Source organism: Salvelinus namaycush, unplaced genomic scaffold (genome assembly GCF_016432855.1).
Source record: "Salvelinus namaycush isolate Seneca unplaced genomic scaffold, SaNama_1.0 Scaffold290, whole genome shotgun sequence".
In the NCBI taxonomy this organism is placed as follows: Eukaryota; Metazoa; Chordata; class Actinopteri; order Salmoniformes; family Salmonidae; genus Salvelinus; species Salvelinus namaycush.
In genome coordinates, this window is record NW_024059786.1 from 2,840 (window position 1) to 74,928 (window position 72,089).

The 72,089-nt window shown below is 43.5% G+C and overlaps 2 protein-coding genes across 2 annotated transcripts; one reads left to right on the forward strand and one right to left on the reverse strand.

Moving 5' to 3' along the window:
- Positions 1 to 16,792: 16,792 nt before the first annotated feature.
- Positions 16,793 to 18,306, forward strand: LOC120039662 (zinc finger protein 711-like; the record flags this gene model as incomplete). Its single annotated transcript, XM_038985073.1, has 1 exon — positions 16,793 to 18,306. A coding segment is annotated over one exon (1,414 nt), but the record flags the coding sequence as incomplete, so codon positions are not given.
- Positions 18,307 to 29,746: 11,440 nt separating this feature from the next.
- Positions 29,747 to 33,214, reverse strand: LOC120039663 (G-protein coupled receptor 4-like). Its single transcript, XM_038985074.1, has 2 exons — positions 33,119 to 33,214; positions 29,747 to 32,295 (listed from the first exon to the last, which is right to left on the reverse strand). Exon 2 carries the CDS (start codon positions 32,287 to 32,289, stop codon positions 31,258 to 31,260), a length of 1,032 nt encoding a protein of 343 aa, XP_038841002.1. The 5' UTR covers positions 32,290 to 32,295; positions 33,119 to 33,214; the 3' UTR covers positions 29,747 to 31,257.
- Positions 33,215 to 72,089: the final 38,875 nt, after the last annotated feature.

The window sequence follows — 72,089 nt, forward strand, 5'->3', positions numbered from 1 at the left end:
AATATGCAGGTGTCATGTGTTATCGGCCCTGCGATAGACTGGCGTCCTGTCCAAGGGGTGTACTTGTACATCAAGCTGCGTCAGGCTACAAAAACCGGAGATATAATAGTGTCCTGTCCAGGGGTTCTAAGGCACTGCATCTCAGTGCGACTCAGGAGTCACTACAGACACCCTGGTTCGAATCCAGGCTGTATCACAACCGCCGTGATTGGGAGTCCCATAGGGCGGCGCACAATTGGCCCAGCGTCGTCCGGGTTTGGCCGGTGTAATAATGTGATCTGATTGGACTAGGTCATGATAATTTGATCTGATTGAACTAGGTCATGATTGAGGCCAGTGGTGACTTTAAAACAGTTACAGTCTAATGGCTGTGATGGAAGAAAACTGAGGATGGATCAACAACATTGTAGTTACTCCACAATACTAACCTACTTGACAGAGTGAAAAGAAGAAAGCCTGTACAGATCACAAATATTCCAAAACATGCATCCTGTTTGCAGTAAGGCACATAAGTAGTAGTGCATAAAATGTGGCAAAGCAATTCACTTTTATCCTGAATACAAAGTATTATGTTTGGGGCACTTCCAATACAACACATTACTGAGGACCACTTTCCATATTTTCAAGCATAGTGATGTCTGCATCATGTTATGGGTACGTTTGTAATCGTTAAGGACTGGGGAGTTTTTCAGGATAAAAATTGTACGGAGTGGAGGTAAGCATAGGCAAAATCCTAAAGCAAAACCTGGTTCAGTCTGCCTTCCAACAAACACAGGGAGTTGAATTCACCTTTCAGCAGGACAATAACCTAAAACACAAGGCCAAATCTACCCAGGAGTGTCTTACCAAGAAGACAATGAATGTTCCTGAGTGTCTGAGTTACAGTTTTGACTTAAATCTACTTGAACATCTACGGCAAGACTTGAAAATGGTTGTCTAGCAACGATCAACAACAAATCTATTGGTCCATCCTCAATTTTTCTTCTATCACAGCCATTAAACTCTGTAACTGTTTTAAAGTCACCATTGGCCTCATCGTGAAATCCCTGAGTGGTTTCCATCCTCTCCGGCAACTGAGTTAGGAAGGACACCTGTATCTATGTAGTGACTGGGTGTAATGATAAACCATCCAAAGTGTAATTAATAACTTCACCATGCTCAAAGGGATATTCAATCTCTGCTTTTTAATTTTTTAACAATCTAGGTGCCCTTCTTTGCAAGGCATTGGAAAACCTGCATGGTCTTTGTGGTTTAATCTAAGGGACCTTACAGATAATTGTATGTGTGGGGAACAGAGATGAGGTAGTCATTAAAACATCTTGTTAAACACTATTATTGCACACGGAGTCCATGCAACTTATTATGTGACTTGTACATTTTACTCCTGAACTTATTTAGGCTGGCCATAACAAAGGGGTTGAATACATATTGACTCAAGACATTTCAGCTATTCATTTTTTATGAATTTTTTTAAATTACTGAAAACATAATCCCATTTTGACATTATGGGATATTGTGTGTCGGCCAGTGACCCCCAAAAAACTAAATTTACTCAATGTTGGCTGTAAGACTACAAAATGTGGAAAAAGTCATAGGATGTGATTACTATCTGAAGGCTCCATGATACAGCAGCTGTAACCCTACTGTCTGAAGGCTCCATGATACAGCAGCTGTAACACTACTGTCTGAAGGCTCCATGATACAGCAGCTGTAACACTACTGTCTGAAGGCTCCATGATACAGCAGCTGTAACACTACTGTCTGAAGGCTCCATGATACAGCAGCTGTAATACTACAGTCTGAAGGCTCCATGATACAGCAGCTGTAACACTACTGTCTGAAGGCTCCATGATACAGCAGCTGTAACACTACTGTCTGAAGGCTCCATGATACAGCAGCTGTAATACTACAGTCTGAAGGCTCCATGATACAGCAGCTGTAACACTACTGTCTGAAGGCTCCATGATACAGCAGCTGTAACACTACTGTCTGAAGGCTCCATGATACAGCAGCTGTAACACTACTGTCTGAAGGCTCCATGATACAGCAGCTGTAACACTACTGTCTGAAGGCTCCATGATACAGCAGCTGTAACACTACTGTCTGAAGGCTCCATGATACAGCAGCTGTAACACTACTGTCTGAAGGCTCCATGATACAGCAGCTGTAATACTACAGTCTGAAGGCTCCATGATACAGCAGCTGTAACACTACTGTCTGAAGGCTCCATGATACAGCAGCTGTAACACTACTGTCTGAAGGCTCCATGATACAGCAGCTGTAACACTACTGTCTGAAGGCTCCATGATACAGCAGCTGTAACACTACTGTCTGAAGGCTCCATGATACAGCAGCTGTAATACTACTGTCTGAAGGCTCCATGATACAGCAGCTGTAACACTACTGTCTGAAGGCTCCATGATACAGCAGCTGTAACACTACTGTCTGAAGGCTCCATGATACAGCAACCTTGATATTTAGGACATACTGTATCTGTAGTTCATTCACTCATCAGCTGTTTGTCCCTCTATAAGACAGTCAACTACTGGAACTCCTTCTTTGGCCGCTTTCAAAACCTTTCCTGGAAAATAGCACATTTTGTGTTTTTAAATTATTTCCTGTAGAGAGAGAGAGAGAGAGAGAGAGAGAGAGAGATCAAATACCATTAAGTGTCTCACGTGTTTGATTTATTTAATGAGGTGTATATTTTGAAAGCCAGTCTTTACATAATACATGGTCATATCAGCTGAGGACTGAAGCTACTGCATATTAATTATACATGGAGGTCACCAGAGAGACATTAGCATCGCCAGCAGCAGAGGCAGCAGCAGGCTCACGTCTTCATCTGTTTCTCCAAGTATGTGTCCCAAATGGCACCCTATTCCCTATATAGTGCACTACTTTTGACCAGAGCCCTATGGACACTGGTCAAAAGTAGTGCACTATATAGGAATGAGGATGTCATTTGTGAGGCAGCCTGGTGCTGCTGTTGCTCAGGTGTGCGTGCAGGGATACAGGGATATCTCCTGATTGTGGCCTGTCAGATGTGTCTCAGCTGATTGTTGAGTTAATTGTGTCGGTTTCAATGAACACCTCTGTGACATTTAAACTACAGGGTCCCCGGGCGAGATGTACATGTGACAGAAGAAACAGAGGAGCATCTGTAGACAGCGCATAAGTACATAATAATAGGAATTTTGTTCTTCTCTTCCTCTCTTCTCCTCTCCTCTGCTTCTCTCCTCCCTGATTGATCTGTGGAGGATGGTGATTTGTTTTACGGCTGTGATCGAGGACAAAAATGAATCACACTGGTTAGCAGACTTGGATTCAAACACAATTCGAAATCATTCAAACATTTCATGTATTTGCTCAAGCCTGTCTGGAATAACATACTATTCAAAATACCATTTGAACCCAGCTCTGCTGCTTAGAGGCGTTGCAATATGAAGATGTTCTCAGAGATCTGTGGTAGACGGTGCCAAGACGTGACTCCCCACGCGGCTGGCCGGCCAGCTCGGCCAATGACAGCTGTCTGATATGTCTGGTGTGGATTAACTGAAAGATTATTTCAGCGGTAGCAGTTTCTCTGGCCGAGGAGTCGCGTTCCCTTGGATGATTCACTGTGTCCCCGAACCATATGCACTGCTTCTATGAAGCATCCAACAAGCGGAGATGGAAGCTAATCAAAACCAGTTAGATTTAAATTACAGTGCGGTTCAAGGACAAGGTTGAACAAATATTTTTATTCATGTTTAGGATTGAGAAATATTGATATTATTCATAGAATTAATGCAAAGATAAAATATCAATGTCCTTGCATAGAGTTTATGTGCATGGCCATTATTACTAAATTAATAATGATATGTACCCATTGTTTTGAAGAATATAACGTGGCTCATGAGCTTAGTTCATCTGTCGTACCCCTTCCGAACCCCCCAAAAAAAGATTGTTTACTCCAATGTTTGTAATAATGTAAATGTAAACAAACAACGTACAGCCTCAAAACATGGTTAAAAATATGGACGGTCAGTCCTTGCAACCATAGCTCTGTCTATGAATTTGAGAGTAGTAAAGTTCTTACAGCCCCATCACTGAGCCTTTTACTGAAACAGTGGCGGGTAGTTCGCGTTATTGTTTCAACTGTGGATTTCCCCTTTAACGTGCAACTGGTGCATGGAACAAAAGTACACCTACTTAAAAATGTGAATAAATGATGTGCTGGGGGAAAAAAAGTTGTTTTAACATTCAAGCTTTCGACATGAACAGTATAGCAAAGAAAACAGTTGATTTCTACCCAAACACTGTTAGTGTAGAAGATGCAGAAGATTAGTGGTTAACTGCTCTGATTAACATATATTAACCAGATTATTACCAGATTATTAGGCCTACCCTAGTCTAAACGCCAGATGGCATGTCCTTCTACAATTGTTCCTAGGGTTTATGACTGTGTCTAATAGCCATTCATGTCATGGCATTTCTTTTGTAACATGTAAAACAAACTCCGATATTAGATATTGTTCACAATAATCCATAATTTTCAACTCATGCTATTTCCAACTCTTGTGGGAAAACCCCCCCAGAAAGACACAGTGTTGTATTATTAATTAAATAATCTAAATAGCCCCTGTTCTTTGGAGAGAAATTAAATAATGCCATACCGGTATAGCCTAACTATCTGATTCATTTAATATTCTTCCCACCACAGCTAAATCAGACTCAGAACAGAAATGAAATGATAAACTTTCCACTAATGCAGAGTAAAAAGGTTTATCCACCCAGGTCCCATGCTGTTCTATTCCCTATATAGAGCACTACTTTTGACCAGGGCCCGTAGGGAACCCGCTACTCAAACGTAGTACACTGTATAGGGAACAGGGTACCATTTGAGCCATGGCCTATGTTCCATGCAGCTACGGCCTCCAGTGATGACCAGTCAAATTGGATTAAGTCTGTGGTGGCTTGGGGGTTCTCTACAGCTGCTGCTGCTTGATAGGGGGGTTTAGGTGAGCTGCAAAGTGTTAACTTGGCCCCACTTAAAAGACTAGCACAGACACACATTTATATTCTACAGCCAAACACTGGCACTGGCAGGTTACAATGCCAGCCGAGTAGGATAGTAGTCATGTCGCTAATGAAAAATACTGCAGAAAATCTATATATCTGGAGTGGAGGTTGTTTGTTTAAATAGATATTAATCATGTACATTACTCTCTACTGTCTCTGCTACTACTCTACTGTGTTATAAGGATAAAGACTACCACTACTACTACTAAAACTACTACTACTACTATGTTATAAGGATAAAGACTACTACTACTACTACTACTCTACTGTGTTAAAAGGATAAAGACTACCACTACTACTACTACTACTACTACTACTACTACTACTACTCCACTGTGTTATAAGGATAAAGACTACAACTACTACTACTACAACTCTACTGTGTTATAATGATAATGACTACTAATACTACTACAACTATGTTATAAGGATTAAGACTACTAATACTACTACAACTACTACAACTATGGTATAAGGATTAAGACTACTAATACTACTACAACTATGGTATAAGGATTAAGACTACTAATACTACTACTACTACAACTACAACTATGTTATAAGGATAAAGACGAATACTACTACAACTCTACTGTGGTATAATGATAGTGACTACTAATACTACTACAACTATGTTATAAGGATTAAGACTACTACTACTACTACTACAACTCTACTGTGTTATAAGAATAAAGACTACTACAACTCTACTGTGTTATAAGGATAAAGACTACTGCTACTACTACTACTGTGTTATAAGGATAACGACCACTACTACTACTACTACTGTGTTATAAGGATAACGACCACTACTACTACTACTACTGTGTTATAAGGATAACGACCACTACTACTACTACTACTACTGTGTTATAAGGATAACGACTACTACTACTACTACTCTACTGTGTTATAAGGATAAAGACTACTACTACTACTATTACTACAACTACTGTGTTATACGGATAAAGACTACTACTACTACTACTCTACTCTACTGTGTTATAAGGATACAGACTACTACTACTACTACTACTACTACTACTACTACAACTACTGTGTTATAAGGATAACGACTACTACTACTACTCTACTCTACTCTACTATGGTATAAGGATAAAGACTACTACTACTACTCTACTCTACTGTGTTATAAGGATAAAGACTACTACTACTACTCTACTCTACTGTGTTATAAGGATAACGACCACTACTACTACTACTACTGTGGTATAAGGATAACGACTACTACTACTACTCTACTCTACTATGTTATAAGGATAAAGACTACTACTACTACAACTACTGTGTTATACGGATAAAGACTACTACTACTACTACTCTACTCTACTGTGTTATAAGGATAAAAACTACTACTACTACTACTACTACTACTACAACTACTGTGTTATACGGATAAAGACTACTACTACTACTACTCTACTCTACTGTGTTATAAGGATAAAGACTACTACTACTACTACTACAACTACTGTGTTATACGGATAAAGACTACTACTACTACTACTACTACTCTACTCTACTGTGTTATAAGGATAAAGACTACTACTACTAATACTACTACTACTACAACTACTGTGTTATAAGGATAAAGACTACTACTACTACTACTACTACAACTACTGTGTTATAAGGATAAAGACTACTACTACTACTACTCTACTGTGTAATAAGGATAAAGACTACTGCTACTACTACAACTCTACTGTGTTATAAGGATAAAGACTACTACTACTACTACTCTACTGTGTAATACGGATAAAGACTACTGCTACTACTACTACTACTACTGTGTTATAAGGATAACAACTACTACTACTCTACTCTACTATGTTATAAGGATAAAGACTACTACTACTACTCTACTCTACTGTGTTATAAGGATAAAGACTACTACTACTACTACAACGACTGTGTTATACGGATAAAGACTACTACTACTACTCTACTCTACTGTGTTATAAGGATAAAGACTACTACTACTACTCTACTCTGTTATAAGGATAAAGACTACTACTACAACTACTGTGTTATACGGATAAAGACTACTACTACTACTCTACTCTACTGTGTTATAAGGATAAAGACTACTACTACTACAACTCTACTGTGTTATAAGGATAAAGACTACTACTACTCTACTGTGTTATAAGGATAAAGACTACTACCACTACTACTACTACTACTACAACTCTACTGTGTTATAAGGATAAGGACTACTACTATTCTACTGTGTTATAAGGATAAAGACTACTACCACTACTACTACTATTACTCTACTGTGTTATAAGGATAACGACTACTACCACTACTACTACTACTACTACTACCACTACTACTCTACTGTGTTATAAGGATAAAGAATACTACTATTCTACTGTGTTATAAGGATAAGGACTACTACTATTCTACTGTGTTATAAGGATAAGGACTACTACTACTCTACTGTGTTATAAGGATAAGGACTACTACTACTCTACTGTGTTATAAGGATACAGATTACTGTTACTCTACTATACTGTGCTCTACTGTTACAAGGATAAAGACACAACTCTGCCACATGGCCTCAAACTGCACCATTTTGTTTCTCTCCGTCGCCCACACACTTTCAACATTTAGTTAACAAAGCATTTGACCTTTCCTTTGTGTTAAAGATGGAGGACTGGTTGATTTCCAGTTTTTAATTATACGTGTTTTCGAGATGATTGACGAGAAGAGTATGGTAGAAACCATCGGGTATCTCACCGCACCCTCATATGCCATGTCTTGAAATATGCAGACAGACAGATTAAAAGTTCATTTACACTCTAATACTTCTGACAGACAACTTTTTAACTACACCCATAACTTTTGGACTTTCTAGCATTCCCGGAAGGCATGAATTATTGAGAAAATGTGTATTTACGTGTAGTGTAGATTGCTTCTTCAATAGATACAGTAAATATTGTGAATATTACTCTGTCGTACTGTCATAAGGCATAAGGCATCGAGCTAAAGGCTAGAGCTGCCGCTTTCAAGGAGCGTTAGACTAATCCGGACGCTTATAAGAAATCCCGCTACGCCCTCAGACGAACCATCAAACAAGCAAAGCATCAATACAGGACTAAGATTGAATCCTACTACACCGGCTCTGATGCTCGTCCGATGTGGCAGGGCTTGAAAACTATTACGGATTACAAAGGGAAACCCAGACCTGAGCTGCCCAGTGACGTGAGCCTACCAGACGAGCTACATGCTTCGAGGCAAGCAACACTGAAGCATGCACGAGTGCACCAGCTGTTCTGGATGACTGTGTGATAAAGCTCTCGGTAGCTGATGTGAACAAAACCTTTAAACAGTTCAACATTCACAGGACGTGTACTCAAAGCATGCGCGGACCAACTGTCAAGTGTCTTCACTGACATCTTCAACTTCTCCCTGACCGAGTCTGTAATACCTAAATGTTTCAAATAGACCACCATAGGGAAGTGAAGGTAACCTGCCTAAATGAAGCGAAGGTAACCTGCCTAAATGATTACCGCCCCGTGGCGCACACGTCGGTAGCCATGAAGTGCTTTGAAAGGCTGGTCATGGCTCACATCAACAGCATCCTCCCGAACACCCTAGACCCACTCCAATTCGCATACCGCCCCAACAGATCCACAGATGACGTAATCTCAATCGCACTCCACACTGCCCTTTCTCACCTGGACAAAAGGAACACCAATGTGAGAATGATGTTCATTGACTACAACTCAACGTTCAACACCATAGTGCCCATAAAGCTCATCACTAAGCTAAGGACTCTGGGACTAAACACCTCCCTCTGCAACTGGATCCTGGACTTCCTGACGGGTCGCCCCCAGGTGGTAAGGGTAGGCAACAATACGTCTGCCACGCTGATCCTTAACACTGGGGCCCCTCAGGGGTGTGTACTTAGTCCCCTCCTGTATTCCCTGTTCACACATGACTGCGTGGCCAAACACGACTCCAACACCATCATTAAGTTTGCTGATGACACAACAGTGGAAGGCCTGATCACCGGCAACGATGAGACAGCCTATAGGGAGGAGGTCAGAGAACTGGCAGTGTGGTGCCAGGACAACAACCTCTCCCTCAATGTGAGCAAGACTAAGGAGCTGATCGTGGACTACAGGAAATGGCGGAACGAACAGGCCCCCATTAACATCGACGGGGCTGTAGTGAAGCGGGTCAAGAGTTTCAAGTTCCTTGTTGTCCACATAACCAACAAACTATCATGGTCCAAACATACCAAGACAGTCGTAAGAGGGCAGGACAAAACCTCTTCCCCCTCAGGAGACTGAAAAGATTTGGCATGGGTCCCCAGATCCTCAAAAGGTTCTACAGCTGCACCATCGAGAGCATGCTGACCGGTTGCATCACTGCCTGGTATGGCAACTGCTCGGCATCTGACCGTATGGCGCTACAGAGGGTATTACCGGAGCACCAAGTCTAGGACCAAAAGTCTCCTCAACAGCTTCTACCCCCAAGCCATAAGACTGCTGGCTGAACAAGTCATAAGATCGCCACAGGACAATTTATATTGACACCCCCCCTCCCTTTTGTACACTGCTGCTACTAACTGTTTGTTTGTTACCTATGCATAGTCACTTCGCCCCCACCTACATGTACAGATTACCTCAACTAGCCTGTACACCTCCAAGTACAGTTTAACTCAACTAGACTGTACCCCTACATGTACAGATTACCTCAACTAGCCTGTACCCCTCCAAGTACAGATTACTTCAACTAGCCTGTACCCCTTCAAGTACAGATTACCTCAACTAGCCTGTACCCCTCCAAATACAGATTACCTCAACTAGCCTGTACCCCTACAAGTACAGATTACCTCAACTAGCCTGTACCCCTCCAAATACAGATTACCTCAACTAGCCTGTACCCCTACAAATACAGATTACCTCAACTAGCCTGTACCCCTCCAAATACAGATTACCTCAACTAGCCTGTACCCCTACAAATACAGATTACCTCAACTAGCCTGTACCCCTGAAAGTACAGATTAGCTCAACTAGCCTGTACCCCTACAAGTACAGATTACCTCAACTAGCCTGTACCCCTACATGTACAGATTACCTCAACTAGCCTGTACCCCTACATGTACAGATTACCTCAACTAGCCTGTACCCCTACATGTACAGATTACCTCAACTAGCCTGTACCCCTACATGTACAGATTACCTCAACTAGCCTGTACCCCTACATGTACAGATTACCTCAACTAGCCTGTACCCCTACATGTACAGATTACCTCAACTAGCCTGTACCCCTACATGTACAGATTACCTCAACTAGCCTGTAACCCTACATGTACAGATTACCTCAACTAGCCTGTACCCCTACATGTACAGATTACCTCAACTAGCCTGTACCCCTACAAGTACAGATTACCTCAACTAGCCTGTACCCCTCCAAATACAGATTACCTCAACTAGCCTGTACCCCTACAAGTACAGATTACCTCAACTAGCCTGTACCCCTCCAAATACAGATTACCTCAACTAGCCTGTACCCCTACAAGTACAGATTACCTCAACTAGCCTGTACCCCTAAAAGTACAGATTAGCTCAACTAGCCTGTACCCCTACAAGTACAGATTACCTCAACTAGCCTGTACCCCTACATGTACAGATTACCTCAACTAGCCTGTACCCCTACATGTACAGATTACCTCAACTAGCCTGTACCCCTACATGTACAGATTACCTCAACTAGCCTGTACCCCTACATGTACAGATTACCTCAACTAGCCTGTACCCCTACATGTACAGATTACCTCAACTAACCTGTACCCCTACATGTACAGATTACCTCAACTAGCCTGTACCCTTACATGTACAGATTACCTCAACTAGCCTGTACCCCTACATGTACAGATTACTTCAACTAGCCTGTACCCCTACAAGTACAGATTACCTCAACTAGCCTGTACCCCTACAAGTACAGATTACCTCAACTAGCCTGTACCCCTACATGTACAGATTACCTCAACTAGCCTGTACCCCTACATGTACAGATTACCTCAACTAGCCTGTACCCCTACATGTACAGATTACCTCAACTAGCCTTTACCCCTACATGTACAGATTACCTCAACTAGCCTGTACCCCTACATGTACAGATTACCTCAACTAGCCTGTACCCCTACATGTACAGATTACCTCAACTAGCCTGTACCCCTACATGTACAGATTACCTCAACCAGCCTGTACCCCTACATGTACAGATTACCTCAACTAGCCTGTACCCCTACATGTACAGATTACCTCAACTAGCCTGTACCCCTACATGTACAGATTACCTCAACTAGCCTGTACCCCTACATGTACAGATTACCTCAACTAGCCTGTACCCCTACAAGTACAGATGACCTCAACTAGCCTGTACCCCTCCAAATACAGATTACCTCAACTAGCCTGTACCCCTACAAGTACAGATTACCTCAACTAGCCTGTACCCCTCCAAATACAGATTACCTCAACTAGCCTGTACCCCTACAAGTACAGATTACCTCAACTAGCCTGTACCCCTAAAAGTACAGATTAGCTCAACTAGCCTGTACCCCTACATGTACAGATTACCTCAACTAGCCTGTACCCCTACATGTACAGATTACCTCAACTAGCCTGTACCCCTACATGTACAGATTACCTCAACTAGCCTGTACCCCTACATGTACAGATTACCTCAACTAGCCTGTACCCCTACATGTACAGATTACCTCAACTAGCCTGTACCCCTACATGTACAGATTACCTCAACTAACCTGTACCCCTACATGTACAGATTACCTCAACTAGCCTGTACCCTTACATGTACAGATTACCTCAACTAGCCTGTACCCCTACATGTACAGATTACTTCAACTAGCCTGTACCCCTCCAAGTACAGATTACCTCAACTAGCCTGTACCCCTACAAGTACAGATTACCTCAACTAGCCTGTACCCCTACATGTACAGATTACCTCAACTAACCTGTACCCCTACATGTACAGATTACCTCAACTAGCCTGTACCCCTCCAAGTACAGATTACTTCAACTAGCCTGTACCCCTACATGTACAGATTACCTCAACTAGCCTGTACCCCTTCAAGTACAGATTACTTCAACTAGCCTGTACCACTACATGTACAGAATACGTCAACTAGCCTGTACCACTACATGTACAGATTACCTCAACTAGCCTGTACCCCTACATGTACAGATTACCTCAACTAGCCTGTACCCCTACATGTACAGATTACCTCAACTAGCCTGTACCCCTACATGTACAGATTACCTCAACTAGCCTGTACCCCTACATGTACAGATTACCTCAACTAGCCTGTACCCCTACATGTACAGATTACCTCAACCAGCCTGTACCCCTACATGTACAGATTACCTCAACTAGCCTGTACCCCTACATGTACAGATTACCTCAACTAGCCTGTACCCCTACATGTACAGATTACCTCAACTAGCCTGTACCCCTACAAATACAGATTACCTCAACTAGCCTGTACCCCTACATGTAAAGATTACCTCAACCAGCCTGTACCACTACAAGTACAGATTACCTCAACTAGCCTGTACCCCTACATGTACAGATTACATCAACTAGCCTGTACCCCTACATGTACAGATTACCTGACTCAGTACCGGTGCCCCCTGTATATAGCCTCATTATTGCTATTCTTATTGTGTTACTTTTTATTAATACTTTTTATTAATACTTTTTATTTTAGTCTACTTGGTAAATATTTTCTTCTTCTTTAACTGCACTGTTGGATAAGGGCTTGTAAGTCAGCATTTCACTGTAAATCTACACTTGTTGTATTCAACATCTGTGTGTAACGGCAGCCTTCCTCCTCTTCGTCTAAAGAGGAGGTGTAGCAGGGATCGGACCAAGACGCAGCGTATTCCGTGTTCAACATGCTTTAATCAACAAGACGAAAACTGTGAACACTTACAACGATACAAAATAACAAACGTGGCAAACCGAAACAGCCCTATCTGGTGCAGAGAAAACACAGAGACAGGAAACAACCACCCACAAAATCCCAACACAAAACAAGCCACCTATATATGATTCCCAATCAGAGACAACACAAAACATCTTGCTTCTACACCTGCATTGCTTGCTGTTTGGGGTTTTAGGCTGGGTTTCTGTACAGCACTTCGAGATATTAGCTGATGTACGAAGGGCTATATAAAATAAACTTGATTGATTGATTGATCTGCCTCTGATTGAGAACCATATTAGGCCAAACATAGAAACAGACAAACTAGACACACACCATAGAATGCCCACCCAGCTCACGTCCTGACCAACACTAAAACAAGCAAAACACACAAGAACTATGGTCAGAACGTGACACTGTGACAAATAAAGGATGAACCATCACATTTTTCTCAAACATTTAAAATGATTATTAATACGCAATTATTTGAGATATAATATATTGGTCCCTGTTGCATTCTTCCAGACTTGTTTCAGCAAAAATGGGATAAACAAATGTCTCATTGATGGCAGAGCTATTCTGAAGGAGAGTTTGACCTGCAGACAGGGGCCAAGGTTGTATTTTTAAACAGAGAATAGAGAGAGACAGAGACTAGAAATGCCAAGAGAACATCAAAGACAGTGTTCGTTTTACCCATGGCTGGAATGCTGAGGGTTTAGGTCTTTGCCAGCTTCCCCCCCAGTGATTGAATGTGTGTGTGTGTGTGTGTGTGTGTGTGTGTGTGTGTGTGTGTGTGTGTGTGTGTGTGTGTGTGTGTGTGTGTGTGTGTGTGTGTGTGTGTGTGTGTGTGTGTGTGTGTGTGTGTAAAAACCTCATGCCAATGTTGTTGTCAATACCCCTTGGTCCATCCTCTGGCCTGTAGTTTTGGTCTCTCCCAAGAGTGAGCTGAAAGAGACAGGAGTTGTTGTGTTCCTCAACCAACACTACTGACACATGGAACTAACATTTGGCAGGTTGTTTCCCACCATATCGCTGTTGCCTGCAGTTACGGCAAATATCTCCATTTTCTTTGTAGGCTGCGTTACTAAACCCCATTACAATGTTGATTAATCCTTTGAACTTGTTTTTGTAAAGAGGTCTTGTGAAGAAATGGGAAATGGTTCAGCAGCACTTTACATTCCAGCCCAGAATAGAGGGTAACAACCACAGAGATCCTATTCAATTATCCTATTAAAAATGTACTTTTATGGTAATAACATAATAATAAAGTGAAATAAAGTGAAAACTAGTTTTAAAGACTTCCTGTTTTCTCATAATAACCATATAATTGATTGCTTGGTAATAATAAAAATGTACATATATATATATAACTTTGTCTTTTTGTCTTCACTGCTTGGTCTGGGATCAGATCCCCTTTGTCCATATAATCTTATTCATTATGGTCTATGAGGCAAAACTGATCCTAGATCAGCATTCAAACTTTAAGACACTTTATGAATACAGGCCCTGATTAAGATTTTTGGAGACATTTACTGTAGCATCACCTTCCATAGAGATGGAAAGAGGGCACACCTCTCCATCTATCTCTATGGGTCATTTCCCATGATGCCACGCTCCATTACTTAGACATAGCTAAGTCTAGCTGGGAGAAATACAATTCATCCTCGTGGATACATCCACATTATGTATCACTGTCCCTGGCTGTAGCAGCTTTCTCACTGTACAGCACCTACGTACCAGACCTGGGTTCAAATACTATTTGAGATCTTTCAAATCCTTTTGAGCGTTTGCTCTACCCTGGCTGGAGTGCCAGATGGGGCGGGGTTCGCACCCTATTCCCTATACAGTGCACTACTTTTGACTAGAGACTTTTGGGCCCTGGTGAAAAGTCGTGCACTAGATAGGGAATATGGTGGTATTTGTGACGCATCCTACATTTCAATGTGACGTTTGAGCTTTGGTTTAACCAGGAGGACAATTACACCCTACTGCATAACTCACAGCACCACTATCAGTCCACTGTGTCACATCACTATAATGGACGCCATGAATTAAACTGCCTGCTGAGTTTTGTTAGAGTCCGTCGGCGAACGGCAGAGAAACAGTAATTACTGGGTAGTACAATCCTATGTTTACAGTCCCAGATGTATATATATATAGCATGTAGTATAATTGTTGCTTGACAGCTATTACCTAGATGGAGTGTATTTCTGACCCAGCCTATGAGTGAGTAAGGGCAAGCTGTGATTACAGCCTTTCATACAGGGTTTAATAGTAGCTATAACCCATAGTTTATTTCCAAATGGGACAATAACGCTCTCACATGAAACAAATTGACAAACTTTATATTTCATAAGGTACTTATAAGATGATTAAATGTATATAAACTGGAATACAGTGGGCTAGACACAATCATTGCAATGAATGTTCAAACATGTCCGACCTTTCAGCATGTCAAAATTCTATCCGAATCTTTGTCTTACAACAACATTGTCAGGGGACTTACCAAGTAAAAATAAATCATTGTCAGAATGTCAAGTTAGAATGAAAAATAAATGAAACTTTCACCGTGTGTGACGAATAGACACTTCAGAAAAGCCCATTCATCTATTCACATTTATGATGTATGAAGTATGAAGTATGAAGTTGACAGTTTGTCTCCTTATGGGATCTAAACTCTATCATTTAGGGATCTAAACTACAGTGTGACAGGGTCAAAGTATTATGTGACCCTGCTGGTCATCTATGAAAGTTTGAACAATTTAATGGCCATGTACTGTTATAATGTCCACCCGGCACAGTCAGAAGAGGACTGGCCACCCCTCAGAGCCTGGTTCCTCTCTAGGTTTCTTCCTAGGTTCATGCATTTCTAGGGAGTTTTTCCTAGACACCGTGCTTTCTACATCTGCATTGCTTGCTGTTTGGGGTTATAGGCTGGGTTTCTGTATAAGCACTTTGTGACATGTGCTGATGTAAAAATGACTTTATAAAGACATTTGATTTGATTTGAAAGTACCTGAGAGGATCACATTGAAATAATATCAGAACATTATATAGGTATATAGTGTCCTTGTGTGAACTCTGTGGACTAAATGCACAGGTCACTGACAGGTTTGGCTCACATCTACAGTGTAATAGTCTTTAGGCATACAGCAGTTACAGGAGGGCAGCTCTATCATATGACCACAAAGTACTTGTGGTTTTTTTTGGGGGGGGGGGGGTCATTAGCTGATAGGTCGTTCAAACCTCTCTTACTTTAGTTCCATTGAGTTTGATGAAGCTTCTCTGGCAGGAATCAGCCAAGACAATGAGTTGGTCAAACTAGTGGTTGTTCACTTTGTTCCTTATCTATGTCACGTGCTTTGGCCATGGAAACATATGTTTCTCATGCCAATAAAGCCCTTTGAGTTGAATTGATTAGAGAGAGAGAGAGAGAGAGAGAGAGAGAGAGAGAGAGAGAGAGAGAGAGAGAGAGAGAGAGAGAGAGAGAGAGAGAGAGAGAGAGAGAGAGAGAGAGAGAGAGAGAGAGAGAGAGAGAGAGAGAGAATAGGGCAACAGACACTGCTCTTATTGAGCCAACTCTCCCCCTCCATTGAGCCAAGTCTGAAATTACAATCATTCATTTAAAATGTTTTACGAAACCAACTAGCCAGCCTGACCTCCGTTCCTAACAAATTGTCAGTGTTGAATATAGACATACTAGGCATATCTACAATGTCCTTTGCACTTGAGTGGCCATACCAGGCCATACCTTCAGATCAGAGACGGTCAGGGCACCAACAGAGCCCTCAAACAGAAGATCAAGAAGAAGAAGAGGAATGGCGAGACACGGCAGTGCCAGACCGCTGTGATCATCGGTCCAGACGGCATGCCCCTGACCGTCTACCCCTGTCACATCTGTGGTAAGAAGTTCAGGTCACAAGGCTTCCTCAAGTGTCACATGAAGAACCATCCTGACCACCACGTTAAGAAGTACCAGTGTACCGACTGTGACTTCACCACCAACAAGAAGGTCAACTTCCACAACCACCTGGAGTCCCACAAGCTACTGGTCCATCACAGAGACAGAACCTCTTCCCCAGACTACCCAGAATACAACAGGACCACCCCAGAGTACCCAGAATACAACAGGACCACCCCAGAGTACCCAGAATACAACAGGACCACCCCAGAGTACACAGAATACAACAAGACCACCCCAGAGTACACAGAGTACACCCGGCGTTACCACGAAGACAGCCAGCTAGGGTCTAACAAGCTGATCCTGAGGGACAAGGAGTCCAAACTGCACCACTGTAAGTACTGTGACTATGAGACTGCAGAGCAGGGGCTCCTTAACCGCCACCTATTGGCCGTTCACAGTAGGAATTTTGCCCACGTGTGCGTGGAGTGCGCTAAAGGCTTCCGTCACCCGTCAGAGCTCAAGAAGCACATGCGGACCCACACGGGCGAGAAGCCGTACTGCTGCCCGCACTGTGACTTTCGCTGTGCAGACCAGTCCAACCTAAAGACTCACATCAAGAGCAAACACAGTGCCGACCTGCCTTTTAAGTGTGGCCACTGCCCCCAGGCCTACGCAGACGAGGGGGAGCTGCAGCGGCACACAGAGATGGTGCAGGGACACAAGACCCACCAGTGTCCCCACTGTGAACACAAGAGCACCAACTCCTCTGATCTAAAACGACACATTATATCTGTTCACACCAAAGACTTCCCTCACCAGTGTGACGTGTGTGAGAAGGGCTTCCACCGGCCCTCTGAGCTGAAGAAACACTCCGAGACGCACAAGGGCAGCAAGGTGCATCAGTGCAGGCACTGTAACTTCACGACCTTTGACACTTTCACCCTCAGCAGACACATCCTGTCCGTTCACACCAAGGACCTCCCCTTTAAGTGTAAACGCTGCCGGCGAGGGTTCCGCCAGTCCGCGGAGCTGAAGAAACACATGAAGACCCACAGCGGGAGGAAGGTGTACCAGTGTCAGTACTGCGAGTACAACAGCCCGGACGCTTCAGGATTCAAACGCCACGTGATCTCGATCCACACCAAGGAATACCCCCACTGCTGTGACTACTGTTGTAAAGGCTTCAGAAGGCCCTCGGAGAAGAGTCAGCACATAGCCAGACATCACAAAGATATGCTGATGGAACGTTGTTAATACAATGTTGACACAACGTTACCCGGACAGACAGACTGACACACTCACTCCTTAGTCTATGTAGACCTTTTTCACACCACGAAGGGGGAACACATTTAGGCAGTTGATAGGGATGGAATGGTACATTTAGACAGCTAGCGATGATAACATTCTGACTGCTTCTCTTTTTCTACTGGTTGTATAGAGTAGGAATAGGTCTCACCAGACCCTCCCCCATTCCCTCTCCCCCAGGTGTAATCAAACTAAGCATGTGGTGGAAGTTGGTGAAGTTTAAAACCAGTGTATATGTTGTCAGTGGGGCGCCTGTCACTCTTTCTGTATTTATTTATCTGCAGAGAGAGGATTCACCATATGATGACATTTTTTTTTCAGTGTCTCAAAATATGTCTGTGTATACCTGTTGAATTTCTGGGAGAAAGAAATGGACAGAAGGACGGCGTCCTCTAATATAGGATGTGGTTATGTGAGATCGTCCACTTTACCAATTTGTAAGTCGCTCTGGATAAGAGCGTCTGCTAAATGACTTAAATGTAAATGAGTCATATAATGCTTCATAGTGATCTATAATAAGGATGTTATAAACTAATTAAATTCCACAAACCGGAAACATCATGAACCGGCCGACTAGCTGACAGACAAGTTAGTATTAAAGCCATTTTCAGCAACTGACACATAACTTGTTTGCCTCTTTCAAAATGGTCTCAGGCGTACTGAAATGAAAAATCCACATGAAAAGCATGTGTTCTGTGTTTTTTCTCTTTTGAGGGAAAACGAAGATAGCGGTGCCATTACGATTGCTCTGTGGGAGCCAGAAACGTACGACTGTGCCCCAAACGGCCTCCTATTCACTACTTTTGGTCAGGGCCCATAGGAAATCCCATAGGGCTCTGGTCAGAAGTAGTGCACTACACAGCGAATAGGGTGCCATTTGGGGCACATAGTATGATTTGGAGGGGATCTGCTGTTTGCTTCGATGAAAATGAGCCTTGATGAGATACACAGAAAGCTGTTCAAAGAAGACCAGGTAATTGCTATGCACCAGTCTCTATGAACCCTGAGTCTACATCCCAAATGGCACCCTATTCCCTATGAAGTGCATTACTTTGGACTAGGGCCCATAGGTCTCTGGTCAAAAGTAGTGCACTTTGAGGAAATAGGGTTCCATTTGCGAGCCATCCTGTGTCTATCTCAGAATGGGGAATTAATATGGAAAACAGTTGGAGAAAGTCTATCGCCAAACATGAAAACACACATCTTTGTTTGCTATATCTGAGAGTGCCTGTTGACGTGATTTAGGTAGTTAGTCATGTAACAATGCATGTTTTATTTTAGGGTATGAAATATTGTGCTTCATTGTAAAGCATACAGTATTTCTGATATACAGAATACTAAAAATCACAATATGAAAAGGGATTAATGTAAACCATTTAGAGGGAATGTTTGAGCCTGGAATGCAAATAACCGTTAGCGATGTGATGCAACACACTGAAACATCACTGCTTGGCCTAGATATTTCCTAATTCAATAAATCGCACTGGCATTTCTTCATATGCTAATGCCTTTAATGAAAAGAAGCAGAAATTAGATTTGTATGTATTAGGTCTTTGTTGTAAAATTGTTAGATATTACTTGTTAGATATTGTTACAGTGTCGGAACTGGAAGCACAAACATTTCACTACACTCCCAATAACATCTGCTAAACACGTGTATTTGACCAATAAAATTTGATTTGATTTGATAAGCAGAAATTATATGTTATTATGACTAATTTATAGTTTTCAGAAAATGTATTACCCGTTTCAACAACACAACACTCCTTTCTGCAGATGCTAGACCATACACAGTGTAAAAGGTAAAGGATTGGTGACTATAGAGGCGGAAGGTAGCTTGGTGGTTAGAGCATCGGACCAGTAACCGAAAGGTTGCTGGCTCAAATCCCTGAGCTGACAAAGTAAAATAATCTGTCGTTCTGCCCCTGAACAAGGCAGTTAACACACTGTTCCCCAGGAGGCTGTCATTGTAAATAAGGGTTTGTTCTTAAATGACTTGCCTGGTTAAATTAAAAAATGAAATAGTTATTGTACAAGAGAATAGCTTCTTAATAGTCACCAGGTTAAATAAAGTCAATAAATCAATTGGCATTACACAAGGGAAACATTACAGTAGATGTATAAATGAGGATGTGGTATATAGTCTTGGACACATAGCTATGTTTTATTATATATATCTAATGCAGGTTGTGGTCATGTTGTTGGTCAAATTAGAAGATGTTCTTTTGTATAGTTGTATAATTTATTATTATTAGAGGCCTACTGAACATTAAACAGACTATTAAACTGTGAACTAACTGTAAGACAGTTAGATGTAAGACAGTCAGATGGTAAGACAGTCAGATGGCCTATTGGACAGAATTTGTGTGTGTGTGCTTGTGCTTGGTTGCGTGTTTGCATATCTCATGGCCTTGCTTCGTGCACTGCAGGCTCGAATAACCTGATATACACATTGCATGAAATGTAAGAAGGTAGAACATTTAAATATTTATAATTCCCCCATTGCAGTCAGGACTGCCTCTCTTGGGCACCCAGATTGGAAGGCTTACAGAAATTCAGAATTTGAATGCATCACAAATGAATAGCTATATTTAGATGGTTCATGTTGAAACAGAAACGTATTGCTTCACGTCCACTGGTGGTGGTTTCAAAATGAAGGCACCAGTATGGGGAGACATAGGTAACACTTTAAGGGCATACAGATATAGGCGTATGCCTTATGATGCATTATAATGCCTTATGATACTCTTATATTGTATTATAGAACTAGCTTTATGGGTGTCTACTTTCTAAAGGGGTTTATAAGTTGTTTATCAACTGTTATAGATAGTTTAAAAATATATAACAAATAGTTAACACAGTGGTTGAAATTGTGTGATTTGTTATTTTAATGCCAGTCATTCGACTGGTTCTGTCATTTCTTGATTTGTTGTTTAGATTTTTGGTTATGTGTGTATTAGTATTGTATTTGTGAGACATTCTAGTGCCCTGTTGCAGGTGGTAACTTAAGACATTCTACTGCCCTGTTGGAGCTGGTAACATAAGACATTCTTCTGCCCTGTTGGAGCTGGTAACATAAGACATTCTACTGCTCTGTTGGAGCTGGTAACATAAGACATTCTACTGCTCTGTTGGAGCTGGTAGCATAAGACATTCTACTGCACTGTTGCAGGTGGTAACTTAAGACATTCTACTGCCCTGTTGGAGCTGGTAACATCAGACATTCTTCTGCCCTGTTGGAGCTGGTAACATAAGACATTCTACTGCTCTGTTGGAGCTGGTAGCATAAGACATTCTACTGCACTGTTGGAGCTGGTAACATCAGACATTCTTCTGCCCTGTTGGAGCTGGTAACATAAGACATTCTACTGCTCTGTTGGAGCTGGTAGCATAAGACATTCTACTGCACTGTTGGAGCTGGTAGCATAAGACATTCTACTGCACTGTTGGAGCTGGTAACATAAGACATTCTACTGCCCTGTTGGAGCTGGTAACATAAGACATTCTACTGCCCTGTTGGAGCTGGTAACATAAGACATTCTACTGCCCTGTTGGAGCTAGTAACATAATACATTCTACTGCCCTGTTGGAGCTGGTAACATAAGACATTCTACTGCCCTGTTGGAGCTGGTAACATAAGACATTCTACTGCCCTGTTGGAGCTAGTAACATAATACATTCTACTGCCCTGTTGGACCTGGTAACATAAGACATTCTACTGCCCTGTTGGAGCTGGTAACATAAGACATTCTACTGCCCTGTTAGAGCTGTTAACATAAGACATTCTACTGCCCTGTTGGAGCTGGTAACATAAGACATTCTACTGCCCTGTTGGAGCTAGTAACATAAGACCTTCTACTGCCCTGTTGGAGCTAGTAACATAAGACATTCTACTGCCCTGTTAGAGCTGTTAACATAGACATTCTACTGCCCTGTTGGAGCTGGTAACATAAGACATTCTACTGCCCTGTTGGAGCTAGTAACATAAGACCTTCTACTGCCCTGTTGGAGCTAGTAACATAAGACATTCTACTGCCCTGTTAGAGCTGTTAACATAAGACCTTCTACTGCCCTGTTGGAGCTGGTAACATAAGACATTCTACTGCCCTGTTGGAGCTAGTAACATAAGACATTCTACTGCACTGTAGGAGCTAGTAACATAAGCATTTCACTGCACCTGATATAACACCTGCAAATCTGTGTACGCTACCAATACACTTTTTAAACTGTATCTGCAACTGTAACTGTATCTTTAAATACTGTATCTGCATGACCTCTGTCTAATCTTTGTACCCATGTGATCTAGTATGTCTGTAATGTCTGTAGGGGAACTGACACTCGCTTTCTCTGGCTCTCCTTTTCCCCTCTAACAGGACTTTGGTCCCCCAGGATGCCCTGGTGCATCCAAAATGGCACCCCTATTCCCTATATAGTGAACTACTTTTGACCAGGGCCAATAGGGACCAGGGCCAATTGGGCTCTGGTCAGAAGCAGTGCACTATATAGAGGATATGGAATCATTTGGGACGCAGCCCCTGTCTGCCTCTGGGAGATGGTGGCCCTTGATTTGTTATGTCTCCTCATGCAGAGAGGACTGCAGAAGCGAAGCACCTGGAAACTTTTCATGCTGGCCCTCAAAGGTTATAGTGGTTGTCATCTCTTTTCTCACAGCGTCAATTCTATTTTAAAACAGCATGTGAAAGTATATTCCAGATTCAGGGATTCAAGTAGGTGTACTAAAGGAACACAAGAGAGCGTTCCGTTTTTTTAACATGGGGGAGTGGGCAATACAGGGTGGCTTGATTACAGGGTGGCTTGAATGCCCCCAGTACAAGCCATGAAGGGTGGCTTGATGATTGCCCCCAGTCCAAGCCATGAAGGGTGGCTTGATGATTGCCCCCAGTCCAAGCCATGAAGGGTGGCTTGATGAATGCCCCCAGTACAAGCCATGAAGGGTAGCTTGATGATTGCCCCCAGTCCAAGCCATGAAGGGTGGCTTGTTGATTGCCCCCAGTCCAAGCCATGAAGGGTAGCTTGATGATTGCCCCCAGTCCAAGCCATGAAGGGTAGCTTGATGATTGCCCCCAGTCCAAGCCATGAAGGGTGGCTTGTTGATTGCCCCCAGTCCAAGCCATGAAGGGTAGCTTGATGATTGCCCCCAGTCCAAGCCATGAAGGGTGGCTTAATGGTTGCCCCCAGTCCAAGCCATGAAGGGTAGCTTGATGATTGCCCCCAGTCCAAGCCATGAAGAGTAGCTTGTTGATTGCCCCCAGTCCAAGCCATGAAGGGCATTTTGATCAACTTCACATTAGTTTTATGTACAGTTTAAGGGCCTTCCAAAATATATTACTCTCCCCAGGATACATATAAATCCCCGGGAACAAGAAAATGTTAACATTATGAACTTATGTGATTATCCTTCTATGCCCTTGACATTTTCACACTGGAAGCCAAACAGATGTAAAGATCAATCTGGACAGTAGTCACGTGCATTGGTGAGAGAAAATAATACATTCTACACTGTTAGAAAAAAGGGTTCCAAAAGTGTTCTTTGCGGCGGGATAAGGTTCTATAAAGAACCGTTTTCAGCTGAAGAACCCTTTTAAAAATAGTATGTAGCCTCTCATTACTTCTAAAATAGAAACTTACTTTTTAGTAAGATTGCAACAGAAAACAAATGAAAATATTAATTCTGGTGTAATTTCATGGGCCAAAGAATCCCCTATGTTGATAGAATATTGACTTTGATATGACTTTATTGAAGGAGGTGATAATTAATCAGATGTAATTGAATAAGAAGATTAGGTTGGTAATGCCATTCTGTAACGTCAGACTCTGTGAAAAAATGAGCATAACCTCATTTTACAAAAACGTAAAATCTGGAATAAAAACAGGATAAATCCATCAAACGTGATGTATTGTTTGTACATAGCAAAAACATTTACATTCAAGTTTAACCACATCAGAATATATCGTTGTCACGGATTAGCAGAATCCCATGCCATTAAGTCACTGCAGCCGTTTTTATCTCAATATCAAATCATTTCTGGGGAACAATTTAGTACCCTACTGTAACAGTGGTGTCCTAGGACTGTCTGGGAGTGGTCTGAATGAGGGGAATAGGACTGTCTGGGAGTGGTCTGAATGAGGGGCATAGGACTGTCTGGGAGTGGTCTGAATGAGGGGCATAGGACTGTCTGGAAGTGGTCTGAATGAGGGGCATAGGACTGTCTGGAAGTGGTCTGAATGAAGGGCATAGGACTGTCTGGGAGTGGTCTGAATGAGGGGCATAGGACTGTCTGGAAGTGGTCTGAGTGATGGGCATAGGACTGTCTGGAAGTGGTCTGAATGAAGGGCATAGGACTGTCTGGAAGTGGTCTGAATGAAGGGCATAGGACTGTCTGGAAGTGGTCTGAATGAGGGGCATAGGACTGTCTGGGAGTGGTCTGAATGAGGGGCATAGGACTGTCTGGAAGTGGTCTGAATGAGGGGCATAGGACTGTCTGGAAGTGGTCTGAATGAGGGGCATAGGACTGTCTGGAAGTGGTCTGAATGAAGGGCATAGGACTGTCTGGAAGTGGTCTGAATGAAGGGCATAGGACTGTCTGGAAGTGGTCTGAATGAGGGGCATAGGACTGTCTGGGAGTGGTCTGAATGAGGGGCATAGGACTGTCTGGAAGTGGTCTGAATGAAGGGCATAGGACTGTCTGGAAGTGGTCTGAATGAAGGGCATAGGACTGTCTGGAAGTGGTCTGAATGAAGGGCATAGGACTGTCTGGAAGTGGTCTGAATGAGGGGCATAGGACTGTCTGGAAGTGGTCTGAATGAAGGGCATAGGACTGTCTGGAAGTGGTCTGAATGAGGGGCATAGGACTGTCTGGAAGTGGTCTGAATGAGGGGCATAGGACTGTCTGGAAGTGGTCTGAATGAGGGGCATAGGACTGTCTGGAAGTGGTCTGAATGAGGGGCATAGGACTGTCTGGAAGTGGTCTGAATGAAGGGCATAGGACTGTCTGGAAGTTGTCTGAATGTGGGGCATAGGACTGTCTGTGAGTGGTCTGAATGAGGGGCATAGGACTGTCTGGAAGTGGTCTGAATGAAGGGCATAGGACTGTCTGGAAGTGGTCTGAATGAGGGGCATAGGACTGTCTGGAAGTGGTCTGAATGAGGGGCATAGGACTGTCTGGAAGTGGTCTGAATGAGGGGCATAGGACTGTCTGTGAGTGGTCTGAATGTGGGGCATAGGACTGTCTGTGACTGGTCTGAATGTGGGGCATAGGACTGTCTGGAAGTGGTCTGAATGTGGGGCATAGGACTGTCTGGAAGTGGTCTGAATGAAGGGCATAGGACTGTCTGGAAGTGGTTTGAATGTGGGGCATAGGACTGTCTGTGAGTGGTCTGAATGAGGGGCATAGGACTGTCTGGAAGTGGTCTGAATGAGGGGCATAGGACTGTCTGGAAGTTGTCTGAATGAGGGGCATAGGACTGTCTGGAAGTGGTCTGAATGAGGGGCATAGGACTGTCTGGAAGTGGTCTGAATATGGGGCATAGGACTGTCTGGAAGTGGTCTGAATGAAGGGCATAGGACTGTCTGGAAGTGGTCTGAATGTGGGGCATAGGACTGTCTGGAAGTGGTCTGAATGAGGGGCATAGGACTGTCTGGAAGTGGTCTGAATGAGGGGCATAGGACTGTCTGAAAGTGGTCTGAATGTGGGGCATAGGACTGTCTGGAAGTGGTCTGAATGTGGGGCATAGGACTGTCTGGAAGTGGTTTGAATGTGGGGCATAGGACTGTCTGTGAGTGGTCTGAATGAGGGGCATAGGACCGTCTGGAAGTGGTCTGAATGAGGGGCATAGGACTGTCTGGAAGTTGTCTGAATGAGGGGCATAGGACTGTCTGGAAGTGGTCTGAATGAGGGGCATAGGACTCTCTGGAAGTGGTCTGAATGTGGGGCATAGGACTGTCTGGAAGTGATCTGAATGAGGGGCATAGGACTGTCTGGAAGTGGTCTGAATGAGGGGCATAGGACTGTCTGTGAGTGGTCTGAATGTGGGGCATAGGACTGTCTGTGAGTGGTCTGAATGTGGGGCATAGGACTGTCTGGAAGTGGTCTGAATGTGGGGCATAGGACTGTCTGTGAGTGGTCTGAATGTGGGGCATAGGACTGTCTGTGAGTGGTCTGAATGTGGAGCATAGGACTGTCTGGAAGTGGTCTGAATGAGGGGCATAGGACTGTCTGTGAGTGGTCTGAATGTGGAGCATAGGACTGTCTGGAAGTGGTCTGAATGTGGGGCATAGGACTGTCTGTGAGTGGTCTGAATGAGGGGCATAGGACTGTCTGGAAGTGGTCTGAATGTGGAGCATAAGACTGTCTGGAAGTGGTCTGAATGAGGGGCCTAGGACTGTCTGGAAGTGTTCTGAGTGAGGGGCCTAGGACTGTCTGGAAGTGGTCTGAATGAAGGGCATAGGACTGTCTGGAAGTGGTCTGAATGAAGGGCATAGGACTGTCTGGAAGTGGTCTGAATGTGGGGCATAGGACTGTCTGTGAGTGGTCTGAATGTGGGGCATAGGACTGCCTGGAAGTGGTTTGAATGAAGGGCATAGGACTGTCTGGAAGTGGTTTGAATGTGGGGCATAGGACTGTCTGTGAGTGGCCTGAATGTGGGGCATGGGACTGTCTCTGAGTGGTCTGAATGTGGGGCATAGGACTGTCTGGGAGTGGTCTGAATGTGGGGCATAGGACTGTCTGGAAGTGGTCTGAATGTGGGGCATAGGACTGTCTCTGAGTAGTCTGAATGTGGGGCATAGGACTGTCTGGAAGTGGTCTGAATGTGGGGCATAGGTCTGTCTGGGAGTGGTCTGAATGAGGGGCATAGGACTGTCTGTGAGTGGTCTGAATGTGGAGCATAGGACTGTCTGTGAGTGGTCTGAATGTGGAGCATAGGACTGTCTGGAAGTGGTCTGAGTGAGAGGCATAGGACTGTCTGGAAGTGGTCTGAATGAGAGGCATAGGACTGTCTGGAAGTGGTCTGAATGAGAGGCATAGGACTGTCTGAGAGTGGTCTGAATGAAGGGCATAGGACTGTCTGGAAGTGGTCTGAATGAGAGGCATAGGACTGTCTGGGAGTGGTCTGAATGTGGGGCATAGGACTGTCTGGAAGTGTTCTGAGTGAGGGGCCTAGGACTGTCTGGAAGTGGTCTGAATGTGGGGCATAGGACTGTCTGTGAGTGGTCTGAATGTGGGGCATAGGACTGTCTGGAAGTGGTCTGAATGAGGGGCATAGGACTGTCTGTAAGTGGTCTGAATGTGGGGCATAGGACTGTCTGGAAGTGGTCTGAATGAAGGGCATAGGACTGTCTGGAAGTGGTCTGAATGAGGGGCATAGGACTGTCTGGAAGTGGTCTGAGTGAGGGGCATAGGACTGTCTGTGAGTGGTCTGAATGTGGGGCATAGGACTGTCTGGAAGTGGTCTGAATGAGGGGCATAGGACTGTCTGGAAGTGGTCTGAATGAGGGGCATAGGACTGTCTGGAAGTGGTCTGAATGAGGGGCATAGGACTGTCTGCAAGTGGTCTGAATGAAGGGCATAGGACTGTCTGGAAGTGGTCTGAGTGAGGGGCCTATTTGGACTAGCTTAATGCGAGTGATATGTACCTGAAAACTAGCTGTTATTGGCAGAGAGGTTTGATAATGTCTTTGTTATTGGTCTATTAACTCATACAGCCTGGTGATGTTCATTTCTCCACAGCCTCCAACGTCGTTTTAGAGAATTTGGCAGTACGTCCAAATGGCCTCAACCTCAGAACAAGTGACAGGCGTCATGTGGGCGAGCGATTTGCTGATGTCAACTTTGTGAACAGTGTGGCCCGTGGTGGTAGTGGGGTTATGGTATGGGCACGCATATGCTACCAACAACAAACACAATTGGATTTTATCGATGGCAATTTGAATGCACAGAGATACTGTGACGAGATCCTGAGCCCCATTGTCATGCCATTCATCCGCCGCCATCACCTCATGTTTCAGCATAATTATGCACGGTCTCATGTCTTTAGGATCTGTACACAACTCCTGAAAGCTAAACATGTCTCAGTTCTTCCATGACCTGCATACTCACCAGACATGTCACTTATTGAGCACATTTGGGATGCTCTGGATCTACGTTTATGACAGCGTGTTCCATTTCCCGCCAATATCCAGCAACTTCACACAGCCATTGAAGAGGAGTGGGACAACATTACACAAGCCACAATCAACAGCCTGATCAACTCTATGTGAAGGAGATGTGTTGCGCTGTATGAGGCAAATTGTGTTTTTTGTTCATTGTTCATTGGAGGATATCTACCCACCACCTTTAAAACAGATTACCATCATCACACCTATGGGGTGGCAGGTAGCCTAGTGGTTAGAGTGTTGGACTAGTAACCGGAAGGTTGCAAGATCGAATCCCCAAGGTAAAAATATGTTGTTCTGCCCCTGAACAAGGCAGTTAACCCACTGTTCCTAGGCCGTCATTGAAAATATGAATTTGTTCTTAACTGACTTGCCTAGTTAAATAAAGGTTTAAAATGTAAAAAAAAAACATGTGAGGGACAGTTATCTACCCACCACCTTTAAGACAGATTACCATTAACATGTGAGGGCCAGTTATCTACCCACCACCTTTAAAACAGATTACCATCAACTTGTGAGGGCCAGTTATCTACCCACCACCTTTAAGACAGATTACCATCAACTTGTGAGGGCCAGTTATCTACCCACCGCCTTTAAAACAGATTACCATAAACTTGTGAGGGCCAGTTATCTACCCACCACCTTTAAGACAGATTACCATCAACTTGTGAGGGCCAGTTATCTACCCACCGCCTTTAAAACAGATTACCATCAACTTGTGAGGGCCAGTTATCTACCCACCACCTTTAAACAGATTACCATAAACTTGTGAGGGCCAGTTATCTACCCACCACCTTTAAAACAGATTACCATCAATTTGTGAGGGCCAGTTATCTACCCACCACCTTTAAACAGATTACCATCAACTTGTGAGGGTCAGTTATCTACCCACCACCTTTAAAACAGATTACCATAAACTTGTGAGGGTCAGTTATCTACCCACCACCTTTAAAACAGATTACCATCAACTTGTGAGGGCCAGTTATCTACCCACCACCTTTAAGACAGATTACCATCAATTTGTGAGGGCCAGTTTATAATTGTGTGCTATACGATCCCCTGATAATGTAAATCACACACGACCATATTCTCACAGGCATTCACATGCATGGAACTTTATTGAAAATCTGAGCATGGCAAGCATCCCTGTGTGTCACTGATAAGCAGCAGACTGTGATATGGATCAGGGGGGGGGGGCATTACAGTCTATTGGATCAATAACTTCTGATGTGGGAGCCTGACTGAATTGAGCTGGAGCCACCCCTCTTTAAGAGCCAGGGTTATTACAATGCATCCATTGACTAATCAGGTCTGCAGGGACTAATGAACAAATGACAGAGCAGGATAATAGTGACAGCAGAGAGAAGACAGAGTCTGCCGTCTATAATTAAAGCGCTCTTTAATGCATTGTACAACAATTAACTGGTATCAATCTGAATCAGTGCAATAATGCTTGGCTCAATCACAGAGGCAAAGCGTTGATAAAAAATATATATATATATGTCTTTGCTATAATGTGTAATTAGATAATATACACTTTTATTGATTTTGCGGTTCTATGAATCAAGAGCAATTTTACAGGAGTCTCTCTCCTTTCAAGTTAGTGCCGTGTGGAATGACTGCCTCAACCACAGAGCTAGAACTATGTGATTAGTCTCTGTGGGCAGATAAATTGGACATACAATGCACATATTGTCAAGTGGTACGTGTTACTATGTCAACGGCATCATCTTTAGCACCTTCAGTGTTGTAGCACAGATGGAAACATTAGGAACTCACTATAGATTTCATTAGTTTTGCCCCCCTATAGGCTATAGTAACATATGGGATATAATCAATATCATTTTTATGCAAACATGAAACTCTTTTATTCAACTGAATCTGAAAGGTGTCATGATATGTACAGTTATGTTTTAAATTAAATGTTTTAAATGAAATGGTACATAGGTTTGTGATATAGATTGATTTACATTTAGCATTGCAATGCTGACAGAAATACAATATTACACATTGCCCCACATTACAAAACCACTTCCAATTCTTGTATACATGTGGTCCTCAGTTGGGTACGATGCTATTTATAAACAGGTAGAACAGTCTGGTTGAACCATCCCTTTCAGTTGCCAGGGGCAACTCTAAATCATCAAAGTACTACATTATTTTTCTCCCCAGTGTCAAATATACACTATTGTGGACAACCAAGGATTAAAACTATGTTCAGTCCTTCAGCAGTTTATCTTATATGTTTCATGTCTAGTTTGTAAGTTTGTTTAAACAAAGTTGTAAAACAAGTTTGTAAAACAACTTCCAATTGATTTGGAACAAGATGTGTTTATAGGCAAGTTCTTTTTTGTGCAATTTTTTGTTGCTTGAAAGAGAAAATATGAATGTATTATGAGGACACCAGTCCTTCTGCGATACCAGCTGCCTGCCACATGAAATCTCAATTTGGCAACATCCTGGCTGTGGCAATTTGAGGCAAACCACGTCTGTCTCAATCAAGAATGTACTTTCTAAAACCCACTGGCACTGTTTAAAGAAACAAACAGTTTTTGTAAAAAAAAAACAATTATACGAAATATATGTATATCTTAGAGATGTTCCTTTCCCACAGTATAACCTTTGTTCTGCAGCATTTATGAATAATGTTCAGTATTAATGTTTATCACAGGTTGAATCAGGGTCTCTCTGTGGGGTCTTAAAGGATAATAGTGGTCCTGGTGATGGTTCTTCGAAGGCTGGTTAATATATTATAAGAAAAGCAGATAGCATCTAGCTAGGTACTGTACATCATGTACAGGTATGTTACAAATGTCTGGTTTGGGTTTAGATAGAATCAGTGTGATCTGAGAGACTACTAGGAGTCTTAGTGGTGGTCCTATGATGACTCACAGTCCTGCATACAGACTCCTGCATCCTCCTCAGGCAGGGCAGGTAATGGCCCGCAGCCTCCCTGAAGTCACTCCTCAGGAACGTATAAAGTACAGGATCCAGCAGACTGTTGAGGCTCAACAGACCCCTGCCCAGCTGGTAGGGCACAAACACAGCCTTCTCCCACTCACAGGCATCCCTGTGGAAAAGCAATCCAATGTACTTCACGCATCCTGTGATGTGGTAGGGGCCAAGGACCAGGATGAAGATGACCACCAGCAGATTGAGAAGCCCCCTGATGCGGTGCTTCTCTTCCGTTCCCAAGGTACCAATGGCCGACAAAGACCTCAGGGTCTTCCGGTGGAGGAACACGATGAAGGCGAGAGGGATGATGAAGGACAGGGATAAGGTGATCAATCGGTAGATGATGAACCCCTCCTTGGAAGGGTAACTCTCGATACACAGGGTGTGATTGTCGTTGGGTTGCATTTTATGCAAGGCGATGGATGGAGGCACGGCTACCAAGACCCATATGCTAAGGGCTATCCATCGTGCAAACTTCAGCTTTCTCAATGCTTGGAATCTCAGAGGCTTGGCGATGGCCAAGTAGCGCTCCAAAGCGATGATGCACATGAAGGCAATGCCGGTGTAAATGCTGACGTAGAAACTGACCCCCAATAACTGGCAGGAAGTGGACCCGAATCGCCAGCTGTGACCCCTGCGATAGTAGTCAATCCATAGAGGTACAGTGAACAGTTGGAGGAGATCCGAAAGGAGCAGGTTGATCACGTACACCGGTAAGACGTTTTCAGACTTGATCAGACGATAGAGCCCGAACAGGGCCATCAGATTGAGGGGAGTGCCAATGATGAAGAAGATACTGTAGATTACAGGAAGGTAGATGGCATCTTGGTTGAGGTCCACTCCACAAGTGTTGGCTTCATTCAGGTTACTATTACCAGAGCTGGGGGTGGGAGGCATGTCCATGATGTCCTTAAGAATCAAGAGGATATGTTAAGTTCATATGATATAGATTGTATAGAAAGATTAACCCCATTACACATTCCCTTAGAGCCTGTGACTTGATGCTTTCACTCTTTAAATTATATTTTTGTAATTAACACCTTCAACTTGACACTAAGAGGGTATAAAGTATCATTAAAACTAGAGTGTATAAGGTATCATTAAAACTAGTGGGTATAAAGTATCATTAACACTAGAGGGTATAACGTATCATTAAAACTAGAGGGTATAAAGCATCATTAAAACTAGAGGGTATAAAGTATCATTAAAACGAGTGTATATAAAGTATCATTACAACTAGAGGGTATAAAGTATCATTACAACTAGAGGGTATAAAGTATCATTAAAACTAGTGGGTATAAAGTATCATTAAAACTAGAGTGTATAAGGTATCATTAAAACTAGAGGGTATAAAGAGTCATTACAACTAGAGGGTATAAAGTATCAGTAAAACTAGAGGGTATAAAGTATCATTAAAACTAGTGGGTATAAAGTATCATTAAAACTAGTGGGTATAAAGAGTCATCAAAACTATTGGGTATAAAGTATCATTAAAACTAGTGTATATAAAGTATCATTAAAACTAGTGGGTATAAAGTATCATTCAAACTATTAGGTATCAAGTATCATTAAAACTAGAGGGTGTAAAGTATCATTAAAACGAGAGGGTAAAAAAACATATAGATGACCACTAAATTACCATGAATTTCATAACACTGATGTGAATTCTCTCCCTGACTATGTCGTCTTATGTTATCAAAATATTAATATAACAGAACTAATCAAAACATACCTGAAGTCCTGTCTTAGCTGCACTTTTCCAACAAAATCAGAACATCTTTTTGGGAAACCTCATTAGAGAGAGTGTGAGTTGAATAGTCAGTACCAAGCGATATGCCAACAGTGTGTGTTTGAACAGGATGTGAAGTAATGCCATGGTGTGCTGGGAAAGCACAGACGCTCATAGAGATATTTATTTTGATGGTGGTGAAACAGAAGTCATGAAGTCATAAAATGAAACATGTTACATTAACCACAGCAGGAAGTTAAGAATGCCGATAATAAGAAGCTAAAATGTGCCCGTCACAGTGACGTTAATTACTGGTCAACAGAGAAATAACTATATAAAATGTGTAAACCAGATCTGCCTCCGTAAGTCACTGTCACTTAATAACACATCATGTAATAATATCCCATGACGTTCTCAGTATTTCTGCTGTTTTTCTAATACCTTTTGTCTATAATATGATCATGCCGACTGACTCAGATTTGTTTTAATGGATCAACTGACTCTATTTTCTGTACAGATGTAGGATCTTAATTTGATTACATTTTTTTGTGAGGGAAAATCAAGAGTAAAATTTCTAAATGGAAATTACAAACTTCAGAAGTCTTTTTATTAAACCTCAAATACACTACAAGTTCTCCTCCAACAGGCTGATCAGATTTAGATCCTACACCTGTATGTATACGCCTGTTATCAAACTGTCAATAAAAATGATACCCAATACATAAACCTGCTGTTTTTTACCTTTTTACCTACATTTTGTGGCTGTAGCACCAAGTCCTTACTGAGCTACAGTACCATTCAATGGATCACGGGCCCCGGCAGGTCAGGGTATCATCCACACAGATGATCTATACGAGAGAGTGATGAGTTACTTATCTCAAGTCCTGTCTACAAGAGGTGAAACATGCTGCTGGAGTATATCTCATCCCCCAAAGAACTATGGTTAGAAACAAGAAGTCTCTTCTGTATACTTCCTGTAAAAATCAGATAATTAATAGTTTGTTAATTATACATTATTTCCTCAGTGATTTTTGGGTCCTACCACCATCACCACCACCATCATCATCACCACCATCACCACCATCACCACCATCATCATCACCACCATCACCATCATCATCATCACCACCATCACCACCATCATCATCACCACCACCACCATCATCATCACCACCACCACCATCACCACCATCATCATCACCATCATCACTAACTAGCACCATCATCATCAATATCAATCTCATCATCACCATCACTAACCATCATCACTAACCACCACCATCATCATCAAAATAATCCTCCCCATCACTAACCATCATCACTCACCACCATCATCATCAATATGATCCTCATCATCATTACGACCATCATCATCATCATCAATATAATCCTCATCATCATCATCACTAACCACCACCATCATCATCAATATAATCCTCACCACCATCCTCATCATCAATATAATCCTCATCATCATCATCACCACCACAACCACCATCATCACTAACCACCATCATCATCAATATAATCCTCATCATCATCATCATGACCACCATCATCAATCATCATCATCACTAACCACAAATATCATCACTAACCACCACCATCATCATCAATATAATCCTCATCACCACCATCACCAACCAACATCATCACTAACCATCACCATCATCATCATCACAACCACCATCATCACTAACTACCATCATCATCAATATAATCCTCATCATCATCATCATGACCACCATCATCAATCATCATCATCACTAACCACAAATATCATCACTAACCACCACCACCATCCTCATCATCATCATCAATATAATCCGCATCATCATCACCATCACCACCACCATCATCAATATAATCCTCATCATCATCACTAACCATCACCATCATCATCATCATCACTAACCACCACCACCATCATCATCATCACAAACCACCATCATCATCACTAACCACCACCACCATCATCACTAACCACCACCATCATCACTAACCACCACCATCATCATCATCACTAACCACCACCACCATCATCATCACAAACCATCACCATCATCACTAACCACCACCATCATCATCATCACTAACCACCACCACCACCATCATCATCACTACCCACAACCACCACCATCACTAACCATCACCATCATCATCATCATCATCACTAACCACCACCACTAACCACCACCATCATCATCACTAACCACCACCACCATCACCATCATCACTAACCATCACCACCATCATCATCATCACTAACCACCACCACCACCACCATCACCATCACTAACCACCACCATCATCATCACTAACCACCACCACCATCATCATCATCATCATCATCATCACTAACCACCATCACCATCATCATCACTAACCATCACCATCATCATCATCATCATCACTAACCACCACCACCACCATCACTAACCACCACCATCATCATCACTAACCACCACCACCATCACCATCATCACTAACCATCACCACCATCATCATCATCACTAACCACCACCACCACCACCATCACCATCACTAACCACCACCATCATCATCACTAACCACCACCACCATCATCATCATCATCATCACTAACCACCATCACCATCATCATCACTAACCATCACCATCATCATCATCATCACTAACCACCACCACCACCATCACTAACCACCACCATCATCATCACTAACCACCACCACCATCATCACTAACCACCACCATCATCATCACTAACCACCACCACCATCACCATCATCACTAACCATCACCACCATCATCATCATCACTAACCACCACCACCACCACCATCACCATCATCATCACGAACCACCACCACCATCACCATCATCATCACTAACCATCACCACCATCATCATCATCACTAACCACCACCATCACCATCATCATCACGAACCACCACCACCATCATCATCACTAACCACCACCACCATCACCATTATCATCACTAACCACCATCACCATCATCATCACTAACCATCACCATCACCATTATCATCACTAACCATCACCATCATCACCATCATCACTAACCACCACCACCACCACAACCACCACCATCATCATCACTAACCACCACCATCATCACCATCATCACTAACCACCACCATCATCACTAACCACCACCACCATCACTAACCACCACCATCATCACTAACCATCATCATCAATATAATCCTCATCACCACCATCACTAACCATCATCATCAATATAATCCTCATCATCATCACCACCACCATCACCATTATCATCACTAACCACCATCACCATCATCATCACTAACCACCACCACCATCATCATCACTAACCACCACCACCATCACCATCACTAACCATCACCATCATCACTAACCACCACCACCACCATCATCATCACTAACCATCACCATCATCATCATCACTAACCACCACCACCACCATCACCATCATCACTAACCATCACCACCACCATCATCATCATCCCTAACCACCACGACCATCACCATCATCATCATCACTAACCACCACCATCATCACTAACCACCACCATCATCACCATCATCATCACTAACCACCATCACCATCATCATCACTAACCACCACCACCACCATCACCATCAATAACTATCATCATCATCACTAACCACCACCATCACCATCATCACTAACAACCACCATTACCACTATCATCATCACTAACCACCACCACATCATCATTAACCAACACCACCATCATCATCACTAACCATCACCATCATCACCACTAACCACCACCATCATCACTAACCACCACCATCATCACTAACCACCACCACCATCATCACTAACCACCACCACCATCATCACCACTAACCACTACCATCATCATCATCATAACCACCATCATCACTAACCACCACCACCATCACCATCATCACTAACCACCACCATCACTAACCACCACCATCAATATAATCCTCATCACCACCATCAATAACCATCATCATCATCATCATCAATATAATCCTCATCATCATCACCATCAATACCACCATCATCAATATAATCCTCATCATCATCACTAACCATCACCATCATCATCATCATCATCATCACTAACCACCACCACCATCATCACTAACCACCACCACCATCATCACTAACCACCACCACCATCATCATCATCATCACCATCATCACTAACCACCGCCACCACCATCATCATCACTAACCACCACCACCATCATCACTAACCATCACCATCATCACTAACCACCACCACCATCATCACTAACCATCACCATCATCACTAACCACCGCCACCACCATCATCACTAACCACCACCACCATCATCACTAACCACCGCCACCACCATCATCACTAACCACCACCACCATCATCACTAACCACCACCACCATCATCACTAACCACCACCACCATCATCACTAACCACCACCACCATCAACACTAACCATCACCATCACCATCATCATAATCATCACTAACCACCACCATCCACATCACTAACCATCCCTATCATCATCACTAACCATCACCATCATCATTATCACTAACCACCACCACCATCATCATCACTAACCAACACCATCATCACCATCATCATCACTAACCACCACCATCACCATCACTAACCATCACCATCATCATTACTAACCACCACCACCGCCATCATCATCACTAACCACCACCACCATCACCATCATCATCACTAACCACCACCACCACCATCATCATCACTAACCACCACCGCCATCACCATCATCATCACTAACCACCACCACCACCATCATCATCACTAACCACCACCGCCATCACCATCACTAACCACCACCACCGCCATCATCATCACTAACCACCACCGCCATCACCATCATCATCACTAACCACCACCACCACCATCATCATCACTAACCACCATCCTCACTAACCACCACCACCACCATCATCACTAACCACCACCACCACCACCATCATCATCACTAACCACCACCACCACCACCATCATCATCACTAACCACCACCACCACCATCACCACCACCACCACCACCATCATCATCACTAACCACCACCACCATCATCACTAACCACCACCTTCACCATCATCACTAACCACCACTACCACCATCATCATCACTAACCACCACCAACACCACCATCATCACTAACCACCACCATCATCATCATCAATATAATCCTCATCACCACCACCAATCATCATCATCATCATTATCAATATAATCCTCATCATCATCACCACCATGTTGAGTTGTGCTAAGGGGTTGAATGGTGTTCAGTAGGTGTAGTTTTGTGAATCACCTATCACATGTTACGATCATCAACTTGTTCAACTGAGAGGAGATCTGGCAACGGTACATGTTATCAAGGTATAAAGATCAAAGAAACACTTCCCACTGGATGGTAAACTCCATATCTTCAATTCCTTCATATCTTGTGTTGAGGGAATTCAATGTGGATTTTTACAGTTTCTACAAGGCATTGATTTAAAATGCTTACAAGGTGTTCAAACACTTCTTGGCAGAAATCATCTAGTTTGGCTCACACAGCTGGCTGTAGATATGGAATGCCTCCCGAATGGCACCTTATTCCTTTAGTGTCCATAGTGCTCTGCTTAAAGTAGTGCACTATTTAGGGAATAGGGTGCCATTTGGGATGTATCCTTGCACATAATTCTAAAGCACTCATGACAGTTCCTACCAGGGGCACGAGTCCAACTTTTACAGAAAGTGTTCCTGTGCCCAAATTCAATCTAAGGATCATAGGCAAAGCACTCAGATGTGAGTGGAATTAAAGAAACACAACCTGTTAGTGAAGTGTTTTACAGTAACACAACCTGTTAGTGAAGTGTTTTACAGTAACACAACCTGTTAGTGAAGTGTTTTACAGTAACACAACCTGTTAGTGAAGTGTTTTACAGTAACACAACCTGTTAGTGAAGTGTTTTACAGTAACACAACCTGTTAGTGAAGTGTTTTACAGTAACACAACCTGTTAGAAGTGTTTTACAGTAACACAACCTGTTAGTGAAGTGTTTAACAGTAACACAACCTGTTAGTGAAGTGTTTAACACTAACACAACCTGTTAGTGAAGTGTTTTACACTAACACAACCTGTTAGTGAAGTGTTTAACAGTAACACAACCTGTTAGTGAAGTGTTTTACAGTAACACAACCTGTTAGTGAAGTGTTTTACAGTAACACAACCTGTTAATGAAGTGTTTTACAGTAACACAACCTGTTAATGAAGTGTTTTACAGTAACACAACCTGTTAATGAAGTGTTTAACAGTAACACAACCTGTTAGTGAAGTGTTTAACAGTAACACAACCTGTTAGTGAAGTGTTTTACAGTAACACAACCTGTTAGTGAAGTGTTTTACAGTAACACAACCTGTTAGTGAAGTGTTTTACAGTAACACAACCTGTTAGTGAAGTGTTTTACAGTAACACAACCTGTTAGTGAAGTGTTTTACAGTAACACAACCTGTTAGTGAAGTGTTTAACAGTAACACAAACTGTTAGTGAAGTGTTTTACAGTAACACAACCTGTTAGTGAAGTGTTTAACAGTAACACAAACTGTTAGTGAAGTGTTTTACAGTAACACAACCTGTTAGTGAAGTGTTTTACAGTAACACAACCTGTTAGTGAAGTGTTTAACAGTAACACAAACTGTTAGTGAAGGGTTTAACAGTAACACAAACTGTTAGTGAAGTGTTTAACAGTAACACAAACTGTTAGTGAAGCGTTTTACAGTAACAAAACCTGTTAGTGAAGTGTTTTACAGTAACACAACCTGTTAGTGAAGTGTTTTACAGTAACAAAACCTGTTAGTGAGGCGTTTTACACTAACACAACCTGTTAGTGAAGTGATGTAACACATGGGACCAAACTAGGGAAATGTAACAATCTATGTCACTTTGTTGGAGATTAATGAGTCTTAGTCTTAAGAGAACATAGAGGAGCATGAAACTAGACAACTACAACAATAGAGATATACTTTATTAAGGATTTATAAAGGGTTTATAAGTAGTTTATAAATGGTTCATTATTAGTTACTAGTAATACAATTGTAAGCTTGTCATCTAGCTGCTTATTGTATACTAATACTTTAAATAATTGTATTATTAATAATACAAATAATTAATATATTATTTAGTGCAATAATTAGTAGTAGTAATATAATAATAAACATACTTTGTATATTAATTTATATAATTATTATTATGTTATTCTCATTCATCAATACGTCTGCTTTAGACACAAGAGTAGAAGATAAAGTACTTTCTAGAAATGCATATCAATGACTTCCTCCATATATTGCCCCTTCTTTGACTAATGTCTCATAATACATTGTACCATGCTGTTCTTTCTATGAGTGCCTTGCGACAATCTCAGAGGCCCTTAATAATTGAAAGAGAATGTAATCTAAGCACGGTTGAAAAGAGAAATACAATTATCTGCATGTGAACCCTTTTAAAACCCAAAGCAGGTGAACTTCAGGTTACCTGGCAGATAAGACCTTAACTGATTAATATAATGTAGTGGCAGTGGGTGGAAGAATCACGGGTATATACTACAGAGGGCCAATCTGTAGGGAGTTATTTTCATTCTGAAGTTGTGTTTAACTTATGAGTCACTTGCCTACCATGGGGATTTGGTATGTAGTGTGTCAAGGATAAAGAATGCAACGGCACTGGAAATACTGGAGACTTATACTTATACTCTGAGCTATGCAAGAAAGTGCATCTCAACGAATACAGGGGAAGAGTCTAAGAAAAAAAATCAAATTTCCAAGAAAATGTATTGTTAGTCATTTTAAACATGTTTCTATTATGACATCACAAAGGTACCCGTTCCAATTACTGCATATTTAACATGGTTTGGCCATCTTGAAATCTCCTGTACTGCAGGTGGAATCTTTGAGAGTAAAAGTACATGTTTTCCACAGGGTTTAAAGGCAGGCTTGGTATACAATAGAGAACAGACCTCTTGGAAACAGAGAGAGAAATGCTGTCTCTTCTATTTAATTCTGGGAATGCGTTATCTGACATGGCACATCAAATGTGCCAGCAAAAAGACTGCAAAGAAACAAATCAAATCAAAGTTTACAGATCACAAGATGGGATAAAAGAGCCGTATGAAAGATGTCTCGATAACAGAGTGAAAGAATTAAAAACGTCATAATCTCATGAACATTACCTAAGCACATTATCAGGTCTATGCATTCAGGGGGGGGAAAAACGCATTTCAATTTGTATACTAGTAAGAACGCTTACTGAGGAGTAAGTCCAAGTAAAAAATATATTCCTATATTTCCATGTAGGCCTATAGCAGTTCAATAGTTCCAGTAGCAAAGCAAACATTTCAAGAAAGTACACCTGTTGTTCTACACAGATACTGTAAACAATAAGCGAAAGCCACACGACATGACAATGGTTGACAGCAGCACCCGAACTTGACCAATCCATTTTGACCATCTAGATAAGGGGTGTCAAACTCATTTTGCTCACGGGCCGCATTCAGTCTTTAACGAGGTCTGGAAGGCCGAACTGAAAATGTGTTATATTTCCTCGCTGTTAAAATTATTAAAATGATGTCCTCTATCCATCGGTTTGGGAATGTTCTATGCTCCCTGACTATCCAGCTTTCAGGGAATCAAAATCCAGTCAATTGTTATTTGTCACATGCTTGGTAAACAACATGTGTAGGCTAACAGTGAAATACTTACTTACAGGCCCTTGCCAACAATACAGAGAGAATATATGAAAAATAATAGAAAAATAATAACACAAGGAATAAATCCACAATGAGTAACAAGAACTTGTCTATTTACAAGGGATACCAGTACTGAGTAATGATCACTTGGCTATATACAAGGGGTACCAGTACTGAGTAATGCTAACTTGGCTATATACATGGGGTACCAGTACTGATTAATGATAACTTGGCTATAAACATGGGGTACCAGTACTGAGTAATGCTAACGTGGCTATAAACAAGGGGTACCAGTACTGAGTAATGCTAACTTGGCTATAAACATGGGGTACCAGTCCTGAGTACTGTTAACTTGGCTATAAACATGGGGTACCAGTACTGAGTAATGATAACTTGGCTATATACATGGGGTCCCAGTACTGAGTAATGATAACTTGGCTGTTTACATGGGGTCCCATGGGGTACCAGATAACTTGTCTATATACAAGGGGTACCAGTACTGAGTACTGATAACTTGGCTATATACAAGGGGTACCAGTACTGAGTAATGATAACTTGGCTATATACATGGGGTACCAGTACTGAGTAATGATAACTTGGCTATAAACATGGGGTACCAGATAAATTGTCTATATACATGGGGTACCAGATAACTTGTCTATATACAAGGAGTACCAGATAACTTGGCTATATACAAGGGGTACCAGTACTGAGTAATGATAACTTGGCTATATACATTGTCACGTTCCTGACCTTATTTCCTTTGTTCAGTCTTTGTTTAGTTGGTCAGGACGTGAGCTGGGTGGGCATTCTATGTTATGTGTTTCTATGTTTGGTTTAGGGTTGTCTACTAGCCTGATATGGTTCTCAATCAGAGGCAGGGGTTTTACGTTGTCTCTGATTGGGAACCATATTTAGGTAGGCTGTTCTCACTGATTGTTCCTGTTCGTGCGTTCATTGTTTTTCATTGTTCACTTGTTCAGGACTGTAGCGTCGTTGGTTTCATTTTGTTTATTGTTTTGTTCGTCGAGAAAAGTATTCTAATAAATATGGATACATACCACGCTGCAATTTGGTCCTCCTCTCCTTCAACCAACGACGAGAGTCGTTACATACCAGTACCAGTACTGAGTAATGATAACATGGCTATAAACATGGGGTACCAGATAACTTGTCTATATACAAGGGGTACCAGTACTGAATCATTGTGCAAGGGGTTCTTAACAACCTGAAAAGAGTAAAAATGATTTTCAATGACGGCCTAGGAACAGTGGGTTAACTGCCTTGTTCAGGGGCAGAACAAAATATTTTTACCTTGTCAGCTATGGGATTTGATCTTGCAACCTTTTGGGTACAAGTCCAACACTCTAACCACTAGGCTACCTGCCGCCACAAATATAGGTGTAATATTTCCAAACCGTTTTGGTTTGGCTTTAGTCATAGTTTGGCTTCAGTCGTTCCAATGTAGACTGGATCTGGCCCGCAGGCCTTGAGGTTGACACGTGATCTAGTGCTTCATGTGAAGCTCTTAAGCATGACATCATGTCCTGTCGTAGATGAAATGTAGCCATCGAGTCTCAGAGGTGAAAGGAAATACACCTCCAACTTTAGCCATCTGGTGTTTCTGTACCACTGTCTGCAAAGGAAAACATGTGTGTGTGTGTGTTTGTGTGTGTGTTTGTGTGTGTGTGTGTGTTTGTGTGTGTGTTTGTGTGTGTGTTTGACCTACGTGAAGGATTCTGATCCGCAGGAGAACTGCTGAGTAGCATCTGCTGGCAGCGAGAACGCCTTGGGTCCTTCACATGACATGACAAATTACACTGGGCAGTTTACATTTAATTATCCCCTTGAATAATCACCTCCAAGAGAGATTATTTGGGAAGGAGGGGAGAGTGAAAACTAACGGGGGGAAGAGACAATATTTAGAAACATATTTTTTCTATATCAGACGCTTCACAGATGAGTGAAGGGAGGTGAAGGACCATAAAATGCCCTTTAACCTCCATTGACCTAAGAAAGGGTTAATTTACTGATGCCGTCTAACCTCTATTGACAGGAGAAAGGGTTAACGTACTGATGCCATCTAACCTCTATTGACAGCAGAAAGGGTTAACTTACTGATGCCATCTAACCTCTATTGACAGTAGAAAGGGTTAACTTACTGATGCCATCTAACCTCTATTGACAGCAGAAAGGGTTAACTTACTGATGCCGTCTAACCCCTATTGACAGCAGAAAGGGTAAACTTACTGATGCCATCTAACCTCTATTGACAGTAGAAAGGGTTAACTTACTGATGCCATCTAACCCCTATTGACAGCAGAAAGGGTTAACTTTCACACCCTGATCTGTTCACCTGTCCTTGTGATTGTCTCCACCCCCTCCAGTTGTCACTTATTTTCCCCAGTGTATTTATCCCTGTGTCTCCTGTCTCTCTGTGCCAGTTCGTCTTGTGTGGTCAGTCAATCAGCATGTTTTTCCTGTGCTCCTGCTTTTTCTATTGTCACGCCCTGATCTTAGTTCCTTTTTTATGTCTCTATTTTGGTTTGGTCAGGGTGTGAGTTGGGGTGGGCATTCTATGTGTTTTTTCTATGTCTTCTATTTCTATGTGTTTGGCCTGGTATGGTTCCCAATCAGAGGCAGCTGTCTATTGTTGTGTCTGATTGAGAACCATACTTAGCAACAAGCTAAGCTGTGTTTTGGTATGTTTCACTTGTGATTGCATGATTATAAATATTTTTAGAAATATTTATGCATTTGGCGCCCTGCAATTCTAGCGGTTGTTTAGGAAAGTGATCCCGTAAAAGGGATCCGTAGTGCAGAGAAGTTAAGACAAGGGTTTAAAAACTTCTTAAGGCTAAGGGGCACTATTTTCACATCCGGATGAAAAGTGTGCCCAAAGTAAACTGCCTGCTACTCAGGCCCAGAAGCTAGGATATGCATTTATTGGTAGATTTGGATAGAAAACACTCTAAAGTTTTTAAAACTGTTAAAATTATGTCTGTGAGTATAACATAACTTATTTGGCAGGCGAAACCCCAAGGACAAACCATCCAGGATTTTTTATTGTTGTTGAGGTCACTCTCTTTTCAATGGGTTTTCTATGTGGATCTAGATTTCTAAGGCACTTTCTTGCAGTTTCTATCGCTTCCACTAGATGTCAACAGTCTTCAGAAATTGGTTGATGTTTTCCTTTGAGTAATGAAGAAGTATGGCTGTTCAGAACGAGGGTCGAGTCTATTGTTGTGGTTGGGGCTCGCAACCTGAAAGCTCGCTCCAATTTGTTTTCGTCCTGTATTGAACACAGTTTATTCCGTCTTAAATTTGATCAATTATTTACGTTTAAAAATACCTAAAGTTGGATTAGGAAAGTTGTTTGAAATGTTTGGATCAAGTTTACAGGTAACTATATTAGATACTTTGTAGTCATGTTGCGTGAGTTGGAACCGGTGTATTTTCTGAATCAAACGTGCCAAATAAATTGACATTTTGGAGATATAAAGACGGAATTTATCGAACAAAAGGACCATTTGTGATGTTTAATGGACATATTGGAGTGCCAACAGAAGAAGATCTTCAAAGGTAAGGCATGAAATATATCGTTATTTCTGACATTTGTGTTGCGCCTGGCGGGTTGAAATCTGATTTTCATGTGTTGGTATGCTGGGCGCTGTCCTCAGATAATAGCATGGTTTGCTTTCGCCGTAAAGCCTTTTTGAAATCTGACACTGTGGCTGGATTAACAAGAAGTTCATCTTTAAACCGATGTATAACACTTGTATGATTTATGAATTATTATTATGAGTATTTCTGTTTTTGAATTTGGCGCGCTGCTATTTCACTGGGTGTTGTCAAGTCAATCCCGTTAATTGGCGCGCAAAGGGATTTCTAAGAATGAACTATCTTGGAATTTAAAGAACATTTTCAATTACTTTATTTTCAATAATCACATTTTTTCTTAACTTTTGAAACATAAGAAATAGCACAAGAAAATGTCCAATAACCTTTTTAACTTTCTTCTTAAGTCTATAGTTAAGGAAACAATGGCAGTTAAGAAGAAATGTCTTATTAAGAAGGTTTTGTGAATCTGGGACCAGGTAAATATTTCCCAGAACAGAACAAAGTATACAATATAATGGATGGCTAATTACATAAAATAATTGGATGTTTTATTCCAAAAAGTACTCTTATCAGTATCTTTGGTTATAGCACTATGGCAGAGTGACAGTTAAGTTGTAAACATCACTCAGCGCATGAGCGAGATTACATTTAGGCTACTCTCGATTATACACTTCACGTCGTCTGGCTGAGAAATTAGCTGCAAAATGTAAACAAGCCTGAAGGGGAGGAAATGGAAAAAAGCTCCAGTATTTCCAGTGCTGTGGCGTCAAAGCACTAAATAAGTCAAATTAAGATTTAATATCTCTTATTTGAGAGATATAAACCAAAATCGAACCAAAATTTTGCACTTACTGAATCTGGCTTTAACATGTGAACTCTAAATTCAATACATGTGAAAATATGGTTTCAGATGTGACATTTAAGGTCAACATGTGAAACTGCAAATGTGACATGTTGTTGTTGTTTTTGTAAAGGATTTACAAAAAGTTTGAATATATTTATAATCCCTCTACTCTAAATGTTTGAAAGTGTATTTGTTGCTGTAACGATACTCGTCCTCTTCGTCTGAGGAGTATGAAGGATCGGACCAATGTGCAGCGTGGTAAGTATCCATTTTAATTTATTAAAACTGAACACTAAAAAATACAAAATAACAAAGTGAATGATACAAACGAAAATCGAAACAGTCCCGAAAGGTGCAAACACAAAACAGGAAACAATCACCCACAAAACACAATAGAAAACAGGCTACCTAAATATGGCTCCCAATCAGAGACAACGACTGACACCTGCCTCTGATTGAGAACCATACTAGGCCAAACACATAGAAAATTACCTACAGAACAAAACATAGAAAAACAACATAGAATGCCCACCCCAACTCACGCCTTGACCAAACTAAAATAAAGACATAAAAAAGGAACTAAGGTCAGAACGTGACAGTTGCGGAGGCTTATACAGAGGTTTCACCAGATGAAAACAGCATGTATCCATGTTATTATCACTTACCTGTGTAAATAGTGTCACTTAACTGTGTAAATAGTGTTACTTAACTGTGTAAATAGTGTCACTTAGCTGTGTAAATAGTGTCACTTAACTGTGTAAATAGTGTCACTTAGCTGTGTAAATAGTGTCACTTAACTGTGTAAATAGTGTTACTTAACTGTGTAAATAGTGTCACTTAGCTGTGTAAATAGTGTCACTTAACTGTGTAAATAGTGTTACTTAACTGTGTAAATAGTGTTACTTAACTGTGTAAATAGTGTCACTTAGCTGTGTAAATAGTGTCACTTAACTGTGTAAATAGTGTCACTTAACTGTGTAAATAGTGTTACTTAACTGTGTAAATAGTGTCACTTAGCTGTGTAAATAGTGTTACTTAACTGTGTAAATAGTGTCACTTAACTGTGTAAATAGTGTTACTTAACTGTGTAAATAGTGTCACTTAGCTGTGTAAATAGTGTCACTTAACTGTGTAAATAGTGTTACTTAACTGTGTAAATAGTATCGCTCAACTGTGTAAATAGTGTCACTTAGCTGTGTAAATAGTGTCACTTAGCTGTGTAAATAGTGTTACTTAACTGTGTAAATAGTATCGCTCAACTGTGTAAATAGTGTCACTTAACTGTGTAAATAGTGTCACTTAGCTGTGTAAATAGTGTCACTTAGCTGTGTAAATAGTGTCACTTAGCTGTGTAAATAGTGTCACTTAGCTGTGTAAATAGTGTGTCACTTAGCTGTGTAAATAGTGTGTCTAGCTATTGTAGCGGTTTCAGGGGTTGTGTGGTGGATGGACGGTATGTGCCTGCGAGGTTGCTTTGTTTTCTGAATGCCAGGACCACGGACAGCAATGTGAAGTAGTCCCCAGAGGCAGGACCATGGACAGCGCAGGGGAAACTTCTAGTCTGCAGCAGAACAGCCACACCTGTCTCCAGTTGTGATCAGAGCCAAACTGCAGACAGGTGAAACCAATCAGGGCCTCTACTTAACTTTACCGTGCCCTGGGTTTTTTCTTTTCTTTGTCTTTTCTTTGACCCCCGGAAGGTGAAGGAGTAGAAGGTTATTTGGGAGAGAGAACGTACGGTGGAGAAGGAGGTTTACCGGAAGAACGGAATTGATGAGTTAAACAATGATTGAACCCCCAAAGAGCAAGATTGGAGGACCTTCCACTGGTGATGAAGTGTTTAGTCTATTTGTTCAGAGTTTTGTAGAAATGGAACGCTGCCGACCTCTGATAATAATAAACCACTTTAACCCTTCCCTTGGACTGGTGGTGTGTGTTTGTATGTGTAAACCAGGCCTTACAGAGATCTTGGCGCCGAAACCGCCACACTGTGTAAATAGTGTGTAACATAGCTGTGTAGATTTTGTCCTCTGAATACACTGAAAGTTATCCATCAGTTGAATGACACTTCGATCCGACCCTTCTCCTCTTAACAGGCCAGTTGACAAGGATTCATCACCCTGGTTCAATCTGCTTTTACATTTCATCCATTATTTATCTAGCCTGTGTTTTGGCACCAAAACTGTATCATAAAGTGCCTTTTTACATCAAAGGAATACGAGCACAGTCCTGCCAAGTGTTCCCACTCTAAGGTATGGCAGTCCTATGCAGCAGCATGACATGAAATCTGTTATTTTAGAAAATCAGCGCCGCACCAAAGGTGATCACCCTGGGACATGTAACACAGCTGTCAATGAAGGCAGGATCCCAGCAGAGGAGGAAATATACAGAGTAATGTACAGACATTAGGAGGAACCCAGGCTAAACATGACATACTTGTGAGTCATAATGCATACTGCAGCCCTGTGTTCAAACCTCCACGATGGCTTTACACACATGTTTTGGGGATTTATATATTGTATTTATAGATTTCAGCCATAGTGTGGGGTATTTTACATGTAAAGGACTTTTGATCTTGTAAAATATGAGAAATTACATGGAATTCTTCATTTTTCAAATGGAATGAAACAGTAATCTCCTCACTGATCACCTCACTGTACTCCTCAGTAACCTCCTCACTGTACTCAGTAACCTCCTCACTGTACTCCCCAGTAATCTCCTCACTGTACTCAGTAACCTCCTCACTGTACTCAGTAACCTCCTCATTGTACTCCTCAGTAACCTCCTCACTGTACCCCTCAGTAACTTCCTCACTGTACTCCTCAGTAACTTCCTCACTGTACTCCTCAGTAATCACCTCACTGTACTCCACAGTAACTTCCTCACTGTACTCCTCAGTAACCTCTTCACTGTACTCCTCAGTAATCACCTCACTGTACTCCTCAGTAACCTCCTCACTGTACTCCTCAGTAACCTCCTCACTGTACTCCTCAGTAACCTCCTCACTGTACTCCTCAGTAATCTCTTCACTGTACTCCTCAGTAACCTCCTCACTGTACTCCTCAGTAACCTCTTCACTGTACTCCTCAGTAATCTGACTGTACTCCTCAGTAACCACCTCACTGTACTCCTCAGTAATCACCTCACTGTACTCCTCAGTAACCTCCTCACTGTACTCCTCAGTAACCTCCTCACTGTACTCCTCAGTAACCTCCTCACTGTACTCCTCAGTAATCACCTCACTGTACTCCTCAGTAACCTCCTCACTGTACTCCTCAGTAACCACCTCACTGTACTCCTCAGTAATCACCTCACTGTACTCCTCAATAACCTGACTGTACTCCTCAGTAATCACCTCACTGTACTCCTCAGTAAACTCCTCACTGTACTCCTCTGTAACCTCCTCACTGTACTCCTCAGTAACCTGACTGTACTCCTCAGTAATCACCTCACTGTACTCCTCAGTAACCTGACTGTACTCCTCAGTAATCACCTCACTGTACTCCTCAGTAATCACCTGACAGTACTCCTCAGTAACCTGACTGTACTCCTCAGTAATCACCTCACTGTACTCCTCAGTAATCACCTCACTGTACTCCTCAGTAATCACCTCACTGTACTCATCAGTAATCACCTCACTGTACTCCTCAGTAATCACCTGACTGTACTCCTCAGTAACCTGACTGTACTCCTCAGTAACCTCCTCACTGTACTCCTCAGTAATCACATCACTGTACTCCTCTGTAACCTCCTCACTGTACTCCTCAGTAATCACCTGACTGTACTCCTCAGTAACCACCTCACTGTACTCCTCAGTAACCTCCTCACTGTACTCCTCAGTAACCACCTCACTGTACTCCTCAGTAACCTCCTCACTGTACTCCTCAGTAATCACCTCACTGTACTCCTCAGTAAACTCCTCACTGTACTCCTCAGTAACCACCTCACTGTACTCCTCAGTAACCACCTCACTGTACTCCTCAGTAATCACCTCACTGTACTCCTCAGTAACCTGACTGTACTCCTCAGTAATCACCTCACTGTACTCCTCAGTAACCACCTGACAGTACTCCTCAGTAACCTGACTGTACTCCTCAGTAATCACCTCACTGTACTCCTCAGTAATCACCTCACTGTACTCCTCAGTAATCACCTCACTGTACTCATCAGTAATCACCTCACTGTACTCCTCAGTAATCACCTGACTGTACTCCTCAGTAACCTGACTGTACTCCTCAGTAACCTCCTCACTGTACTCCTCAGTAATCACATCACTGTACTCCTCTGTAACCTCCTCACTGTACTCCTCAGTAATCACCTGACTGTACTCCTCAGTAACCTCCTCACTGTACTCCTCAGTAACCTCCTCACTGTACTCCTCAGTAACCTCCTCACTGTACTCCTCAGTAACCTCCTCACTGTACTCCTCAGTAATCACCTCACTGTACTCCACAGTAACCTCCTCACTGTACTCCTCAGTAACCACCTCACTGTACTCCTCAGTAATCACCTCACTGTACTCCTCAATAACCTGACTGTACTCCTCAGTAATCACCTCACTGTACTCCTCAGTAAACTCCTCAATGTACTCCTCTGTAACCACCTCACTGTACTCCTCAGTAAACTCCTCACTGTACTCCTCTGTAACCTCCTCACTGTACTCCTCAGTAACCTGACTGTACTCCTCAGTAATCACCTCACTGTACTCCTCAGTAATCACCTCACTGTACTCCTCAGTAATCACCTGACAGTACTCCTCAGTAACCTGACTGTACTCCTCAGTAATCACCTGACTGTACTCCTCAGTAATCACCTCACTGTACTCCTCAGTAATCACCTCACTGTACTCATCAGTAATCACCTCACTGTACTCCTCAGTAATCACCTGACTGTACTCCTCAGTAACCTCACTGTACTCCTCAGTAATCACATCACTGTACTCCTCTGTAACCTCCTCACTGTACTCCTCAGTAATCACCTGACTGTACTCCTCAGTAACCTCCTCACTGTACTCCTCAGTAATCACATCACTGTACTCCTCAGTAACCTCCTCACTGTACTCCTCAGTAATCACATCACTGTACTCCTCAGTAACCTCCTCACTGTACTCCTCAGTAATCACCTCACTGTACTCCTCAGTAACCTCCTCACTGTACTCCTCAGTAACTACCACATGATTAGTTTAGCACTGGGTCATACTGGATAGCCTATACATTAGAGACATGTAATGGGGAGATAATAAACCAATAATCCATTAATATAACATACATCCTCTTTTATCAATTGATTTTAATCAACGTCAACAGAGTTATGCCAAAGCCTGTCTTACTAAACTGTAGTTCTCAAGCACAGCATTTCTTAGACATCACATCACACAGACGTTTCCACACGGACATCTTGAGATCTCCCCCATCTTCCTTCCAACTCCCTGGGTTCCTCTCCCAACGTCATCACTTTGACCCCTATCGGATGGTTGAGTGAGACAGCCATCCCCCTGGTACAGTGCCTGTTCCTCACCACAGAGCTGTCACAGTGCCTGTTCCTCACCACAGAGCTGTCAGCTGTCATAGTGCCTGTTCCTCACCACAGAGCTGTCACAGTGCCTGTTCCTCACCACAGAGCTGTCACAGTGCCTGTTCCTCACCACAGAGCTGTCAGCTGGTACAGTGCCTGTTCCTCACCACAGAGCTGTTACAGTGCCTGTTCCTCACCACAGAGCTGTCAGCTGGTACAGTGCATGTTCCTCACCACAGAGCTGTCAGCTGTTACAGTGCCTGTTCCTCACCACAGAGCTGTTACAGTGCCTGTTCCTCACCACAGAGCTGTCAGCTGGTACAGTGCATGTTCCTCACCACAGAGCTGTCAGCTGGTACAGTGCCTGTTCTTCACCACAGAGCTGTTACAGTAACTGTTCCTCACCACAGAGCTGTCAGCTGGTACAGTGCATGTTCCTCACCACAGAGCTGTCAGCTGTTACAGTGCCTCTTCCTCACCACAGAGCTGTCACAGTAACTGTTCCTCACCACAGAGCTGTCAGCTGTCACAGTGCATGTTCCTCACCACAGAGCTGTCCCAGTGCATGTCCCTCACCACAGAGCTGTCACAGTGCCTGTTCCTCACCACAGAGCTGTCAGCTGGTACAGTGCCTGTTCCTCACCACAGAGCTGTTACAGTGCCTGTTCCTCACCACAGAGCTGTCAGCTGGTACAGTGCATGTTCCTCACCACAGAGCTGTCAGCTGTTACAGTGCCTGTTCCTCACCACAGAGCTGTCAGCTGGTACAGTGCCTGTTCCTCACCACAGAGCTGTTACAGTAACTGTTCCTCACCACAGAGCTGTCAGCTGGTACAGTGTATGTTCCTCACCACAGAGCTGTCAGCTGTTACAGTGCCTGTTCCTCACCACAGAGCTGTCACAGTAACTGTTCCTCACCACAGAGCTGTCAGCTGGTATAGTGCATGTTCCTCACCACAGAGCTGTCAGCTGTTACAGTGCCTGTTCCTCACCACAGAGCTGTCACAGTAACTGTTCCTCACCACAGAGCTGTCAGCTGTTACAGTGCCTGTTCCTCCCCACACAGCTGTCACAGTGCATGTTCCTCACCACAGAGCTGTCCCAGTGGCTGTTCCTCACCACAGAGCTGTCAGCTGTTACAGTGCCTGTTCCTCACCACAGAGCTGTCACAGTGCCTGTTCCTCACCACAGAGCTGTCACAGTGCCTGTTCCTCACCACAGAGCTGTCAGCTGTGGGTCCTTCTGAGAACCAAATACAGCCCCCCCATCTGGAGAGCTGCTAATCACAGCAGACTGACAGCTCAGCAACACCGTCAGTGATCTTCATTAGTAAAGCTAATGTACACTACTGTATGTGTTGGATGCTTCATTTATGGCTGTATGTTTGGCTGTATTGCCTGACTTGGAATGGGAAGCATTGGGATCCAGGTTTATACAGTGGTAGAGCTGTAATTCCACAGAACCTTAGCTCAGATGCGGTTCAGATAGGTATGCGGTTACTGATTTATAAATTAAAGTTCCAAGTATTAAGAAGTTGTGTGATAGCATCAGTAAGTTAACCCTTCTTCAGGTTAGTAGAGGTTAGATGGCATCAGTAAGTTAACCCTTCTTCAGGTTAGTAGAGGTTAGATGGCATCAGTAAGTTAACCCTTCTTCAGGTTAGTAGAGGTTAGATGGCATCAGTAAGTTAACCCTTCTTCAGGTTAGTAGAGGTTAGATGGCATCAGTAAGTTAACCCTTCTTCAGGTTAGTAGAGGTTAGATGGCATCAGTAAGTTAACCCTTCTTCAGGTTAGTAGAGGTTAGATGGTATCAGTAAGTTAACCCTTCTTCAGGTTAGTAGAGGTTAGATGGCATCAGTAAGTTAACCCTTTCTCCTTGTCTATAGAGGTTAGACGGCATCAGTAAATTAACCCTTTCTCCTTGTCTATAGAGGTTAGACGGCATCAGTAAATTAACCCTTTCTCCGGTCAGTAGAGGTTAGACGTCATCCTTTCTCCGGTCAATAGAGGTTAGACGGCATCCTTTCTCCGGTCAATAGAGGTTAGACGGCATCCTTTCTCCGGTCAGTAGAGGTTAGATGGCATCAGGAAGTTTAACCTCTACTGACCTGAAGAAGGGTTAACTTACTGATGCCATCTACGCTCTATTGACCGGAGAAAGGATGCCGTCTAAACTCTATTGACAGGAGAAAGGGTTAACTTACTGATACCGTCTAACCTCTACTGACCTGAAGAAGAGTTGACGGCGTCAGTAAGTATAAGGGCACTAGGCAAGAACCAGATGCAGTCACGAGAGGCAGGTGGTTTGAGTCTTCTACACCTGCATTGCTTGCTGTTTGGGGTTTTAGGCTGGGTTTCTGTTCAGCACTTTGAGATATCAGCTGATTTAAGAAGGGCTATAAAAATACATTTGATTTGATTTTGATTTGATTTATATAATCCAAAATGGTAGGCAAGAGAATGTTCGTGGACAGGCAAATGGTCAAAACCAGTTCATAGTCTAGGAGGTACAAAGTGGCAGGCAGAAGTGTACAGAGTCCAGAAACAGGCAAGGTTCAAAACCGGGAGGACTAGCAAAAAGAGAATAGATGTAACGGCTGTTGGAAGGAGAGGACCAAGGAGCAGCGTGGTACGTGTCCATATTTATTAAATGAACACTGAAATAACAAAATTAACAAAGATAACGATCGAAACAGTTCTGGCTGGTGCAGACACTGTCACACCCTGACCTTAGTTATCTTTGTTTTCTTTATTATTTTAGTTAGGTCAGGGTGTGACATGGGGGATGTATGTGTTTTGTATTGTCTAGGGGTTTTTGTATGTTTATGGGGGCAGTGTCTAGTATAGGTGTTTGTATGTCTATGGCTGCCTAGATTGGTTCTCAATTAGAGGCAGCTGTTGTTCATTGTCTCTGATTGAGAGCCATATTTAGGCAGCCATATTCATTGGGTATTTCGTGGGTAATTGTCTATGTTTAACGTTAGTTGCTTGTGTCTGCACTTTCGTTTGTAGCTTCACGGTCGTTTGTTGTTTTGTTAGTTTGTAAAAGTGGTTGTTTCGTCTTCGTTTATTAAAAGATGTATTTATATCACGCTGCGCCTTGGTCCTCTCTTTCACCGAACGACGATCGTGACAGACACACAACAGAAAACAACTACCCACAAACACCAGGTGGGAAAAGGCTACCTAAACTCAGGGCAGTGAGAGAAAAAGCTCATGAAAGCAATGCAACATGTTAATTCACACACAAACTTCATATGAAAGTTTCAGTATTGATTATTAAAACCCAAGAACATGTTGTAGAACAGTAATCTTAGTAAGAAATACGCTAACATGATTCCCATTGGTAGCTAGATAGCTAGCTCAAATGGTTGCCTAGCAACAAATATCTTAAGAAGATTTGTAAGAAGATATTTGAGAATTTCATAAGAAAATCATAAAATCTTAAGATATTGTTGAGGAATTGCACTTATGAACTATCTTATGAACTTCTTAAAAAGCTTCTTAATTTTTTGTGTAAGAAGTGTTTTGTGAATCTGGGCCCTGTTCTGCATGTTCTGTAGTGTTCTGCCTGTTGGCTAGACTAGGCAGCTACTGTAGCTAGCTAACTGCCTAAATTAGTTAGCTCACTAGCTCACTAGCAAACTAACAGTTAGCTACCGTTAGGCTCATCGTAAATCAAAAATGCTTGTTTTCTGTGTTAGCTAATTAGTCACGTTTGTCTCCCACAACATAAACATCTAAAAAGCTAGCATTACTATATCAGAGATGTCAAGGTAATATAGCTAATATCTAATGACCTTGTGAATGTATCAATAGTTGTAGCTAAGTTAGCTGTCAGTCATAGCTAGGTCTATGGATTATTTACAGCAAACAATATCGACATCTACTAATTGCTATTCTTACATAGAGTACATTTTCTGTCAATTGCTGTGGCAGCACCATTTCAGCAGGTCAAATTTCTAGTACAGGTAAACGTACTTGGTGGATAAAGGTGATTCTGATTCATCAATGATTGCTTTTAGGAGAATCTGCTGCCTTAATATGGCACATATAGGTCTAAAAAGAGAAGGAGAGCCAGGGACAGAGGTCCAAGGGTCTGTGGAGGATTGCTGAGGGCCAGTGTAGAAACAGGGTCCATGTAGAGGGTAAGAGGATCACACAGGGCCAGGGGAGGGAACAGGGGAAGAGGTAGAAGCAGCAGAGGCAGAATCTGGGAAATATCCCTGCTGACAGGGAGAGAGTTGATCATCATCAAGATAGACGTGCACAGCTTTGTAAGCCACACAACACCATGTCTGATTAGTCTAAACCAAATCTAGACCAGATTGTCAACTCTGGTACTCATGTCAACCAGGAAGTAGTTTTTTACTCATTAACTTTAGGTGTATCTTGAACAGCTGTCGGAGAGAGAGAGAGACACATGGTGATTTGACGATGATGCTGGAGAGGACACCAGGAGCTCTTTTTGATGTGGTCCATCTCATCCAGGCCAACCAGGGAGGTGGTGGTGCAGGGAGAGGCCCTTTTTGGTGCACCTGTGGCAGGTGTCATGAAATGCCAACTGACTGAGGAGAAGTGTTGTGGTGGGGGGCTAACCACCTGCATCAGTACAACGCTACACATGTATACTTCCTGCCTGGAGCCTGGAAACCGTGAGCAACATCAGGGTCTACAGGAATGATCTGTTAGCCCTGGATGAGAGCGAGGAACAGGGAGAAGACCATGCGGAGTACAGGCATGCTGCCTACCGGTAGTTTATCTGTCGGCAGCATGGCATGCTTCGGCAGGGTCACAGAATTGTTATTCCAAGCTGCTGCGTGTGGCACATCAGAGACGCTTTCCCTGACACTAATGGCCTGTATAAAGGATTCACTCCTGGCAGACTAAGAGAATTCTGTCCATGTATTTGTTTGTTTATTTGTGTATGTGTTCGCCAACTCTAATCCACTGTTTATTAAAAACAACTGATGTTACAGACAAAGGTTGAATATAGTGCAAAATGTTTTATTTGTTCAACAAATATAGATATTTTTTATATGAAACAGAATCATAGAACACAGAATTTGACGGTGTATAATTACATTTATTTAGACATAATACAACATTCATGAGTGACAATGTACTCATAAGGTTTATTTATAGGTGGATTAGTAGAGTGGACTGTACAATACATTATCAATAACATGAGGTTATTTACAATTGCTATTTATAGGCAAATTAGGTTTATTTAATTGAGTAGAGTGGACTGTACAATAACACAATGTACAATAACATAATGGTGGTTATTTGTTATTGTTATTTACAATAAACTATAGGAACGAATTGTTAGCTATTGGTATTCAGTGTGCATGTGTGCTTGTGTGTGCATGTGTGTGTGTGTGTGCGTGCGTGCGTGCGCGTGCGTGTGTGTGTGCGTGTGTGTGCGCACGCGCGCATGTGGGCATGGGGTTTCTGTCAAGAATCAGGAAAAGACCCAGATGCAGACATTTTCGAAGTAACAAAAGTTTACTACAAAAACAGGGGGGCAGGCAAATGACAAGTCAAGGGCAGGCAGAGGTCAGTAGTCCAGAGCAGAGACCGAAAGGTACAGAACGGCAGGCAGGCTCAGGGTCAGGCCAGGCAGAGGTCAGTAATCCAGGGTGGTTGACAAGGTACAGAACGGCAGCAGGCTCAGGGCAGGCAGAATGGTCAAAACCGAAAACTAGAAAACAGGAACTAGAGAAAGAGAGAAGCACGGGGAAAACGCTGGTAGGCTTGACGAAACAAAACAAACTGGCAACTGACAAACAGAGAACACAGGTATGTATACACTGGGGATAATGGGGAAGATGGGCGACACCTGAAGGGGGGTGGAGACAAGGACAAAGACAGGTGAACCAGATCAGGGTGTGACAGTTTCAGGTCATTGTAGCTGTTCATATCCTAGGGAGAGGGAGGAAAAGATACACCTACAAACATTCTGTTTGACCCTACTTTTAAAAAACACGGCTGTTTTTAATCTTATCACTCATACCTAGCCCTCGGCTGACATAAGCCTGAACCAGCACCTGGATGGGTGGTGGTGGAACCTCAGGGAGAAGGCCAAGATTCCTAGGATCACTGGCTACACGAGGGATGATCCTTGGCATTCCCACGTTGGATGCCAACCTCTGTCTGACCACACCTGCTTGCAGCTCAGGGATGCAACTGTAGGGTTTTGGGGTCTTCTTCGCAAGCACTGTCCATCACTTTATACTGGTAGTTAACACCTTTTTAACCATTTACAACTACTTTCTTGTTAAATAGTTTGCTTAATTCGGTTATTTTGCCGGCTAGTCATTGAACGAACACATCATCAGCTAATGTTAGGTACAATGAAGAAAGTGGTTGTATCTGTCAGTCAAGTATACCTGTTCAGCAGAAACAATGCCATTTCCCCAGCTTGTCTAAGATGGAGTTGACTCCGGAGCTCCCGCCACCTTTCAAAACTGTCACCAATATTTCTTCTTCTTTGAGGTTTATTGGCAGACTACACTCATAAGGTGTATTGTTGTCACCTACTGTACAGGGTAGTACAAAATAAGTAACAACGTGCTTCATCTGACTCTTCAACTACTAACTTACATATTTATTCCTTTAACAAACACTTGTCACGTGACCAAACACTGCAGCTGCTTCTGTACATACGGTCTTAACTCATATCTCACATACCCAAGTTTTACATAAGTCAGGAGAACCACTTGGTTCCGATGGACTTTGCTCCTTCTTTCCATCTATCATTCAATTCAAGTGACATGCACCTACCACCCCTGTCACCCCAAAAAACATCCTTGCTTGTGAATTACACTCCAGCCATAAACTGCTGTACATTTACAACTATAGCCCTTTCTACTCCACTCTTCTTCACCGTTGTCGACTCATTCTCACCAACTGTACTCGCGCCAAGATCATCGCACAACACTTCCGCTTTCGCCATTGCTCCTCCAGTCATCCCCCGGACTCCCTCACTCTTTGCTGTGAATGTGGCAAGAGTTTGGGTTCTCGAAGTAGAACCCCTATTGTCCTCATTCCAGCACAGCTGTTGCTTCACCAACTTTCTCTCCATTTCCTCCATTTTGTCCACACTAGTCGCCGCCATTTCCGACTCCCCGCTGTTTGTTCCTCCTTCCAGGGCTCGATGACTTATTCTTCTTTTCGTGGCCTTGACTCCCTGTCCAATGTCGGTCAACTCCGCCCCCTTGCGGACATGATCCGAAACGATACCTTCACCAATATTTACTCTTCACCTCCTAATATCTTGTTGTTTTCGGTTAGGTTTTTTTTCTCGTCGGTTGATAGTAACACTTAAAATCTTGGATTTCCGTGAATTTGCTCAGATCATTGCTAAGACTGCGTTGTACCAGGGTGCTGTCTTGTCACGAGAACAATGATTCTTGTTGTGTATGTCTGATGCAAACACATTCCATTGATTTGTTTTGTCGCCCTAACATAAAAAATCATTAATATAAACAAACTGACATAGCAGAATTCGAACTTACACTTACTGAGTCTGGCTTTAACACCACCTTTACACATGTGAGGAGAAAAAACTATATCACCTCACATGTGAATTGCAGTTTGTGAAAGCAAAACATAAGCCCCAAAGTATTAATAGCAAAACAAATATTGCAAGGAGACAAACCCAAGAAATGTGCAGATTTTTTATTTATTTTTCTCCTGCTATTGTCCCTCTCTTTGGTTATGTTACCCTGGTCCTTTGGTTATGTTACCCCGGTCCTTTGGTTATGTTACCCCGGTCCTTTGGTTATGTTACTCCGGTCCTTTGGTTATGTTACCCCGGTCCTTTGGTTATGTTACCCCGGTCCTTTGGTTATGTTACCCCGGTCCTTTGGTTATGTTGCCCCGGTCCTTTGGTTATGTTACCCCGGTCCTTTGGTTATGTTACCCCGGTCCGTTGGTTATGTTACCCCGGTCCTTTGGTTATGTTATCCCGGTCCTTTGGTTATGTTACCCCGGTCCTTTGGTTATGTTACCCCGGTCCTTTGGTTATGTTACCCCGGTCCTTTGGTTATGTTACCCCGGTCCTTTGGTTATGTTACTCCGGTCCTTTGGTTATGTTACCCCGGTCCTTTGGTTATGTTACCCCGGTCCTTTGGTTATGTTACCCCGGTCCTTTGGTTATGTTACCCCGGTCCTTTGGTTATGTTACCCTGGTCCTTTGGTTATGTTACCCTGGTCCTTTGGTTATGTTACCCTGGTCCTTTGGTTATGTTACCCCGGTCCTTTGGTTATGTTACCCCGGTCCTTTGGTTATGTTACCCCGGTCCTTTGGTTATGTTACCCTGGCCTTTGGTTATGTTACCCCGGTCCTTTGGTTATGTTACCCCGGTCCTTTGGTTATGTTACCCCGGTCCTTTGGTTATGTTACCCCGGTCCTTTGGTTATGTTACCCCGGTCCTTTGGTTATGTTACCCTGGCCTTTGGTTATGTTACCCCGGTCCTTTGGTTATGTTACCCCGGTCCTTTGGTTATGTTACCCTGGTTCTTTGGTTATGTTACCCCGGTCCTTTGGTTATGTTACCCCGGTCCTTTGGTTATGTTACCCCGGTCCTTTGGTTATGTTACCCCGGTCCTTTGGTTATGTTACCCCGGTCCTTTGGTTATGTTACCCTGGTCCTTTGGTTATGTTACCCCGGTCCTTTGGTTATGTTACCCCTGGGCCTTTGGTTATGTTACCCTGGTCCTTTGGTTATGTTACCCTGGTCCTTTGGTTATGTTACCCCGGTCCTTTGGTTATGTTACCCCGGTCCTTTGGTTATGTTACCCCGGTCCTTTGGTTATGTTACCCTGGCCTTTGGTTATGTTACCCCGGGCCTTTGGTTATGTTACCCCGGTCCTTTGGTTATGTTACCCCGGTCCTTTGGTTATGTTACCCCGGTCCTTTGGTTATGTTACCCCGGTCCTTTGGTTATGTTACCCCGGTCCTTTGGTTATGTTACCCCGGTCCTTTGGTTATGTTACCCCGGTCCTTTGGTTATGTTACCCCGGTCCTTTGGTTATGTTACCCCGGTCCTTTGGTTATGTTACCCCGGTCCTTTGGTTATGTTACCCCGGTCCTTTGGTTATGTTACCCCGGTCCTTTGGTTATGTTACCCCGGTCCTTTGGTTATGTTACCCCGGTCCTTTGGTTATGTTACCCCGGTCCTTTGGTTATGTTACCCCCGGTCCTTTGGTTATGTTACCCGGTCCTTTGGTTATGTTATCCCGGTCCGTTGGTTATGTTACCCCGGTCCTTTGGTTATGTTACCCCGGTCCTTTGGTTATGTTACCCCGGTCCTTTGGTTATGTTACCCCTGGTCCTTTGGTTATGTTACCCCGGTCCTTTGGTTATGTTACCCTGGTCCTTTGGTTATGTTACCCTGGTCCTTTGGTTATGTTACCCCGGTCCTTTGGTTATGTTACTCCGGTCCTTTGGTTATGTTACCCCGGTCCTTTGGTTATGTTACCCCGGTCCTTTGGTTATGTTACCCCGGTCCTTTGGTTATGTTACCCTGGTCCTTTGGTTATGTTACTCCGGTCCTTTGGTTATGTTACCCTGGTCCTTTGGTTATGTTACCCTGGTCCTTTGGTTATGTTACCCTGGTCCTTTGGTTATGTTACCCTGGTTCTTTGGTTATGTTACCCCGGGCCTTTGGTTATGTTACCCTGGTCCTTTGGTTATGTTACCCCGGTCCTTTGGTTATGTTACCCCGGTCCTTTGGTTATGTTACCCCGGTCCTTTGGTTATGTTTCCCCTGGCCTTTGGTTATGTTACCCCGGTCCTTTGGTTATGTTACCCCGGTCCTTTGGTTATGTTACCCTGGTCCTTTGGTTATGTTACCCCGGTCCTTTGGTTATGTTACCCCGGTCCTTTGGTTATGTTACCCCGGTCCTTTGGTTATGTTACCCTGGCCTTTGGTTATGTTACCCCGGTCCTTTGGTTATGTTACTCCGGTCCTTTGGTTATGTTACCCTGGTCCTTTGGTTATGTTACCCCGGTCCTTTGGTTATGTTACCCCGGTCCTTTGGTTATGTTACCCCGGTCCTTTGGTTATGTTACCCCGGTCCTTTGGTTATGTTACCCCGTCCTTTGGTGGGTCCTTTGGTTATGTTATCCCGGTCCGTTGGTTATGTTACCCTGGTCCTTTGGTTATGTTACCCCGGTCCTTTGGTTATGTTACCCCGGTCCTTTGGTTATGTTACCCTGGTCCTTTGGTTATGTTACCCCGGTCCTTTGGTTATGTTACCCTGGTCCTTTGGTTATGTTACCCCGGTCCTTTGGTTATGTTACCCCGGTCCTTTGGTTATGTTACCCCGGTCCTTTGGTTATGTTACCCTGGTTCTTTGGTTATGTTACCCCGGTCCTTTGGTTATGTTACCCCGGTCCTTTGGTTATGTTACCCCGGTCCTTTGGTTATGTTACCCCGGTCCTTTGGTTATGTTACCCTGGTCCTTTGGTTATGTTACCCCGGTCCTTTGGTTATGTTACCCTGGGCCTTTGGTTATGTTACCCTGGTCCTTTGGTTATGTTACCCTGGTCCTTTGGTTATGTTACCCCGGGTCCTTTGGTTATGTTACCCCGGTCCTTTGGTTATGTTACCCCGGTCCTTTGGTTATGTTACCTGGCCTTGGTTATGTTACCCCGGGCCTTTGGTTATGTTACCCCAGGTCCTTTGGTTATGTTACCCCGGTCCTTTGGTTATGTTACCCCGGTCCTTTGGTTATGTTACCCCGGTCCTTTGGTTATGTTACCCCGGTCCTTTGGTTATGTTACCCCGGTCCTTTGGTTATGTTACCCTGGCCTTTGGTTATGTTAACCTGGTCCTTTGGTTATGTTACCCCGGTCCTTTGGTTTATGTTACCCCGGCCCTGTCCTTGTTATGTTACCCCCGGTCCTTTGGTTATGTTACCCCGGTCCTTTGGTTATGTTACCACCGGTCCTTTGGTTATGTTACCCCGGTCCTTTGGTTATGTTACCCCGGTCCTTTGGTTATGTTACCCCGGTCCTTTGGTTATGTTACCCCGGTCCTTTGGTTATGTTACCCCGGTCCTTTGGTTATGTTACCCCGGTCCTTTGGTTATGTTACCCCGGTCCTTTGGTTATGTTATCCCGGTCCGTTGGTTATGTTACCACCGGTCCTTTGGTTATGTTACCCCGGTCCTTTGGTTATGTTACCCCGGTCCTTTGGTTATGTTACCCGGGTCCTTTGGTTATGTTACCCCGGTCCTTTGGTTATGTTACCCTGGTCCTTTGGTTATGTTACCCTGGTCCTTTGGTTATGTTACCCCGGTCCTTTGGTTATGTTACTCCGGTCCTTTGGTTATGTTACCCCGGTCCTTTGGTTATGTTACCCCGGTCCTTTGGTTATGTTACCCCGGTCCTTTGGTTATGTTACCCTGGTCCTTTGGTTATGTTACTCCGGTCCTTTGGTTATGTTACCCTGGTCCTTTGGTTATGTTACCCTGGTCCTTTGGTTATGTTACCCTGGTTCTTTGGTTATGTTACCCCGGGCCTTTGGTTATGTTACCCTGGTCCTTTGGTTATGTTACCCCGGTCCTTTGGTTATGTTACCCCGGTCCTTTGGTTATGTTACCCCGGTCCTTTGGTTATGTTACCCTGGCCTTTGGTTATGTTACCCCCGGTCCCTTTGGTTATGTTACCCCGGTCCTTTGGTTATGTTACCCTGGTCCTTTGGTTATGTTACCCCGGTCCTTTGGTTATGTTACCCCGGTCCTTTGGTTATGTTACCCCGGTCCTTTGGTTATGTTACCCTGGCCTTTGGTTATGTTACCCCGGTCCTTTGGTTATGTTACTCCGGTCCTTTGGTTATGTTACCCTGGTCCTTTGGTTATGTTACCCCGGTCCTTTGGTTATGTTACCCCGGTCCTTTGGTTATGTTACCCCGGTCCTTTGGTTATGTTACCCCGGTCCTTTGGTTATGTTACCCCGGTCCTTTGGTTATGTTACCCCGGTCCTTTGGTTATGTTACCCCCGGTCCTTTGGTTATGTTATCCCGGTCCGTTGGTTATGTTACCCCCGGTCCTTGGTTATGTTACCCGGTCCTTTGGTTATGTTACCCCGGTCCTTTGGTTATGTTACCCCTGGTCCTTTGGTTATGTTACCCCGGTCCTTTGGTTATGTTACCCTGGTCCTTTGGTTATGTTACCCCTGGTCCTTTGGTTATGTTACCCCGGTCCTTTGGTTAGGTTACCCTACCGCCGGTCCTTTGGTTATGTTACCCCGTTCCTTTGGTTTATGTACCCTGGGTCCTTTTGGTTATGTTACCCCGGTCCCTTTGGTTATGTTAACCCTGGGCCTTTGGTTATGTTACCCTGGTCCTTTTGGTTTATGTTACCCCGGTCACTTTGGTATGGTACCCTGGGCCTTTGGTTATGTTTACCCGGGCCTGGTATACCACGGTCCTTTGGTTATGTTACCCCGGTCCTCTGGTTATGTACCCCGGTCCGGGTTTTTTATGTTACCCCCGGTCCTTTGGTTTGAGGTTACCCCGGTCCTTTGGTTATGTTACACCTGGTCCTTTGGTTATGTTCCACCCCCGGATCCTTTGGTTTATGTTACCCTGGTCCTTTGGTTATGTGACCCCGGTCCCTTTGGTTATGTTTACCCCGGTCCTTGTGGCTTAGTGACCCCGGTCCTATTTGGTTATGTTACCCGGTCCTTTGGTATGTTACCCCGGTCCTTTGGTTATGTTACCCCGGTCCTTTGGTTATGTTACCCCGTCCCTTTGGTTATGTTACCCCGGTCCTTTGGTTATGTTATCCCGGTCCGTTGGTTATGTTATCCCGGTCCGTTGGTTATGTTACCCCGGTCCTTTGGTTATGTTACCCCGGTCCTTTGGTTATGTTACCCCGGTCCTTTGGTTATGTTACCCCGGTCCTTTGGTTATGTTACCCCGGTCCTTTGGTTATGTTACCCCGGTCCTTTGGTTATGTTACTCCGGTCCTTTGGTTATGTTACCCCGGTCCTTTGGTTATGTTACCCCGGTCCTTTGGTTATGTTACCCTGGTCCTTTGGTTATGTTACCCTGGTCCTTTGGTTATGTTACCCCGGTCCTTTGGTTGTTACCCTGGTCCTTTGGTTATGTTACCCTGGTCCTTTGGTTATGTTACCCCGGTCCTTTGGTTATGTTACCCCGGTCCTTTGGTTATGTTACCCCGGTCCTTTGGTTATGTTACCCTGGTCCTTTGGTTATGTTACCCCGGTCCTTTGGTTATGTTACCCTGGTCCTTTGGTTATGTTACCCTGGTCCTTTGGTTATGTTACCCTGGTCCTTTGGTTATGTTACCCCGGTCCTTTGGTTATGTTACCCCGGTCCTTTGGTTATGTTACCCTGGTCCTTTGGTTATGTTACCCTGGCCTTTGGTTATGTTACCCCCGGGCCTTTGGTTATGTTACCCCGGTCCTTTGGTTATGTTACCCCGGTCCTTTGGTTATGTTACCACCGGTCCTTTGGTTATGTTACCCCGGTCCTTTGGTTATGTTACCCCGGTCCTTTGGTTATGTTACCCCGGTCCTTTGGTTATGTTACCCTGGCCTTTGGTTATGTTACCCCGGTCCTTTGGTTATGTTACCCCGGTCCTTTGGTTATGTTACCCCGGTCCTTTGGTTATGTTACCCCGGTCCTTTGGTTATGTTACCCCGGTCCTTTGGTTATGTTACCCCCGGTCCTTTGGTTATGTTACCCCGGTCCTTTGGTTATGTTACCCCGGTCCTTTGGTTAGTTACCCCGGTCCTTGGTTATGTTATCCCGGTCCGTTGGTTATGTTACCCCGTTCCTTTGGTTATGTTACCCCGGTCCTTTGGTTATGTTACCCCGGTCCTTTGGTTATGTTACCCTGGTCCTTTGGTTATGTTACCCCGGTCCTTTGGTTATGTTACCCCGGTCCTTTGGTTATGTTACCCCGGTCCTTTGGTTATGTTACCCCGGTCCTTTGGTTATGTTACTCCGGTCCTTTGGTTATGTTACCCCGGTCCTTTGGTTATGTTACCCCGGTCCTTTGGTTATGTTACCCTGGTCCCTTTGGTTATGTTACCCTGGTCCTTTGGTTATGTTACTCCGGTCCTTTGGTTATGTTACCCTGGTCCTTTGGTTATGTTACCCTGGTCCTTTGGTTATGTTACCCTGGTTCTTTGGTTATGTTACCCCGGGCCTTTGGTTATGTTACCCTGGTCCTTTGGTTATGTTACCCCGGTCCTTTGGTTATGTTACCCCGGTCCTTTGGTTATGTTACCCCGGTCCTTTGGTTATGTTACCCTGGCCTTTGGTTATGTTACCCCGGTCCTTTGGTTATGTTACCCTGGTCCTTTGGTTATGTTACCCTGGTCCTTTGGTTATGTTACTCTGGTCCTTTGGTTATGTACCCCGGTCCTTTGGTTATGTTACCCCGGTCCCTTTGGTTATGTTACCCCGGTCCTTTGGTTATGTTACCCCTGGCCTTTGGTTATGTTACCCCGGTCCTTTGGTTATGTTACTCGCGGTCCTTTGGTTATGTTACCCTGGTCCTTTGGTTATGTTACCCCCGGTCCTTTGGTTATGTTACCCCGGTCCTTTGGTTATGTTACCCCGGTCCTTTGGTTATGTTACCCCGGTCCTTTGGTTATGTTACCCCGGTCCTTTGGTTATGTTACCCCGGTCCTTTGGTTATGTTACCCCGGTCCTTTGGTTATGTTACCCCGGTCCTTTGGTTATGTTATCCGGTCCGTTGGTTATGTTACCCTGGTCCTTTGGTTATGTTACCCCGGTCCTTTGGTTATGTTACCCCGGTCCTTTGGTTATGTTACCCTGGTCCTTTGGTTATGTTACCCTGGTCCTTTGGTTATGTTACCCTGGTCCTTTGGTTATGTTACCCCGGTCCTTTGGTTATGTTACCCCGGTCCTTTGGTTATGTTACCCCGGTCCTTTGGTTATGTTACCCCGGTCCTTTGGTTATGTTACCCTGGTCCTTTGGTTATGTTACCCCGGTCCTTTGGTTATGTTACCCTGGGCCTTTGGTTATGTTACCCGGTCCTTTGGTTATGTTACCCTGGCCTTTGGTTATGTTACCCTGGCCTTTGGTTATGTTACCCCGGTCCTTTGGTTATGTTACCCCTGGCCTTTGGTTATGTTACCCCGGGCCTTTGGTTATGTTACCCCGGTCCTTTGGTTATGTTACCCCGGTCCTTTGGTTATGTTACCCCGGTCCTTTGGTTATGTTACCCCGGTCCTTTGGTTATGTTACCCCGGTCCTTTGGTTATGTTACCCCGGTCCTTTGGTTATGTTACCCTGGCCTTTGGTTATGTTACCCCGGTCCTTTGGTTATGTTACCCCGGTCCTTTGGTTATGTTACCCCCGGTCCTTTGGTTATGTTACCCCGGTCCTTTGGTTATGTTACCCCGGTCCTTTGGTTATGTTACCCCGGTCCTTTGGTTATGTTACCCCGGTCTTTGGTTATGTTACCCCGGTCCTTTGGTTATGTTATCCCGGTCCGTTGGTTATGTTACCCCGGTCCTTTGGTTATGTTACCCCGGTCCTTTGGTTATGTTACCCCGGTCCTTTGGTTATGTTACCCCGGTCCTTTGGTTATGTTACCCCGGTCCTTTGGTTATGTTACCCTGGTCCTTTGGTTATGTTACCCCGGTCCTTTGGTTATGTTACTCCGGTCCTTTGGTTATGTTACCCCGGTCCTTTGGTTATGTTACCCGGTCCTTTGGTTATGTTACCCTGGTCCTTTGGTTATGTTACCCTGGTCCTTTGGTTATGTTACTCCGGTCCTTTGGTTATGTTTACCCTGGTCCTTTGGTTATGTTACCCTGGTCCTTTGGTTATGTTACCCTGGTTCTTTGGTTATGTTACCCCGGGCCTTTGGTTATGTTACCCTGGTCCTTTGGTTATGTTACCCCAGTCCTTTGGTTATGTTACCCCGGTCCTTTGGTTATGTTACCCTGGCCTTTGGTTATGTTACCCCGGTCCTTTGGTTATGTTACCCTGGTCCTTTGGTTATGTTACCCTGGTCCTTTGGTTATGTTACCCCGGTCCTTTGGTTATGTTACCCCGGTCCTTTGGTTATGTTACCCCGGTCCTTTGGTTATGTTACCCTGGCCTTTGGTTATGTTACCCCGGTCCTTTGGTTATGTTACTCCGGTCCTTTGGTTATGTTACCCTGGTCCTTTGGTTATGTTACCCCGGTCCTTTGGTTATGTTACCCCGGTCCTTTGGTTATGTTACCCCGGTCCTTTGGTTATGTTACCCCGGTCCTTTGGTTATGTTACCCCGGTCCTTTGGTTATGTTACCCCGGTCCTTTGGTTATGTTACCCCGGTCCTTTGGTTATGTTATCCCGGTCCGTTGGTTATGTTACCCTGGTCCTTTGGTTATGTTACCCCGGTCCTTTGGTTATGTTACCCCGGTCCTTTGGTTATGTTACCCTGGTCCTTTGGTTATGTTACCCCGGTCCTTTGGTTATGTTACCCTGGTCCTTTGGTTATGTTACCCTGGTCCTTTGGTTATGTTACCCCGGTCCTTTGGTTATGTTACTCCGGTCCTTTGGTTATGTTACCCCAGTCCTTTGGTTATGTTACCCCGGTCCTTTGGTTATGTTACCCCGGTCCTTTGGTTATGTTACCCCGGTCCTTTGGTTATGTTACCCCGGTCCTTTGGTTATGTTACTCCGGTCCTTTGGTTATGTTACCCCGGTCCTTTGGTTATGTTACCCCGGTCCTTTGGTTATGTTACCCTGGTCCTTTGGTTATGTTACCCTGGTCCTTTGGTTATGTTACCCCGGTCCTTTGGTTATGTTACCCTGGTCCTTTGGTTATGTTACCCTGGTCCTTTGGTTATGTTACCCTGGTTCTTTGGTTATGTTACCCGGGCCTTTGGTTATGTTACCCTGGTCCTTTGGTTATGTTACCCCGGTCCTTTGGTTATGTTACCCCGGTCCTTTGGTTATGTTACCCCGGTCCTTTGGTTATGTTACCCGGCCTTTGGTTATGTTACCCCGGTCCTTTGGTTATGTTACCCCGGTCCTTGGTTATGTTACCCTGGTCCTTTGGTTATGTTACCCGGTCCTTTGGTTATGTTACCCCGGTCCTTTGGTTATGTTACCCCGGTCCTTTGGTTATGTTACCCCGGTCCTTTGGTTATGTACCCTGGTCCTTTGGTTTATGTTACCCCGGTCCTTTGGTTATGTTACTCCGGTCCTTTGGTTATGTTACCCTGGTCCTTTGGTTATGTTACCCGGTCCTTTGGTTAGTTACCCCGGTCCTTTGGTTATGTTACCCCGGTCCTTTGGTTATGTTACCCCGGTCCTTTGGTTATGTTACCCCGGTCCTTTGGTTATGTTACCCCGGTCCTTTGGTTATGTTACCCCGGTCCTTGGTTATGTTACCCGGTCCTTTGGTTATGTTATTGTTATGTTATCCCGGTCCGTTGGTTATGTTACCCTGGTCCTTTGGTTATGTTACCCCGGTCCTTTGGTTATGTTACCCCGGTCCTTTGGTTATGTTACCCTGGTCCTTTGGTTATGTTACCCCGGTCCTTTGGTTATGTTACCCTGGTCCTTTGGTTATGTTACCCCGGTCCTTTGGTTATGTTACCCCGGTCCTTTGGTTATGTTACCCCGGTCCTTTGGTTATGTTACCACCGGTCCTTTGGTTATGTTACCCTGGTCCTTTGGTTATGTTACCCCGGTCCTTTGGTTATGTTACCCTGGGCCTTTGGTTATGTTACCCTGGTCCTTTGGTTATGTTACCCTGGTCCTTTGGTTATGTTACCCCGGTCCTTTGGTTATGTTACCCTGGCCTTTGGTTATGTTACCCTGGCCTTTGGTTATGTTACCCCGGTCCTTTGGTTATGTTACCCCGGTCCTTTGGTTATGTTACCCCGGTCCTTTGGTTATGTTACCCCGGTCCTTTGGTTATGTTACCCTGGCCTTTGGTTATGTTACCCCGGTCCTTTGGTTATGTTACCCCGGTCCTTTGGTTATGTTACCCCGGTCCTTTGGTTATGTTACCCCGGTCCTTTGGTTATGTTACCCCGGTCCTTTGGTTATGTTACCCCGGTCCTTTGGTTATGTTACCCCGGTCCTTTGGTTATGTTACCCCGGTCCTTTGGTTATGTTACCCCGGTCCTTTGGTTATGTTACCCCGGTCCTTTGGTTATGTTACCCCGGTCCTTTGGTTATGTTACCTCGGTCCGTTGGTTATGTTACCCCGGTCCTTTGGTTATGTTACCCCGGTCCTTTGGTTATGTTACCCCGGTCCTTTGGTTATGTTACCCCGGTCCTTTGGTTATGTTACCCTGGTCCTTTGGTTATGTTACCCTGGTCCTTTGGTTATGTTACCCCGGTCCTTTGGTTATGTTACTCCGGTCCTTTGGTTATGTTACCCCGGTCCTTTGGTTATGTTACCCCGGTCCTTTGGTTATGTTACCCTGGTCCTTTGGTTATGTTACCCTGGTCCTTTGGTTATGTTACTCCGGTCCTTTGGTTATGTTACCCTGGTCCTTTGGTTATGTTACCCTGGTCCTTTGGTTATGTTACCCTGGTCCTTTGGTTATGTTACCCCGGGCCTTTGGTTATGTTACCCTGGTCCTTTGGTTATGTTACCCCAGTCCTTTGGTTATGTTACCCCGGTCCTTTGGTTATGTTACCCTGGCCTTTGGTTATGTTACCCCGGTCCTTTGGTTATGTTACCCCGGTCCTTTGGTTATGTTACCCTGGTCCTTTGGTTATGTTACCCCGGTCCTTTGGTTATGTTACCCTGGTCCTTTGGTTATGTTACCCCGGTCCTTTGGTTATGTTACCCTGGCCTTTGGTTATGTTACCCCGGTCCTTTGGTTATGTTACTCCGGTCCTTTGGTTATGTTACCCTGGTCCTTTGGTTATGTTACCCCGGTCCTTTGGTTATGTTACCCCGGTCCTTTGGTTATGTTACCCCGGTCCTTTGGTTATGTTACCCCCGGTCCTTTGGTTATGTTACCCCGGTCCTTTGGTTATGTTACCCCGGTCCTTTGGTTATGTTACCCCGGTCCTTTGGTTATGTTATCCCGGTCCGTTGGTTATGTTACCCTGGTCCTTTGGTTATGTTACCCCGGTCCTTTGGTTATGTTACCCCGGTCCTTTGGTTATGTTACCCTGGTCCTTTGGTTATGTTACCCCGGTCCTTTGGTTATGTTACCCTGGTCCTTTGGTTATGTTACCCCGGTCCTTTGGTTATGTTACCCCGGTCCTTTGGTTATGTTACTCCGGTCCTTTGGTTATGTTACCCCGGTCCTTTGGTTATGTTACCCCGGTCCTTTGGTTATGTTACCCTGGTCCTTTGGTTATGTTACCCTGGTCCTTTGGTTATGTTACTCCGGTCCTTTGGTTATGTTACCCTGGTCCTTTGGTTTTGTTACCCTGGTCCTTTGGTTATGTTACCCTGGTCCTTTGGTTATGTTACCCCGGTCCTTTGGTTATGTTACCCCGGTCCTTTGGTTATGTTACCCTGGTCCTTTGGTTATGTTACCCTGGTCCTTTGGTTATGTTACCCCGGTCCTTTGGTTATGTTACCCTGGTCCTTTGGTTATGTTACTCTGGTCCTTTGGTTATGTTACCCTGGTCCTTTGGTTATGTTACCCCGGTCTTTTGGTTATGTTACCCTGGTCCTTTGGTTATGTTACCCCGGTCCTTTGGTTATGTTACCCTGGTCCTTTGGTTATGTTACCCTGGTCCTTTGCTTTGGCTGCCTTTTAACCAGTTGCAAGTCTTCTAAAATTCCTTCCAGCAACATAGCACCCTGCATCCATCTGCTGGTTTACTTCTGAAGCTAAGCAGGGTTGTTCTTGGTCAGTCCCTGGATGGGAGACCAGATGTAGCTGGAAGAGGTGATAATAAATGTGTGGGAAACATTTTTTTCACGTGAAAAATGTACATGTGAAACTTCACACGTATCCGAAAACCACGTCTGACTCTGGAAAAATTCTGACCACTTCTGACTCAGGACATTTTTCATGTGATTTGTTCACACGTGTCTAAATGTGATTTCTTTCCAAGCTGTTTTTTTTGTAAGGGTGACCATCACACAATATATTCAATCAACTCCTACCACTGCCTACAATGCATATGCATGACAACTACTGTACCTCAGAGGAGGTCAAACGAGCAATCAGATAACACGTCCAATCATGCAATCACCTTAACTACATGATACCAGCCACTCTGCCGTCTGTATCAATCAGTATTCAAGGTGG

Excerpts from the sequence above, each read along its gene's own strand:
- LOC120039663 (XM_038985074.1), bottom strand. The coding sequence starts at position 32,289 with ATGGACATGCCTCCCACCCCCAGCTCTGGTAATAGTAACCTGAATGAA.